Source organism: Schistocerca piceifrons, chromosome 4 (genome assembly GCF_021461385.2).
Source record: "Schistocerca piceifrons isolate TAMUIC-IGC-003096 chromosome 4, iqSchPice1.1, whole genome shotgun sequence".
Classification (NCBI taxonomy): Eukaryota; Metazoa; Arthropoda; class Insecta; order Orthoptera; family Acrididae; genus Schistocerca; species Schistocerca piceifrons.
The window spans coordinates 710,958,241-711,030,329 of NC_060141.1; the positions used below are offsets into that span (position 1 = coordinate 710,958,241).

Consider the following 72,089-nt stretch of genomic DNA (forward strand, 5'->3'; position numbering starts at 1 on the left):
TCAAGAAGAGAACAGTGGATAGCACATGACGTCAAGGGATACCCCAACATAATGTAGTAGGATGCTTTTTTGCAGTTTGGTTTCTTTTCTGTATTTGTATTTTAGAGTTAATTTCCTTTTATGGAGAAAAATGTGGAGATGATCGTATGGCATTGTTGGCCGCGAGTCCCAATTCGGGGATGTTCGACCTTTTCAGTTGACGCCACTTCGGCGACTTGCGGGTCAGTGATGAAGGACACACAACACCCAGTCCCCTGCCGGGAATCGAACCCGGGCCTCCTGCGTTGTTGGCGGTAACGCTACCGATACGCTACGGAGGCGGACCATATGAAGAAGTAGCGTAGCCACGAGAGTAGTGAAGTAAGTGGATAACTAATAGTTTTATTGTGAGACAAAGGATAGTAAAAATATTTCAAGTCTATATTGTTATTACCACAATGAATACCTACAGCCAAAACAATGACCACCTGCTTAATAGCTTGTTGTGTCTTCGCCAGTGGACGCAACCGGAGTTGGCACGCTGAGACAGTTTCAGACTGGAGCCACGGTCAGTACTTTGAAGTTCGCCGCCAACCTCAAGCATGGCTAAATCAGCAATCTCTGCACTGACGCCAGTGATATGAACTTCGACGTTGTGATAAGTGACTGTCACAGGCAGCAACAGACGTTCATGTTCAGCATAGGCAAACGGCAGTCCAGGTAAGGAATCCCAGGGTTGCAGCTCATAGCAGCAGTTCGTAGTGATCAGCCTGCGAGACTTAGCGTACAAGCGGAGTCACCTACAGCCTTTGCATAGGGACAAATGTTTACTACAGCGACTGACAGTGTGGCACCCTGGATAGACATAGTCTTGTTGACATTATATTCAGTAAAGCACGCCTTGACAAGTCATTGCTTAGTTGCATCTGTCTGCAAGCACATGCAGTGAGTTGCTGTACGACTTTTGTATCGCAGAACAATAAAATGTATATTTTTGTTTCGCTAATTTGTCTGGACTGTAGCAGTTCCTCTGTCCACCTCGGAACGCCTAAACCTAATACAACTTGTGGGAGTCTCTCCACTCAGTTGACAGCTACACATCAGTTTGTCCGTCTTTGGAACTAAACACATCACTGGTTCTGCGGATCAGGGGTCTGAAAGTTCGTTTGCTAAGTCTATGGAGGAATGTGGCATCAGGTGTCTACGCACAGGTCATGCAAATCGCTTACATAATGCACCGCTGACCTGCATATGCAATGATGGCGCCAGATGACGACCCAGATGGGTTCCATAGGATTTACATCAGGTGAATTTGCTCAGTTAGAGTTCACTCCAATGCTCCTCAAACCACAGGTTCTGGCTCTGAGAGAGTCTATTATACTGCTGAAAGATGACGTCGCTGTCGTGGGAGACATCAAACATGAAGGGATGCAGGTGGTTCACAGTTGTCAGTATGTTCGATTACTACCATAGGTCCCATGCAACACAGGAGAATGTCTCCCATAGCGTAATGCTGCTCCCACCAGCCTGTGTCTGTGGGGCGCTGCTCATTTCGAGCTGCCTCACCTCGATGACGGTGTTTGTGTAGACAATCAGCGACCTAGTGCAGCAAAAATGTGATTCACCCAAAGAGTCTACACGTCTGTCGAATCCCGATGCGTGCCCACTGCTGTCGTAGTTGATGGTGTCGTTGGGTCAACATGTAAACACGCAGGAGTGGTCTGCTGCTGAGCACCATGTTCAACAATGTACGATGAATGGTGTGCTGCAAAACACTTGTGCATGCGCCAGAATTGTGTTTTTTCAGCAGAGGTGCCACAGATCACCATCCATGCTACTTTCCTGTGCAGACAAGCCTCCAAACACCGTGTTCTGTGAAGAGTTGTGGACATCCAACGATTTAGCGCCTTGTGATTATTTCACTATCCTTCTGCTTCTTCCTGTAGCTGCCCACGACAGTAGTACGTGTACATTCGACCAACTTCGCCGTTTTCGAGATACTCGTTTACAGGCTCTGCGTAATAATAATCTGCACTTTTTCAAATTCGCATATGTCAATGGATTCCCCGATTTGCGGCTCATATCTTCACCACGGTGATCCCCCAATAGTGTATGCTCTGTTTACACACTTTTGTTACCGCGTCATGTGCCCGCAACGCCACCAAGCGGCATCCAATGTCGTGGGTTATCAGTGTATAATCTTCAAGCTTTTGTGACCTTACGACTAGCAGGACCTTTTTTTGAATTTAACCATTTCGCTGCTATGGGCTTGCGTACACATCCTGCTACGCCATTTCCCCAGGGGCTGTGGATGTGTGTATGCGCACTCCTTAGGTTTTCTTACATTACTATTAATATCTGGATGTGTCCTGAGCCGCCGATCTCTCGCTAATGCCGACGAGTTACTCCCTTGTCTCGGTGAATAAAAAAATTTCGAGCGTTTGTCATTAGACATATGTGCATCTCTGCGTGTTATCATTTGCAAAAAATATCGCTTCGAAATCTTCAATAGTTTAAGATCTCACGATTATTAGGATCACATGATTCGTGATCAGCGAGGACGTGAATGGTCGCTTCGCGTCTTTCGGATATAAATCCCCTTAACTTGAGAAAGAATAGAGATAACGTTCTGCTCTCAGCTTTAAATAAAATGTCGATTTATCAGCTACGTTTCATTTACTGCAATGTATGAGCTAAAATCAACTATGCACAAACTTTACATCTCTGCAAACACTTCAAAATTGCTTGCAGTGCCTTACTTAATTTGTTGTAACGCAGTATGATGGAAAACGAAAAGAAATTCATTTCTTTATCAAGTGAAGATGTCAGACTATAGGATGGGCAAAAATCAGATATTTTCGCCCAAGAGTTTTCTAAAGATCAGATGATAAATATTTCGTATTAGCTGGAACGCCATCTCTCAACACAGCACCAGCATTTGGTGAGCAATGCAGCCTCAACAAAATCCACCCTCAGCAACGAATGCAGGGAGCACGTCTATAGCAGCGAAAAGGTTAAGTAAGTTATTGAAGGTGATCAGCTTAATTTTATTGTAATACAAGTCCCCTTTACAAGTTAATGTAAATTTAGTGGACGGCATCAGCCCATGTAAACTCAGTTTCTCAATTATATATATCCAGATTTGCGTTAAAACATATATGTAAGACAAAAACTATTAAGTTAAATAAATTATGTTCAGAAATACGAGAGTGGTGAGCGACATCTGGACTGCCAGACACGAAAAGCCGGAATCCCGAGATACAGTTAGTCATAGAGCAATGAACTGCAACAGAACTCAACCAGTAGTAAACAGCATCTACATCTATATATATACTCCGCTAGCCACCAAGCGGTGTGTGGCTGAGGGTACAATTCGCGCCAAAGTCATATTCTCCCCCCCCCCCCCCTCTCTGTTCCACTCGCGGATCGCACGAGGGAAAAACGACTGTCTGAACGCCTCAGTACGAGCTCTTATTTCCCTTATGATGATCATTACGCGATTTGAAAGTTGGTCGTAACAATGTATGCTCTATATCCTCGGTGAAGATCGGATTTCGGAATTTAGAGAGCAACCGCTTCTGTTTAGCGCGTCATCTATCTGCAAGTGTGTCCCACTTCAAACTTTCTATGAGATTTGTAACGCTCTCGCGATGGCTAAATGTACCAGTCACGAATCTTGCCGCTCTTCTTTGGACCTTCTCAATCTCTTGAATCAGACCCAACTGGTAAGGGTCCCACACAGACGAACAATACTCCAAGACTGGATGAACTAACGTATCGTAAGCTATTTCCTTTGTTGAAGGACTGCATCGCTTCAGGATTCTACCAATAAACCGCAGACTAGAGTTCGCCTTACCCCCATTTGAGATCATTTCGAATAGTCACACCCAGATACTTGACTGATGTTACCGTTTCCAAAGACTGATCATTTATTTTGTACTCATAGATTAACGAGGATTTTCGCCTTGTTATACGCAATAGATTACACTTACTAATATTGAGAGACAACTGCCAGTCATTACACCACGCATTTATTTTCTGAAAATCCTCTTTGATTTGTTCACAACTTTCGTGTGATACTATTTTCCTGTAGACTACAGCATCATCGGCAAACAGACTACGGCCGCTGTCAATACCATCAACCAGATCGTTTATGTAAACAGTAAAGGGACTGAGTCTGGGCGACCTAAATGGAGCTGGCCTCTGGAGAAGCAGACTGCTGCCTGCTGACATAGGAGCTGCAAGCATACGATGGTGAACCTCATCAAACAATGCTTCCTGTTGTTACTGTTGACATCTGCAGGCGTGGTGTAGAAAGCAAGCAAGTCATTTCCCAATCTCAGATTCTAGCTGGGCACGTGCGTCTGTCAGCAGCATCAAGGCAGTCTATACAACCACAGCTGAGCCGGGGCCTCCCAGGCAGCGAAGAAAACAGTAGCAAGAGCCGCTATTTTGATTGAAGGAAGATCGGTGGCGCATGTGCGTGCCACAGAGATTGGATTTGACCGCCCTTTTTTGTAACAACAAAGACTACTTTCCTACAGTTAGTTGGGTGGGAATCCTTTTTTCTTTTGTGTCGTTTTGCCACACACAATGAAAGTGAGTACTGCCTCTCAGTCCCTCCCTCCAGATTCTTGGATATCAGAACTTCAGCTCAGCATACTGGACATTACAGCTGCTGCGTTGTTACAATTGCCCTCTTTTTCTAAGCGTCTGTTTCTAGGTTAATTACAGAAGCCTCGTTTATCATGCTGACCATTCTAATTGGTCACTGTAAGTGACTGTAAGTACTGGCAGAAGTAAAGCTGTGAGGACGGGGTGTGAGTCATGCTTGGATAGCTCAGTTGGTAGAGCACTTGCCCGCGAAAGGCAAAGGTCCCGAGTTCGAGTCTCGGTCCGGCACACAGATTCAATCTGCCAGGAAGTTTCACTGTAAGTACAATTGCATATCTGCGCTCGTTTTTCGTTGATGAACCTGATCTCTTGTTACTAATACAATGACACCAAAGAAGAAACAAAGGCAATTCTAGCCCCTGTGAACTGAACTCCACAATTCCGGTAATCTTGTGACTGACAATGAGTCTGTGAACAGTGAACCATGTGCAGTTTCTCGCAGGCATAATTTCCAGACACACATTTCTCATGTGCAAGACAAAGCAGCTATTGGTGTAGGGTTTTCGTTGATTTCACTGAGAAGGATATTATAGGACATGTAGTGAAATCGATGTTTATTATCTGTGCAACCATAACAGTATTCTTCTTCTTATTTATATTTTGCTGAACACTCATTCTAACAAAAAAGGAAAAAAAAGTTTTTGTCGTGTAGTAGATGAACTATTAAACTGATTATAGTTTTTAGAAAAAGGTTGAAAGCCTTAGTAGGATGTATATACGAGGCCTGTTCGAAAAATTCCGGAACTTGGTCCACAAAAATTTTATATGCTTACCAATTACTTATTGAGCATGATCTCTTTCGAAATAATCTCCTCCACGATTGACACACCGCTCCAAACGCCGTTTTCATTTCCAGAAGCAGTCCTGGTAGGCCTCTTGCTGGATCACGAGAACCACAGTCTGCGAATTTTCTTTTATCTCGCCCTTTGTTGCAAATCTTCGTCCTTCCAAGGAGGTTTCAACTTTGGAAATAAAAGAAGTCCGCAAGGGCCAGAACTGGAGAATATGGGGGATGAGGCAGCACATTGATTTCGTTTTTTTGTACAAGAACTCTTCACGGATTGCGTGGCGGAAGTCTTTCTGGTCTTGACTCATGAGCTGTGGGACGAACATGGCGGCAGCATGATACATTCAAAGATGCTGTGTCAGGATTGCATGACAAGAACAAACTGAAATTTTACATTCCTCTGCAATCTCTCGGGCAGTTAGTCTTCCATAGGCATGCACAATTTCATTGACATTCCTGACTTGAGTGTCGTCTGTAGACGTTGAAGGGCGTCCTGAACGAGTGTCACCTTTAACTTCCGTCCAACCATTTTTAAACCATTTGTAGCATCGAGTATGGCTCAAGTACTCATCACCATAGGCTTCTTGCATCATTTGGTGCCTCTGTAAAGGTTTTCTTGAGTTGCTCACAAAACTTAATGCAGACTTTTTGCTCCTTTAACTCTGCCACCTCGAAATTCGCAGACTGTGTGACACAATGTTATACTCTATACAGCACGAAACAAATATATGTATAATGTTTCCTTGCTTAATCTTTCTTTAATGCCAAAGTAAAATGTATGTGCTTTTCGTCATAGTTCTGGTATTCGTGATTCTGACAAATCTATACAAATGTTGTAACACTCTTATTAAGCTCTTCAGTATATGACAATACCATGTTTCCCTGTTAAATCTTTATTTAATGGCAATGTAAAATGTATGAGTCAGTGATTTTTTAAAAAATTATGTTTTTTTATTTCTTTGTGTACAGTTATTATTGTTAGTAAAAACCTGTAAGTCTCATATAATATGAATTCTTGCATGCTTGCAGTGTGACGGGATGTGTAAACCATTGTTAATATGATCAAACTGTAAAGTTAAAATGTGAAAGAATTTTTGGTCATTTCTGAAATGATGCTATTTTCATTTCTGGCACCACCAGAAATTAAAATGTGTGAATCATGGTATCAGTGAGGTTACTAGAAGAATTAATGAAAGAATGTTCGAGAATTCGAGTCAAAATTGTAAATCCTATGGGATGAATAAGGATTGTCTACTAATGCATTTTTGTTCTCTTTAATAATATGATTAAAATTTCGTTGGCGCAGCAGAAATATGGAGATGGCCACTTCTATTACTAATAAACGAAAAGCGCTACTTTACTTTTGTTCTGCACAAAGATTACTTTTATTGTATTAGCAAGTTTTCAGTTTACAAGGCCACATTTACTGACTAATGTCGCCAAAGAAGTTACAATGTTTGTAAATGACATAGGAAAAGAAATTACCTATCTACATTGAAGCAGAAAAATACAGTAAAGAACATTTTCGACAGTGAAGTGGTAATGCAATGTAAAAAGTGAAAAGTTGAACAATAAACAAACATAAAGGGAGCAAACACAAGAAACTTTAACACAAATCTGGAACTGCAAGCCTACATAACAGTTTATATTAACAAACAATACCAATAAAATAAAATAAAATTAGTACTTGGCAAGGTTACTTCAGGAGGTATAAAACACAGAGACTGACAGAGACAAACCAATTCAAAGAAAAAAATTATCAATGTAAGCACAGAATATATTAACAATGTAAGCAATATCAGTAAGATAAACAAAAATGAGTAAAAGCAGGGAAATGGAGGGTACATACAGTAAATGCCGTCATAGAGAATGTAGTGGTACTGCATTTTAAAAGTAAAAAGTTGACCAATATACAAATATAAAAGGAGCAAACAGGATAAACATTAACATTACACTCAAAACTGTGCCTGTGTAACAGTTTGCATCAAATAAATGAACCAAGTAAAATAAAAACGGTACTTTCTATCAATGCCACATCGTCGAATTTTGTACCTAATGTTCTTAAGATGATGTTCTCAGGGAACCTTGAAACATTTTTCGATATCATTATTTGTTACCAGCATTCATACTTATTACACTTATGCATGTAAAATATGCATGTAATAGCTGGTCTCATGCATAAATGTAGTTTTAACTGACACAGTGAACACATGGCAAGGTTTCTGTGGTCATTACAAGGGCTCTTTCGTCACCAAACCATATTTTTAGTCACCAAACCTTTACCAACAGCTGTCTCTGTATAATAGGTGTATCACGCTTACTGGGGCTGTCTTGATGTGGAAATTATTCAATGGTGCCACCTAGAGGCGTAAGCACATTACAAAAATTATTTTGTCATACGAAATTCGTTCTACTAGCCAATCAAACGGCGAATTTCTTCTGTATACTGTAGGAGTAGCCTAAAAATGTTGACCAAATTTATATAAAGTAGCGTAAAGTGAATAAGCATTGGATGGGAGATGACTTTATGTTAAGCATGTATTACACTGTCCCCTTAAATTAATCTGAGCACCTGTCAAAATCCTGAATAACCACCTCTTGCAGCACAAACTGTTGTGACATGTGCAGGAAGAGAGTCAGTGAGATTTTGGAAGGTACTGATAGGGATGTGGATCCACAACAGCTTTAGAGCCATGGCCAGCTGAGCTGCTTCATGAGATAACCTCACAGTTTTTATTCTTTCTCCCTGGGCCTTAATTCCTTTCCAAATTTCTCTTTGATTTCCTCTGCCATTTACTCAGTGTACAGACCAAGTTACATGAGGAGTAGGCTGAAATATTTTCTCACTCCCATCTCAGCTACTGCCTCCATTTCATGTCCTTAAGCTCTTGGAATTGTAGAACTATATAACCTTTTCCTCCCTGTACTTTATCCCAACTACCTTCTAATTTTATAGCGTATCTCAATCAATATTACCGTAAGTGTTCTCTAAATTTACGAATTATATAAATGTTGGTTTGCTTTTTTTATCTGTCTTGTAAGATGTGTCTCATCTCTTTGCTTTCAGTTCTTCTGTTCTTCTGAATTGAGTAAAAATTTTTATTTGCTTAATTTTTTCGTATCTCATTAACAGAGTCACAGTTCGACCATGGAATTGGATCTTCATTTCATTACAACTTCACATATCACATTCTAAGGAAAATGGACAGGACGTGTGGATTCAGAATGTAGACAAAGTCATGCAATACTGCGATACAGACTAGTGTTGATATGCATAGTGTTCATGCGGGAAAAAGTGAAAATTACACCGATAAAAACAGCGTGTGCACGAATTGTAGTGATGAAATCAGAAAGTTAAATGATCGTTTAAGTAGTCTGCAATTAACCATTAATACTCTGATGAGCGAACTAAAAAAACTTACGACCAGAAAGTGTGAACCTACATCAAACTTGCCTCACAGTAACCACGAAATTCCAGGCAAAGTGAAAAACAAAGTGCCTCATTCTCAACAAAGGTTATTGTATGACCCTAATACCGCGTTTACAAGCAGGTTCAGTGTGCAATCAACCGTGCAAGGTAAGAAACATTGTGCATGTGATAAAACTAACTTCCCAGCTGAATATGAAACTAAAAATACGCGGAGTGATACATCCAAAAGAATGCCTAACAACTCAACTACTGCTATGAAAGGAAATGAAACTGAAAGACCTGAACACTTACGTGACCCAAATATGAAGTATATGTCCAGCACTGATACTAAATTGTTTGGCCATAACGACGGTGGATCTTCTAAACAGGCAGAGAAACCTAAACGAAGAAAAGTAGTTTTGATGGCAGACAGTCATGGTCGTGGATTTGCTCGCCTTCTGAACGGTCAGTCCAGTTTACAAACAATCGCTTACATAAAGCCTGGTGCTTCTATGTCGGAAGTTTGCAATCATGTACGATCCACAGACGTTGCTGACTTATCCTCTGAAGACTTTGTTGTGCTAATTAGTGGGTCAAATGACGTATATAAAAACGAAACCCACAAAGCAAAACAAGAACTAAAAAGGTGCTTAGGACAGTTGACACACACAAATGTTTTAGTGCTGAACATTCCACATCGGCATGACTTACCGTCTTGGTCATGCGTAAATAAAGAAATAATCAATGCCAACCAACAAATTTCATTACTTTGCAAACATTTCAGAAATGTAGAACTCGTAAATGTTAATAATATTGGGCGCAGATTCCACACATTACATGGACTGCACGTTAACAACATGGGGAAAAAACTGCTCGTCGGAAAAATTGAAGAAATTATCACCAAGAGGCATCAAACACTCAAAAGTAAAATCATCCTGGATTGGCCCCCCAAATATTCGAAGGAAACAACGCCAGCAAGACCTCACTCACCAACATCAACAACAAAAGAAGGAACTAGGTGCCTCCAATATTCAGGCACAATGAATGCAGTAACAGCTCTACCAATTGCAGACCCAGCTCAAACACCAGCAGCAATATTATCAACAGCAGGTGCAGCAGCTGAACAACTACCAGGGGAACCAGACACAGAAGAAAATGCTGCTGCAGATGATAATAGAAGAATAGGTGCAGTTGGGAAAAGAAAAGCAGTACTTCCAGCACACCTGAATGATTTTTTATTGACAGGGTAAAGGTAAGTGATCAATTAAATATGGCAAAGTCTAACAATATGCCAAAGCCTAACAAACCCTTTAATTTCACGCTGATTCATCAAAATGTCCAATCATTGCTAAACAAATTAAGTGAAGTTGAAATTTTATGTACTGATGAGCTAAAAAACGTTTCTCTAGTGTGTATAACTGAACACTGGCTGCCTAAAGATGCAATGTCAGTCATAAAACTTGCAGACTTCAATCTTTCTTCATCATTTTCTAGAATTACATCCAGTCATGGAGGGTCATGTATATTTGTTAAAAGTGGCATTGATTATTGTAACATAAAATGCATTGAACTGTTAGCTGAAGAGAAAATTTTTGAAGTATCCGCAGTTGAACTCTCTGCATTAAAATTAATAATCATCTGTGTATATAGGAGCTCTGATGGGAACTTAAATGATTTCTGTCACCAACTAGAAGCAGCTTTAAATACTATAAAAAACTTCAACAAAACAGTGATCATATGTGGAGATTTTAATATTGATTTTCAAGAAATCTCAAAAGACCAGCAAAGCTTGATGACCCTACTGGAAACATATAACATAAAAGCCACCATAGACTCTCCTACAAGAGTTACACCAACAACTAGCTCAACAATTGATCAGATATTAATAAACACAAATGTAAATCACAATTTATGTGCCGGAAATCTTAATACTGGCTTCAGTGATCACTATGCACAGTTTATTGCTTTGCACACCCCAAGTGAAACAACTGAGAAAGAGGAACTTGTAAAAGAAGCAAGGAAATTCACTAACAAACAAATAAACCTTTTTGTACAGAGACTAAGTGAAGAAACTTGGTATGAAGTGTATACCTGTGAAAATACTAACAAAAAGTTTGAAAAATTCATGGAAATCTTCATGTCATACTTTGAAGCTGCATTTCCATTAAAAAAGCAAAAATGTAAACCTAACTTCAAGAAGAACAAATGGATTACAATAGGTATTAGAATATCTTGCGCAGAGAAAAGAAGATTACACGATATAGCAAAGACACAGAACATGCCTCATGAATTTCATTTGTACCTGAAGAATTACAAGAGGATCCTCAAAAATGTTGTAAGGAAAGGTAAAACAATGGCAAATGACAAATACATTGAAAACTCAAAAAACAAGTCTAAAGCTATATGAGAAGTTATAAAAAATCAAACAAGTGAAACTAAACAATATAAAAATGTGAACTTATGTTATGAAGGACAAATGATTTCTTGCCCAACAGAAATTGCAGGGACCTTCAACAAATATTTTGCAAACGTAAGTGAAGAGTTGGTGAGTGGACTGGAAGAACACAACAAAATATCACCTCCAACATGCAATAGTGTGAGAAATGTGTCTACATCTTTGTTCCTTTCACCCACAAATTCTGAAGAAATTTTATCAATTATAAAAACCTTGAAAACAGGCTACTCATCTGGAATTGATGGAATACCAGATGCAATTATCAAAAAATGCTGTCTTGCCTTAGCTGAACCCTTGACACATTTGTGCAACAGCTCACTGGCATCAGGAACCTTCCCTTCATGCTTAAAAACAGCAAAGCTGAAACCACTGTTCAAAAAAGGAAATCCAGAATGTGTTTCAAATTATAGACCAATAGCCCTACTGCCTGTATTTTCTAAAATTTTAGAAAAAGTTTTTTATAAGAGATTGTCTGATTTCCTAAATAAAAATAAGATTCTCTCTCCTTCACAGCATGGCTTCAGGAAAGGCTATTCAACTGAAAGTGCAATATTTGAATTTCTTAATGAAATCTATACTAAACTGGATGCAGGTGAGTTTGTGACAGGCATATGTCTTGATTTATCTAAAGCTTTTGACGTCATTGACCATAGTGCCCTACTGCAGAAGCTTGACCAGTTAGGAATTAGAGATATATCCAATGAGTGGCTCAAGACATACCTATGTGGTCGCAAACAGGTGGTTGAAGTGCAATATACTGACCATAACAAAATCAGCTACTACTATTCAGGATATGAAAATGTGAAATATGGTGTCCCTCAAGGATCAGTATTAGGACCCATTCTGTTTCTCCTCTATGTCAATGATCTTATGTACAACAAGTATTGCCAAACTACCCTCCAATTTGCAGATGATACAAGCTTCCTTATTAGTGGTAAAACAGAAGAAAAACTTAAAGACTCCGCTATCCAAACAATGAACAGTGTAGAACAGTGGTTCAGCTACAACAAGCTAATTATAAACAAAGAAAAGACAGTAGCACTGAATTTCTATAATGTAAAAGGAAGACACCACCCAAACATAGAAATAGAACTTAGGGACAGAGTTCTTGAAAGTGTTGACAGCACTAAATTTCTGGGACTCTGGCTCCAGAACAACACAAAATGGGTGGTACATATTGAATATTTGCAAAGAAAACTAAGCAAAACCTGTTACATGATGCGGATCTTAAAAACTTGTTGCAGCAAAGCCAGCCTGTTAAATGTATACTACTCCTATGTGCATTCTGTAATTAAATATGGCATAATCTTCTGGGGCAATACAACAACAAATATTAAACTTTTCAGGATGCAAAAGAGAATACTAAGAATTATTGAAGGGGTAAACAATACGAAATCGTGCAGACCCATATTCAAAAAACTGTCAGTTCTTCCTCTTCCTTGCATTTTTATCTATGAAACATCAGTTTTCATCAAACAATATATCAATAGACACCCAGATATCTTATTAAAAAATGAAGATATACATGCACACAATACAAGGCAAAAATCTGACCTTCATGTGAAACGGGTGAGAACATCATTGTGACAAAAAGGCACACTACATACTGGGATAAAGATTTTCAATAATCTACCTAAACATATTAAATCAATAGGTAAACTCTGTGGTTTTAAGGCTGAAGTAAAGGCATATTTAATTGATCATTGCTTTTACAGTCTGACAGAATATATAAAAGCCAAACAACAAAAATAAAGATGCATTATTAATATTCTAATTTGTATGTTGCCTGTAATGTTTGTTGTATTTATGAATCTGTGCTAAATTACTTCAATATCTAGTCCTTAGGATTGCAATACAAACTGTATTTTATCTTGTAAATACCTAACCATGTCCAATATCCTTGTATATATTCTATACATATAGGATTTGAAGGACTAAATAAAAAAATAAATAAAAAAATAAGAAGATATCATAGCTACTTCTGGATGCTGATTTTAATTTAGTTGTCTGGAGTTCTGTTGAACTATGGAGAAAATCAAGTTCTATAACACAGAATTACTATAAAATACATAAACAGAAATATTTAAATATTTATAGAATAATACTGAAAAACACATTATATCAGATACATTAATTTTACTATTATGATGTTTAACTTCAGTCATTATAGTTATTTATACATGACTAACAACAAAACATAAGAACCTTTGAATATTCTGGTAGGCCTACATATTATTTTGCAAGAAGTTGATGCTAGAATTTATCATGTATGCTGATGTCCCACTTATGTAATAACATTACTGAGCTACAATTATCCATTATATTAAATCCTTTTGGACTTTATTAATATTTATGAATGCACACCACATGCAATTGAAGTTCATCTGTTATGAGCAATAGAGACTTTCTTTGATTAAATTTGAGCTTGGAAGATAATGATACCAGATGACAGTAATGAAGGGAAGGCTCATATGCAGGCAGTTCCAATAGTGTCCCTATTAGTAATCATTACAATTTTTAGTAAGACACAAAATGATCACTGAATTGTCTTCATAGGTCCAGAACTTAATACAACCAATTTATTTTTTGTCAGTGTGTAAGTCCAAGAACTGGAATGAATATCTGTACTTCAATTGTTGTTCTTTGTATTTTAAAAGTATGTTTTTTTCTTCTTTCTGAGACCAATGGCCCACATATTCTTGGAATTTGTAGCATATACAGTGAGCCTATTACAACTAAATGTTTTTGGATGTTGATGAAAGCAGTGTTCACAGATGTCACAAGGTTGTTGTCTGGTCTTTTATCAACTAAGAGGAATATGCTGTCTTTAAGGATGATACACATGCTTGCAGTTATTGTGCATAGTCATTGTATCATTTATAAGTGTAAGACGCAGCAAGCAACCCAACAAAGAGCTCTGTCATATGCAAATCACATACGACTCTGATGAAATTGGTATTCCATCACAGTCATTAACAGAAGGCCTTCTGTCTTCTAGCTGTTTGATAATCCTCAATCCACTTCATTACTTTCCCACTTAAACTACAAAACTCTATTTTCCTTTTGAGAATTACACTGCCCTCACAGCCAAAATTTTGGGCAGATGCAAAAGATTAAGAAAAGTGTTATTGTTAACTGAAGCTGATAATGAATTTATTTTTTTAATAGCATCCATAGGCATTTTCCTCAGTCTGTTTAGATTTAGGGCAGCTATAAATCAAGATTTTTAGGAAAAGTCTGTCAAATAGAAAAAAGAGGTATGTAGGAGCCTATTATCCTACTTTAATAGACAAATAACTAATTAATCAATAAATTTTTAGTTATTTATTAACTTTTTAAGTAGGATATAGCTTACTTTGTACCCTTAGTACACAGTTTTAAATACATGTTACATAACAGTAATATTGATTCAATAACATAAATATTTTAAGCACATAATACAGTACAGTAAGTCACTGAAAGTGCAGATGCTCTCACTTGAAGTGATCGATGAATCACAGTCAAACGCCTCAGCGTCCAACTGGATGTCTCAATTGATAGTTCTGACATACTTGTCCTCCAGCTGGGGTACTCAAATGTGTTTGTGCACCTGTTGGTTTCCTTGCCGCCTAACAGAAAACTGTAAAGAGCAACGAAGGGCTATCTGTGTGGAAATGCTTACGTATTATGAGGTTGATTGTGACAATTCAATTTTCTGTTCAACATCGTCACAAGCAACGAAACCTGGGTTTATCACTCCAAACAAGTAACAAAGTGGCAATCCATAGACTGGCACCACACTACCTCTCCCCCTAAGAAAAAGTTCAAAGCCGCATCCTCAGTCGGTAAAGTCATGGGAATGGTCTTCTGGGACACTGAAGGTGTTATTCTGTTTGATGTCCTCCCTTGTTGTGCAGCAATTGACTCTGAAGTGTTTTGTGTCACTCTCAGGAAATTGGAGAAATTACTTTAGTGTGTTCATCGCCACAAAAATGCAAACGAACGTTTCCCTCTCTTCAACAATGCATGGTTTCACACAAATCTGCGCACTTGACAGAAGCTCAGAAAACTTTTATGGACTGTTCTTCCTCATCCACTCTACAGCCAGATCTCACATCTTCTGACTTCCATCCATCTAGCCCAATGAAGGACGCACTGCATGGGAAGCAGTACTTGGATGATGGGGCCTTTATTGATGAAGCAAGACATTGGCTCTGACATTGATCAGTAGAGTGGCACCATATGGGCATACAGACAGGCACTCCCAGTAAGGTGGCATAAGGCTGTCACACTGAAGAGAGATTATGTGCAAAAATAGGATTTTGTAAATAAAAGAGTGGGGAATAATATGGTGTATTGGAATCCTGAATAAAGTCTACCTGCTTTCAGAAAAAACGCCACAGTAGTATGTTTAACTTTATCCACATACTCTCTCTCTCTTCTATCACGTTTCCCCTCAACTCAAATGCAATTTTCAAACAAAATTATAATTAGATATGTGTTAAGAATTATTTATTTGAATAATTTAATATTGAACTGACATAGGTATTGGAAATGAACCTAAAAAAACAGATGTTTAGTGATATAATACTTGAGCCAGCAATCCAGTGATAACCAGTCTCGAACACTACAGATAGACCCACGTGGCCCATTGACCACTGTCTTGCCTTTAGTGAGTTGAGATTGCCTGGAGAATTTTTGGAATTGATTTGATTGAACATTTTTGAGAGTTGTATTGAAATGTTTTGGCAGATTGGTGTTTGAAACATCAGGAATAAAACAGATACAAAAATCTGATTGCCAGAATGTCCCTTTATTAGTTCTATTTAGGCACATGCCATATGTTACTTTAATAAAAAGACTCTTCTCTAAATACTTTGCTTGTTATTCTATAAACCCTATTATTTATATCATTAAAATGACTTATATTTACTATTTTCAGATAATTTACAAAAGAAGTGTGTCTGTTAGTTAGTTTTAAATTTATTTGATTGTCGAGTCATGTATTACGTTAGTGCAGAACCTTTTAAACACTTTCTTACCTGAAAACAATGATCTACTCTGAACAATGGAAAATAAAGCACTGTCTACAGTATATTGCAACTATTCTTTCTTTATGCCTGTGTTTCTGATTTTAATCAAGCTTATTAATAGGTGTATTTAAACATAAGTTAAAATAAGAACAGAAGAAACACCTATGCCATTAACAAACGTACCTCTGCCTTTGGTTGAAACAATTATACAACTCTGAAACATTCACTTTCAGCCATTGGAAGTGTTAGAACCAATTCATCACTTTCATTGTGCTATTTTTCTTCCTTTTCTCAACAAGAATGCTTTAATCCGCTGAAGTTCTGCTCTGAATGATGAAAATACAACCAAACAAATTAGACAATGGTGAAACTTCAAGCAAATTCTGTTCAGCTACTGCACTGAAAATCCAAGAAATGATATAGTGCTAGCTGCTTTTCACATCACATCGTACATTACAACCTATACCTGGCTGCCAATAACCTGCTTTAGGATACAGATGTAGAAGAGATGAAACTTAGGCCTTTTTCATATGTTTTAAATTTTTTATAGTGAGTGTTTTTCATCAGTGATATATGGTAACTGTTTAGCTGCTGCTGTGGTAGGGCCTATGTGACCCCAGTTAGCGATACATTTTCAAGTAGTTATTTCATATTCCATGGATTGTAATTGTGACAACTCACTATTGTATCGACTGAGTCACTTTTCTTTCTGTGCCAAATTAACCCTCTGTTAGTTGTGCTGACTGCAATGGTAGCTCACGCGAACACTAATGACTGCATTCCCATTCTAGACAGGCGCAAACATGTCTCAGACCTAGTAGCTTCCTGTAGGGGGTTAGGTTTAAGCCAGTGTAGGTATGATGTTCAGTGAGTTAACATGTGTCCTTTGAAAATAAAATTGTTACAACAGTAGTCCATGCACCTAACCTTTACCTTTCTGGGGTACTCCTGATGAAATGCTAAGGCTGAGTGATGACTAACGTATAGTACACTGTCATTTCTCCTTCTAGTATCACACATATGAATGTTACCGCCGTTTTCAAACTGACAATGAGAGTGGCTGTTAACCAAGAAGATCATAAGGGAATGAGTGTGTTGTGAAGCTGTTGTCAGTATATCTAAATGCATGTCACCTGTTGTCCTTATTTGGTCCTACAAGCTTCTGCCCACCAAAAGCTTTTTCTCCACATCGCCGAGTTACGGTACTACACAACACGATGCTATAAGACATTAGTAAACAAAAGTAAAAGAAGTTAGCCAACGTTTTGACATTTTCATCCCAAAAATGTGATATTATCGGTGACGAAAAAGTTACAGAAGCGTTTTATTTACCTCTAGTGACAGTACATTTGCCGTTAACCAGTTATTAATTTTCAAGTCTTCAACTTACTTTTATTAGCTGTTCATTGTTATCGTTTTGTCTTACATGTCTAAGCGTCCTCAGAGAGAAACTGAATCTGTAATATAAATATCAGCTTACTAAATTCACTACGCTAAACTTAAGGTATTACAGTCTCAGTATAAGAGGTACACTTTGTTTTTAAGTGAAGGCTCTTTTATGTTGCAGTCGAAATAATTCCTTAAACAAGTATAAATTGTTCCAAACAATTACAGAACGTAATGGTTCGGCAAGCTTGATATAGATATTCACAAAATATTTGAATATTTACGAAAATCAATCGCGGCAATGTCTCTATCGTAAGTTTCTTGCGTCAACGCAGCTGCAAACAGGGCTATCAGCAACATCACTCTAGGTGGTGTTGCTATCAGAGATCTCTGCGTGTTAAGTTCAAAATAGAGGTGGCAAAAAATAACGTAACTGATAGAAATAACCGGTTACTGAGAAGTAACGGTTACTGCGATAACCGTTCCTCTGATTCTGGCAGTTATTTCAATAACTGTTTAGTGTCAACAGTGCCTCGCGCCATCTGTTGACCGAAGGTCGTACTGCGCATTTGGAAGGCGTTCTATAGACCATGGGAATAACTGTGAGACTGCGCGCCATCTGTTGATAAGAACTGTGTACTATTTCGTGGGCCTTCGTTACTTTTAGCATAAACAATTAAATAAAGTTAATGTCCAAGCCGTGGCTGATAGGAGCTGCAGTACAGGCATTAACAAGTACGGTTGTTCCCTTAAGCCACCGCCTTACGTGTTAATTTAGCTTGGACGGGTAGTACAAGGAAAGTTACTTAGGAATTCGAGCGACTATGGAAATAACTGTCAGAGACCGGTATTCTCCTCTGGCAGTTATCGTTATTGGCTCGTAGTTCTAGTTCTCTGGTAGTTATCGGGCTACCACCACAGATAACCTGGAAGCTGGTAACGGAATAACTGTGTGTGTAGACGTTCCTGACTCGGTGACTCCAGTTAAAGGTCGTAGTTCCAGGTGATATTTCCAGAGAGGATAGTAACTGGAGCGAACAAATATTTTCGTACTGCTACGGAAATAGCCGCTGGCCATCGCGAATGACAAATAACATGTCAGAAAGTATAACATAATACAGTGGAATATAATAATTGTTATCCTCATCATTTGTCAGGAGATTGTCAAAATATGTGAATATATCACAGTAACTGCTAATATTTACAGAATTGGTACACTGACAGAATAAAACACAGTTACGTACTTTTAATAAATTTATCGTACACAGAATACCCGATCTTGACTGTTGCAACCAAGTGCTGTCAAAACCGAAATATAGCAGAATTTTTACCTAAGCTGGTCTATCAGTCTCTGTTACGATATTCAGCTACAGAGTAGAAGGAGGGGTCAGTGGAAGCGTCTGATTCCACCCGTCTGCTTCGACGTAAAGGTGTTGTGGTGTGTGAATGTCATTACGGCACGGTGTTTATGAGTTGGTTTTTTTTTTTTTGTGTGTGTGTGTGTGTGTGTGTGTGTGTGTGTGTGTGTGTGTGTGTGTGTGTGTGTGTGTGGGGGGGGGGGGGGGGGGGGGGCTGTCGATCTAGGTTGCAGTGCCGGAATTTGCTGGTGGTAATTAATATATTTTTTTTTTTCTAGCTGTGATGTTTTGTGTATTTAGGAAGTATTGAATGTGATTTAATTTATGTAGGGATGATTGATTTGTGGACTTTTGGGATTGTGGTTTTATTTTTCGCAGTTGTAGGTGTTGGTATTTGGCATCAGTAGCTGTGGTGGACCTATATAGGTCACCGGAAATGACCGATTCCCATTTTCATAGTTGTGTGTGTTGATGTTTTAGTATCGTCATCTGAGGTTGACCTATGTAGGTCAAGGGAAATGTCTGATTCCAATTTTCGTACTTTTAGTTGTGGGTATTGGTGTTTTGGTATGGTCACCTATAGTTGATCTATATTGTTCAAGGGAAGTGTCCGATTCCTGCAGATTTTTGTTGGTGTAGCAGAACGCTGTATTTTTTTTCTTTTTGTTCTTCATTTTGTGTTTTGGGATCATGGTGTGTTTTTTTTACTAGCTTGTGCTCACCCTAAAACCCCCAACTTCCCGCAGTTGTCCCATTGGTTTGATTGTATTTTTGGTGGGAAATGTTATTGTATTATTTATATGTAACTTCGTGTTTGTTGCCATGTGTATGTAGTGACGTCATAGACACTTAAAATAGCCATTTCCGGCATATTGATGACGGGTGGAATCAGACACTTCTGTATCAAATAGTCTTTCAAACACACTGTAAACCGTGCCTTATCTGAAACCAAGTTTTTAATGGTTGCTGACTTGCTGGCAGTTTATTGAAAATGCATGTTCCTGAATATTGGACCCCTTTTGGACCAAGGTAACTAATTTTAGGTCTTTATGTAGATTGCTGTTTCCATTTCTAGTACTGATATTATGTATTAAGCTATTGGTTGGAAATACTTGAAACAAATTGCATAAAGGAATAAATATACTAGGACGCAGTGGTTAGAATACAAAGTTCCTTGAACAGGTTCCTACATGATGTTCTTGAATTGATACCACAAACTATTTTTATTACACGCTTTTACATGCGAAAAACTTTTGCTACGTTTGATAAGTTACCACAGAATATGCTCCCTTATGAAATAATAGAATGAAAAAATGTGTTATGCCCTTCCCAACTAAATTTATTATCGAGTTGTAGTCCCAGAAATGTAACACTGTCAACCTTTTTGATCTGCATGTCTTCATATGTTATAAACATGCTGTCGCTGGAGAAATCGAGCAGTTTGCAAATCTGACATAAAACTTGGATTAGCGTACTCACACTTTCCCCAATAGGACTAGCTTTTACAGCACAGGAGTAAACGAATCTGTCACATTACGTATATTTTTTGTTGTATTATAAGGCTGTACACTTTATTCTATTATGCGAGCAGCACAAGAAATTAAGCTTCGAATTTAACCTACAGTACTCAGTTTACATATTACTTCATACTTAAAAACACACGTTGTTAACATTTTACTTAAACAGTGCTTTGGCGAAGTTCCGCGTACTTTCTGTCGCAGCTGCGAAGATAATATTTCTAATAGCGACCGATAACCTACAAACATATAGTATGAAACACTAATAATCGTTCTAACATCAACTAAAATGTACCCGGAGTTAATAAGCTGAGGTTATGACACGATTCATACGACATTCCTGCTATTTCACACTACTCGCAGTTCTGCTGATAACTAAACTGATGGATTCCAACTACGTCGTTATTTAACTGTCGGAGTTATCGGTATTCGCTAGCGAAAAATAACTTGGCAGTTATTAATAACCGTTAACGATAACGGTTATCAAAGAATAACTGGAACTGTGATAACGGTTACTCCAGAATAACCGTTTGGCCCACCTCTAGTTCAAAATACAATATATCGTCCTCATTATGGAGCTGGGGACGTTCAAATAAATATTCAATACCTTTGTGTCCAGACTTGCCACGAATCGACCCAACACATTCTGAGAAATCAGTGACAGATATACCATTCGCCGTTGCATAGCTTTCACTTTGAGAAGCTTTGCTTTGTGTACGATTGAGAAGTGATGCAGAAATGTCAAACGGCTAGTCAATTATATCCTCGTAAAGAAACAAATATGTGTTTTTAAGATGTGTTGTCGGGACTGGCGGTGTGATGATAAGCGTTGTGAAATATCAGCTGGCGCCTGTCGGATGCTGTTAACACCGTTTCACCTTCTGAGTTCTTGAAAGACGTACGGTAAAACCTTGCAGTGAGTGAGGGAGATGATTAAATGACGTAATGTTTCCAGTTGATATATTGATTTATTTACTTGCAGGCTGACAGAGAAACGTGTAAAAATGTCTGAGGAAAATAAAAAACTACTACTGTCCGATGTAACGTGTTCTTGGAATGTTGTTAATGAGAGACAGCTAAACGATGCAATTAGCTTCACCACCGAAGCTTCACCAGAAAGGCTGTGAGTTTCACGGCCACATACCTCGCACAGAATTATCTCCGCTGCCCTTCATTTCTAGATGATCATTTTTAACTGTCATTCTCTGTAATAGAATAATCTTCGACTTGTCAGTATACCAGCTTTTATGTTGCATGCTGTACAAACGAGTACTGCTATTATTCTGAGCCTACTTGGGCAAAAATTAATACTTACTAATTTATATTAGCTCTAGGTAGGCTAGTAGTTTAACGTATTCGTCCAAAGACCACTTTACTATAGTTGAGGGTGTGTTAACTTAATATAAGGAAAACATAAGTTGTATATTAAGACAGGTGAATATAGCACCATGTATAATGCCAAATTGGAACCTAGTTGAAGGAACTGCCCTGGCATTTATCAAAACATATTTGTTTCTTTATATGTCAGTGGCAGGGCAGGATGTATACTGTTCAGTATATGAAATGAACTTTATGACAGGAACCTATAAGGTTCAAGAGACTTTTTAAAGTCTCAAGCATCTATGATGTATGTATGCAGACTGAAGAGATTAATGAAAATTTGTACCCAGGCCAAGATTCGAGCCCAGATCTCCTGCTCACTAGGAAGCTGTGCTAACCACTAAGCAACCAGCGGATTTGCCCAACTGCATGGACATTGTAGCATGCCTCCCATCTTAGAACCAGGTTCGAATCCTGGGCTTGGTGCAAACTTTCATTCATCTCTTCAGCCTGTGTATAAACATCATAGATGCCAAAACTACAACCACGTCCACAATTGTAGCTACCTCAAAAGGCACAACAAACCAACAAAATTGGAATCAAACACTTCCCTTGACCTGTTGTCCTTACGACATCTCTACATATAGCTGTCCCCGGTCCAAGATGCCGGAACTTTAGTAAGTCTCATTTCTTCATGACACACTGAACACTTCACGACTTCATCCAAAAATCCGAATAGTTGAAGAAAATTTATTAGAGACGACGCGCTGTCCCCTATCATCACCGACAACCAAAAACTGTTGACCTTGTCAGTCATATCCATACCTACCAAAGACAAAAACAAAGCAGTTTACCAAAATTCACACATGACGAACAGAAAAAAAAACGACAATAACGTTGACATAACAAAACCAAAATCGTTAACTCACCAAAAAAAAATTCCGCTGAATGCACAGTCACCAATGATACCACACACGTGCAATGCTACCTGCAAATGAACCCTATACACCACATAACTCACTACCCATAAACACACCACCAGAGAGTACCACCATTCACATCAAAACAACGCCTACAAACACACCACTCTCACAAACTAAACTCCGCGCCATCGTGACATCACACTACACAACAGCCTTACGTCACAGGTCAAAGCCGACGGGTGGAATCTGACGCTTCCCATGACCTGTCTGGACTTCAGGTAGGAACCCGCATCAATGCCAGAATGCTATTCCAGTACTGTTGGAGAGCCTGTGCAGAGTTGTTCCAGTTTAGGAGGAATACCAGGTGAGCTGAGGCCTGACAGGTACATGCCGAGTAAAACTGTGAGGGACGGGAAAAACCCACCGTGGTACAACAACAAAGTTAGGAAACTACTGCGAAAGCAAAGAGAGCTTCACTCTAAGTTTAAACGCAGCCAAAACCTCTCAGACAAACAAAAGCTAAACGATGTCAAAGTTAGCGTAAGGAGGGCTATGCGTGAAGCGTTCAGTGAATTCGAAAGGAGAATTCTATGTACCGACTTGACAGAAAATCCTAGGAAGTTCTGGTCTTACGTTAAATCAGTAAGTGGCTCGAAACAGCATATCCAGACACTCCGGGATGATGATGGCATTGAAACAGAGGATGACATGCGTAAAGCTGAAGTACTAAACACCTTTTTCCAAAACTGTTTCACAAAGGAAGACCGCACTGCAGTTCCTTCTCTAAATCCTCGCACAAACGAAAAAATGGCTGACATCGAAATAAGTGTCCGAGGAATAGAAAAGCAACTGGAATCACTCAACAGAGGAAAGTCCACTGGACCTGACAGGATGCCAATTCGATTCTACACAGAGTACGCAAAAGAACTTGCCCCCCTTCTAACAGCCGTGTACCGCAAGTCTCTAGAGGAACGGAAAGTTCCAAATGATTTGAAAAGAGCACAGGTAGTCCCAGTCTTCAAGAAGGGTCGTCGAGCAGATGCACAAAACTATAGACCTATATCTCTGACGTTGATCTGTTGTAGAATTTTAGAACATGTTTTTTGCTCGAGTATCATGTCGTTTTTGGAAACCCAGAATCTACTATGTAGGAATCAACATGGATTCCGGAAACAGCGATCGTGTGAGACCCAACTCGCTTTATTTGTTCATGAGACCCAGAAAATATCAGATGCAGGCTCCCAGGTAGATGCTATTTTTCTTGACTTCCGGAAGGCGTTCGATACAGTTCCGCACTGTCCCCTGATAAACAAAGTAAGAGCCTACGGAATATCAGACCAGCTGTGTGGCTGGATTGAAGAGTTTTTAGCAGACAGAACACAGCATGTTATTGTCAATGGAGAGACGTCTACAGACGTTAAAGTAACCTCTGGCGTGCCACAGGGGAGTGTTATGGGACCATTGCTTTTCACAATATATATAAATCACCTAGTGATGATGCTGTAGTATACAGAGAAGTTGCAGCATTAGAAAATTGTAGCGAAATGCAGGAAGATCTGCAGCGGATAGGCACTTGGTCCAGGGAGTGGCAACTGACCCTTAACATAGACAAATGTAATGTATTGCGAATACATAGAAAGAAGGATCCTTTATTGTATGATTATATGATAGTGGAACAAACACTGGTAGCAGTAACTTCTGTAAAATATCTGGGAGTATGCGTGCGGAAAGATTTGAAGTGGAATGATCATATAAAATTAATTGTTGGTAAGGCGGGTACCAGGTTGAGATTCATTGGGAGAGTCCTTAGAAAATGTAGTCCATCAACAAAGGAGGTGGCTTACAAAACACTCGTTCGCCCTATACTTGAGTATTGCTCATCAGTGTGGGATCCGTACCAGATCGGGTTGACGGAAGAGATAGAGAAGATCCAAAGAAGAGCGACGCGTTTCGTCACAGGGTTATTTGGTAACCGTGATAGCGTTACGGAGATGTTTAACAAACTCAAGTGGCAGACTCTGCAAGAGAGGCGCTCTGCATCGCGGTGTAGCTTGCTCGCCAGGTTTCGAGAGGGTGCGTTTCTGGATGAGGCATCGAATATATTGCTTCCCCCTACTTATACCTCCTGAGGAGATCACGAATGTAAAATTAGAGAGATTCGAGCGCGCACGGAGGCTTTCAGACAGTCGTTCTTCCCGCGAATCATGCGCGACTGGAACGGGAAAGGGAGGTAATGACAGTGGCACGTAAAGTGCCCTCCGCCACACACCGTTGGGTGGCTTGCGGAGAATAAATGTAGAATGTAGATGTAGATGGGAATTTGGATTGAGGAGGGAGGTTTGTTAGGGTTGTCCGTGAAGTTGTGCAAAGCCACTCTGCCAGGGTGTTATAGGGGTTAGAGCATCTGCCTAGTGAGCAGGAGATCTGGTTTCGAATCCTGTCCTTGGCACAAATTTTTATTTCTCTCTTCAGTCTGTGTATATACGTCACAGAATATTATTAGATTTTGTATGTACACACACGAGAGATGTAAAGCAATAAATAATTAGGGAAGAGGTTAATTTGTTCATTAATTATCGTATTTTGCACATGGTACATGAAGCAAAACCTATGCTATGAGTGTATTTTAATTAATAAAGAGTAGCAGCTGCGAGGAAGACGGGAATATGGGTTCAAGTCCTGGTGTGGCGCACAGTTTTAACTTGTCACAACTACAGTATTCACTGCAATGTATGCTTCACTGAAGTTTTGAAAAGTATTAGCTTCGTTTGTTGTTATAGCTTGAATGTTTAAACTTGCGGGAATGTGCGGTGGAATGTATTTAGTACCCGTATAAATTTACTGCAAGAGGACACCCATATAGAAATAGTTGATTTATGCGCTACTCCAGGCACAATACATAATCATTTTGTTCAGTTGATGCAAAAGTAGCACAGAAACCGGAGAAAGATACAGCATCAGTTACCTCTGAATGTTATTTATCTAATTTATGTTCAAAGTTTTATAGCAGCTATTGTCACCACTAACTGAGATAGTTCATTTTCCATGAATACAGGTTTGTCTGTGTCACTTGTTGGTGTAGTATGCCTATGGTCATAAAATACAGGGGATTCTGGTAACAGAGGTCCTTATTTTGGAATTTGACAGAAATAGTAATGTGCAAAAAGAGACTTGCATTCAACTAACTCTTGATTTGACCACTTTTAAATGTCGTTATCATCATTGACTTGGTGTTATGTTGCCATTTGTTTGTATGTGCCTCATTATTGTCATGTTACAAATTCAGAACAGTGCAAAAAACATTTTCAGCACCACATGGTAAATTTATAACATTTTACAATATCATGAAAAGGATAGTTGCTACTCACCATATAGTGGAGATGCTGAGTCACATATAGACACAACAAAAAGACTGTCAAACAAAGCTTTTGGCCAAACAAGCCTTCATCAGAACGGAAAACATACACACACTCAAGCAGACGCAACTCTCACACACATGACCACAGTGTCTGCCTGCCAAACTTTTTTTGTGATTCCAAAAGTGAGGTCTAAAATTAAATATAAAGAAACATTTATTTACAATAAATTGTACATGGTTTTGAAACTTGAACATTTTCTGTTTTCCGTGTAATCGCCATTTCAATGGATGCATTTTTGTAAACACTGTAGCATTTGTTTTATGTTCATGTCATACTAGTCAGCCATCAAGTTATTGAAGAAGCATTGGGCCTCATCTTTCACCTTGTCATCATCATTGAAGAAACCTCAGGAACAGCTGCCAAGTGTTCCTTCAACTTGGGAAACAAGTGGTAGTCACTGGACACGAAGTCTGAACTATAGGGTGGATGGGGGGTGGTGGTGGTGGTGGTGGTGGTGGTGGTGATCCATCCAAACAGTTGCAGAAAATCTGTGTTTGACAGGCGATGTCCGGGTGAGCATTGTTGTGGAGAAGCTTACACCATTGCTCAACATTCCTCTTCTTCTGGTCTAAATTGCCCATCTGAGTGTTTTTTATATTCAACAATACCTGTTGGCATTTATTGTTGTCCCGAGAACCATGAAGTCAATCAATAATATCCCATTTTGGTCCCAAAACACAATTGCCATAACTTTGGAGGCATACTGTGTCCTTTTGAATTTTCTTAGCTTGGGTGAATCAGAATGCTGCCAATCACGTGATTGTTGTTTGGCCTCAGTTGTGAAGTGGAATGCTCAGATTTCATTGCCCATGACTGTTGAATCCAAAAGGCTGCCCATTTCATCTGCATAACATGGAAGAAGTTGGTGTCAGGTTTCAGCATGTTGCCACTTGTGGTCTTTTATCAAAATTCTTGGAACTATCTTGTTCACACCTTCCAAAATTTCAACACTTCAGTAAAAGTGGGATGAATGGTGCTTTGAGAAACCTCAGGAACAACATTGCAGAGTTCATCGAGAGTGATCTGCTGTGCTTGTTGCACAATTTTTTGAAGATTTGCGATTGTCTCTTCAGGAATTGCTGGTCTTGCTCTTCTTATCTCATTGTGAACTTCAGTATGACCACCTGAAAACACTCTACACTACTTAAGGACTTTTTGACATCCATACACGACACACTATACACTTCCATCAACTGTTGATGACTGTCAGTTGGTTTAATGCCTTTCACACTCAAAAACGTAATAACTGCGTGAACTTCACACCTGGTGGTAGTGACTAATGGGAGCTCCATTACAACTAGCTGCCGAGCGAAGACTGGAAGCTCCAGTGGATGTGTGGTGGTTTCTGTTAACAGTGGAGGGAGCAGAGAGGGAGGGTGGGGGGGGGGGGGCTCAAAATAGTGTGGCCGATAGCCATCCAAACAGTTTCCCTGTGGCCCATGGCGTAATGGCATAGCACTTTGGAGACTTTCTTTTGAGATTACTCTCATATATATAGCGCGCACGCGCATTTGTGTTCGTGCACATGCTCGCATATTTTGAGCTATTGATTTTCATTGTGTAATCATGTCAATTTGTATAGCATTGTGAAATGATCATTGGATGAATAAATAAATAGAGGATTTCTTTGTGGAACAGTTTGTGTATGGGTAGCCTCCCTCTAAGTGACATCCTCCCCATATTATGCCTTCCTAATCTTCCTGTATCCATTCACTTCAGCAAAGCATCTGAAAATTGAACCATGTTGTTGGTTTTTAGTTTCCAGAAAGTTGGTTGTCACATCAGTTACTGTTGATTGCCTGTGCCATAGATTTTCTGCTTCCCAAGTTTCTATAGTGTCTGCCAAACAATGTTCACAGAGTATGAACCACACATCTCTCTCCAGGCCAAGATATAAAGGTACACAGAAAAACTGACCAGTATGACCACCTGAAAACACTCTACACCACTTGAGATCACCAGAGCATTTAACTCATAATACGGTTTGATCGAATTTCATTTCTGTAAGTATCATTAAAGCTGGAAAATGGGTTGATGAAACAGCTGGAAGCCAATTTATTTATTTGTAATTATTTGAAGAGAGTCAGCTGTAGTTTCTTGACAAAACACTGTACATTGTATTAACTAAACAAAAACTTATTTTGTGAAATGAAGTAAAAAGGTGTTTTCATTGGGTTAATACAGTTAATTTTTGCTGACTTTTGAGTTCTTTGAGTTAGTTTGTGCAAATTATACACACATTCCATTGCACTCACTATAGATAATTTGTGGGTGAAGAGATTCTGCATTCACAGCTGTTAGCAAGAGTAATAAGTTTTCACGTTTTCTTTCTAAGATCACAAAATGTTGGGACCGCATAGTACTTGGTTCAGTCAGTAGTGGCCATCTTCAGATCTGTTTTAAAAACATGTTTTAATATAATGGTGCCATAATGGAATTGTCAAAAGATAAACACAAAATCAGCTCAGTGTTTTGTTTATCTTTTGACGATGCAACTATGGCTCAATTGTATTAGGATATGTTTTCAAAACAGATCCATTCGGGAGGACGACGCTTCAATCCCGTCTCCGGCCATCCTGATTTAGGTTTTCCGTGATTTCCCTAAATCGTTTCAGGCAATTGCCGGGATGGTTCCTTTGAAAGGGCACGGCCGATTTCCTTCCCAATCCTTCCTTAACCCGAGCTTGCGCTCCGTCTCTAATGACCTCGTTGTCGACGGGATGTTAAACACTAACAACCACCACCAAAACAGATCTGAAGATGGTCATTGCTGACCAAAGCTGGTAGTCTGATGATCTAACATTTTTTGATCATTGACGGAAATATAGATATTTGCTGTACACTTTCCAGATCACTGTTTGATTCACAACCATGTTATAGCGTGTTTAGCAAGTTTTTTTCGATAGATAAGATTTTGGCGCAATGAGGAGACATCTAAACAGAAGAAATGTAATGAGTTGATGGGGAATTTTGTAAAATCCTGTATGATAAGACATTTCTCTCCTTGCTACAATTTATCATAGGTCACAAGAGCATTGACACATTCGTTGTAAAAAAAAAAAAAAAAAAAAATCACAACGGGGGAGGGGGGGGGGGGGCACTGGTTATTCATGTGTTCAAGTAGGGTTGTTAGATGTTTATATCCATAGCCTTATTTTACAGATGTCAGGTTGTTGTAGAATTGTGTATTGTGCTTGTGTATTTTAATTTTTTGGGTGAGTGTTACAATCAACATGGATTCCATGTACAGGGATTCTGCAAAATATGGCTCAGTCTTTACATCGGTGAGATTCAGAAGGCACCTGACAGCGGTGTAAGATTTGGCTTCTGGGATGCGTTACATATAGTTAAAACAGTGCCATCTAGTATACAAAATACAAGATTACAGAATGTTGGAGCACATTTGTGATAACACTGAGTACTTCCGTACAGATAGAACTTGACGTGTATTTTGTTGATCTTAATGGGAAAAAGCCATAAGATACAAATGTAGCTATGGATGTAAACTTGGTATACAGATATTAGTAGGGAGAAATCATCAGATATCAATGTAGAAATTGCTGTACTCTAACACTGTGGTAAAGAACAATATGTGTTACTTATCTGATGGATAATGTTGGAAGCTATTTGAGACTGTTCATATATGATGCTGTTGTGTGAGAGAAGGTCACACTGCCAGAAAATTGTAGCTGGATATGGGAAGACCTACAAAGGATTGACAGTTAGTGCAGTGGTGGTCAGTAGGGTATTAGGTTAATCAGGCATAACATATTACACACAAAACTGCAGAAAGACATAAATTTTTAATTAGTTAACAATTATTTTAATTATTAATGAACATCATCTTAGATGTATTATTACACATTTGTTGTGCAGTGACCAATTTCGTTCTTAGAACATCTTCAGGTTGCCAAGTTGTGCTAAAGTTATGACATAAATAGTCTGGATGTCATATGTAATGTGAAAGACCAAATTCAGGAACAATGGTCACAAACATTCTCATGACTAGCTGGTGGAGGTATGGCGACCAGGCACTTGTAAGCAGCATGTCAGGCCTGCTCCCCATACTTCCACCAGGCAGTCAGCAGAAGATTTGTGGTAATTATTTCTGGATCTGGTCTTTCACAGTACACATGACAACCAGACTGTTCACATCATGACTTTAGCACAGCTTGACAACCTGAAAATGTTCTAAGAAGGAAACCGGTTATAGCATGATAAATTTGTGATAATACAGCTAAGGTGGTTAAATTAGTATCAGTTAGGGTGTTCAATATGATCATTATTTACTAACAATTATAAATGCTGTATACATTGCAATCTGTCTTTCTGGAGTTATTTAAACTGGTAAGATAGATGAATGCCAAATTAAAATTCACTGAAAGAATTCTATGGAATTGTGACTCACCTACAAAGGAAAGTAGCTTATAAAATCCTTGTTATGTGCATCATTGAGTACAGTTCATCCTCCTGAGATCATTATTAAGTAGGTTTTGCAGATGATTTAGAGAAAATGTATTTCATCATGGATTTAAGTAAATAAGGAAGTCTAACAGACCTGCTCATTCACTTACAGTGTTCTCTCCTGCACACGCCAAATGAGACATGCAGTTATAGTTGTAGATATGTGTGCAACTTGGAGAGTACACTGTAATGAATAATTGGCTCTAATCGACAGTATTGCAAAATCTTCCACTGTCAGCTAGCATTGCAAACAGTCAATGACTAAAGGCATATTTATTTCCTGGCTTAATTATGCAGTTGTAGCACCCTTTTATAAAAAGTTGAGGCAGACAAACCTCATCTAGTTAGGTATAATTTTTATCTTTACACCATATTGATCTAAGTGTAGTGGATATACTTTAATAGTTCATTTTTTTCATCCGTTTATTTTGAGCTTCTGTTATGAAGACTTCACTTAATTTGGTGGTCAATCACTGGATATGAACATTCTCTCTCTCTCTCTCTCTCTCTCTCTCTCTCTCTCTCTCTCTCTCTCTCTCTCCCCCTCTCCCCCTCCCTCCCTCCCTCACGAAAACTGTTGTCAGTGGGTTGGTTAGTTTGTTTCTTTCATGCCTAATCACACTCCAAATTGCCTTTTCTACATTGTTGGAATTTTGAATTTGTTGTGATGGTACATGGTTTTTATGTTTTTGGTGATACTGAAGAATTTGCCAAACGGCTTTTTGTGAATTCTTCCTGGCATAATATTCCTCAATCCCAAATGTTAAATACACTATGTCTCCATTTGTGTTTATCTTTGGTCCATTGCAGAGCCAAACTGGAATCATTGTGTAGTACACATATTTTTGGAAATAATTCAATTACATCTGATGTGGGTTCTATAATTTACTTCCCATTTTTCACCCTGCAAATTCTCCTTCAATAGTGCAAACATTTACAGTTCTTGGAAATTTTAATTTTCCATTCTCAGTTGAACATGATTTATAGAGGTACTTTATTGTTGGTATTAGACCTTCACGGTCGTGTAGACAATTTATTATGCAGCTCACATCTGTTTTATGAAAGACAGTTGTATTTAGAAATAAATTATCAATCACAGTTGCGTGTTGTCTTATTCTTGTTGGGAGTGTTACTGTGGCAATTAAACCATGCTGGGTATCAATAACTCAAGGTGCCCTCTATCAGAGCTCGTCAAGATGAAATTGGTGTTGAAATATCTGTACAAAATCATTTCCCACTAATTCTTATTAGCACCACCTCTAAAATTGCATAGCAAAGTTTAAAATGAGGGTGCTACATACTACTAGAACCACCATCTTGTATGTTTCCAATCCAATTTTTAAAATATTAGCACTCAAAGAGTTGTTGAATGCAGTTCTGACTTTTTGTTTTTGTTGGTTTATATTATGATTATGTAAATGGGCTCTCTTATTATAAACTTAATAAAGAAGTGTGATTTAGCATATAATGCATTATTTTTTGTGTGTTTAATCACCTTGATGTGCCCCTTATGTTGAAATTGTGGACATTTATTGAAACTGATTGATACAGTTCCCTCAGGAACTATGAAACATAGGTAAACCATAATTAAATAATAAACAAAAACTGAGATGTAATAGTCCAACATGTTTACATTTGTAGTTCATTCTGACTCCTGTCACGTTACTCAGAATTAAATGTCGATTTTGCACCTGATGGAGGCAGTGGTTATTTTCTTTAAATAAAATTAACTGCTTGAACATGATTTTTGAAATGCATCAAATTTTCAGTAAACTAAAGGCTAAAATAAGTACATTGACAACAGAATTTTAAGAATGTGAGAAAGAGATGAAACTAGCCATTGTGTCAATGTTGTGAATTGTGTTTGCAGGAAGGATCTGGAAAGTGTTGTAAGCTTAGAGACTTGCGTACATCTCTCAGCTAAAGATGACTTACAGCCTTGCATTCTGGAACTGAGACCAGAGAAACTAAAAATAAAATCATTTGTTATTGTTTCAGAGGTAAGTAACTTTGTCTCAAAGCAAAGTTCTAATGTAACACAGTTATTTCCATGTACAGTTGATACAAAAAAAAACTTGCTGAATACAGCTAATGATTATGGTTGACAACGGATGAGTATCCATATTATAATTACTCTTTGTCTCTTTTTCTACATTTCTGACAATACCACTGTATTACATTTTGTGTTTGTTTAATAACTCTTTCAACCTCTCATTGATTCTGTGGTTCTAAAGGTCTGAAAATTATTTTTTCTAAATATGAAATACTAGAAGCAGTTGAGTTTCTAATGTACACATTATTGTTTAGCTGACCCAAGTGCACTAAGGTGGTGACACAAAGCAACTGGGTATGCCCCACCATCCGAAGCCATTGCCTGAGTTCCCTCAGTCCATTTCTCCCAATGTTCTCACATTTGCACCAAAGTGGTCACATTCTGAGGAAGAAGTAGGTGATGTCTAGGAGGAGACACGAACTGACAAATGCATGCAAATTGTACTACACAACAGTAATGAAGGAGGAAACAAAATAACAATTCTTCATAAGAAAACATTTCGTATGGTACCAGAAATGATAGAGGTCATGTGTTAGTAGAACGATGAGAACATCATCATCATTCTTTTTGTTCTATTAAAAATATACTCATTTTTAGAAAAAAACAGAACGTCTTAAATGACTAGGGATAGGACATTCATATTCACAAGATTTGTACATTAATATGTTCTGCAGAAATGATTAACATTTGAACCATGTCAGCCCATGGGTTCTATGTCAACATTGATATGCAGTGTAACAACAACTACCGGTGAAATGTGTACATGGGTTTTGTTGTTGCTATAACCTGAAGGTAAAGGACCAGTGTGACTTGAGCAGATGTGCAGGATGCCTCACTGATGTATGCGCGAATTGTACCGTTAAATCAGACTTGGAAAGAGAGCGCATTATTGGCATGAGAGAATGTGATGCCTCCATCTGGGATATCACTCCTCATGTGTGATGAAATGTTTCAGCAGTGCAGTGGGTATGTGAGAATGGGTTTGTGGAAGGCTGCACCACCCAGACCACCCTGCCCTTCTCCCCCCCCCCCCCCCCCCTCATCCGCCCCCCCCCCCCCCCCCCCCCCCGCTCCCTACCTGGAGAAGATCAATATATCATCCAAATGGCATTGCAGGATAGATCTGTGTCCTCCTCAGCTCTGGTGCAACAGTGGAACAGTGTAACACATTGTACCCTATCAGGGTTGACAATCTGTCAACATTTATTATGGTATGGCTATTGAGTGTCGTCCACTTCTCTGCCTACCTTTGACGAGTGTGCAGAAACATACTAGACAGCAGTGGTGTATGGAATAATATCACTGGGGACAGAAATGGTATCAGGCAGTGTTTTCGGATGAATCCAGGTTCTGTTTCTTTGAAAACGATGGCCGTATTTTGGTTCACTGCAGACAGGAAGAGTGGCATCACAGTGACTGCATTTGCACAAGACATACTGTGCCAACTCAAGGTCTTATTGTGTGGGGTGCTATTGGGTACAACCACGAATCATTGCAGGTGCGTGTCCAGGGCACCGTGACCAGTGTTCTTGTGACTTGCACAAGCACATGCTTTCTTGGTGTCACAGGTATTGACCATCAAAAATGTATATACATCAATAGTAGTACATCAGTGGGCCAATTTTTATAAACAGATATGACTTGTGAAATGACATTACAAAGTAATGGCACTTGTCATATTGACATAACTATACTGGATATCAAATATAAGATTGTTATTTTCATATTTTTGTGTAGGTGGTGCTCAGCAGCTTCTGAATATATGAAAAGTAAGACATGACTTCCAGGAAGCTACAGTATATGACATGAATAATTGAAAATTATAAAGTTTTGGATATGCAGTTATATGACTGGCTTGTTACGTAAAATTGGTACAGATCACAGTAAACAAGTTCATCTTGAAACTTTACTGATTTTTTTAAGATGAACTTGTTTATTGCAAAGTTCATAGATATCATACACTGTGCCAATTAAACAGGTACATATCCAAATTCTCATAATGTTTTTGATTCCTGGTTCAAAATGGCAATAATGATTTCCATAGTTAGCGAACATCATTCAGTTACCTACACCTAGATGATGATAAAGTTGTAGAAACAAGTCATTGAATAAAGTCAGATCTTATAGCAGATTCTTTCTGATCATGTCTTTTTTATTATTATTATTTTTAAGTCAATACTGCAATGTCAGTAACTGGTGTATTCCATAGAACTTTGCCAATATATGGTGTTATGACACACATGAAACATGCAATGCTTTGCTAGAAATGGAAATACCTTTTACTGACTCCACTCAAAGTATATCCATTGTTTTAGCACTAAATAAAAAGGATTACTTTCCAAAGCTCTTAAAGTTTATTTGACACCATTGACTGAGTTGGTGAACCAGGCTTGCATGGAAGGCACAATGGCTTTCGCTTATGCACATCCTCATGCCTTATTAAACCATATTGCAGATATTCAGACTGAAGAAAGCACTTGGCTAAGCTAACATTCTTTTTGTAAAGTTTTTGTTTCCAATACCAATAAGACCACACTAGGGCACGTTCTTGGCTGGCCGGAATTCTTGATGCCACATTTGTTTGCCTCTAGTTTCTCTCAACACACTCTCAGACATTGTCTAGTAAATATGGAATAGCATGTTAGAAGGAGAACTTAATGTGCCTCATCAAACAACACCAATCAAATGGAAAGAAGCAGTTCTAGGACACACAAAATACATTTGGAAAAAATGTGAGACAAACACATTTGAAAGTCTGAAACAGTGCTCAGTTGCCATAATTTGTAAAAGTGACCACTTGCAAAAAGTGAAAGATTCATTTTTGGCTCTCGTGCCTGGAAAAAAAAAATCTAATGGTCACATTGTAACCATACTGCAAATATTGAGCACTGTATTATGTACCATGTGCTTTTGCAAACACTGAAGGAAACCGCAATTTTTGCTAACATTACAGGTATCTGGGTTAGTGCTGTCACAAGTCTTAAATGTGTGTTCATTTTATGAATAATAAAATGCTTCTTCATAAACCAGAAAAAATGTTTATAATAGCACATGAAAGACCACAGTGGAACAGAACATGTAAAAAAAATCTCTTGTACCATTACATAATATGTAAAATGCTAGGTTAGAGATACATTTGTTAATAATAATTCCATCTTCAGTCACAGTATTTTAATTTTCTAACTTGACTAAAGCCAGAATTTTATTAATAAATACATCGTAACATAGAAGTTACATTCGCAGACAGACCACAGCTTAATGTCTATGGATAATGCAAAATGATGTTTAATAAATAGAATTATGTTGAAAGTTGTCTACAGACATTAAAAAGTGCTCACTATTTTTGTATCAGTGAGCTATTATGACCAATGCTTTAAATATAGTACACAGTCACCCACACATAATCCTAAACCATATTATTATTTTCAGTTCGATAAACTGCCTCTGCACTTTGGAAATGATGCAAGATCAAGTACATAGAATGATTAAAAGTATAAAGAAAGGAAATTTATCTAAAGATCAGAAATCAACATGACTTGATACTTAAGTGATTCACCTGTCTGCCATCTTCCAGATTCTCTTTCCTACATCTACATCCATACTCTGGGACTGCCATGAAGTGAAGTGCGTGGCAGTGTGTCCATCCTGTGGTACCAGTTATTAGGGCTTTTTCCTGCTCCATTCACATATGGAGTGTGCAAAGAATGAGTGTTTAAATGCTTTTGTGCTGTAATTACTCTAACCTTGTCTTCAGTCTTTATGGAGGTAATATTTAGCATACTGTAGTGTATTCCTAGAATCATCATTTAGATCTTGCTCTTGAAACTTTGTTAGTAGGCCTTCTCAGGACAGTTTGCGTCTATAATCAAGTGTCTGCCAGTTCAGTTTTTTCAGCATCTCTGTAAGATACTCCCATGGACCAAACAAATGTGTGACCATTCATGCTACACCTCTCTGTATATGTTCAGCATCCCCTGTTAGTTCTGTTTGGTACAGGTCCAACACATTTGAACAATATTCTAGGATTGGTCACAACAGTGATTTGTAAGCAACCTCCTTTGTAGACTGATTGTATTTCTTTAGTATTCTACCAATAAACTGAAGTCTACAACCTGCTAAACCTATAACTGAGCCTACATGATTGTACCGTATCATATCTCAACAAAGTGTTATGCCCACGTATTTGTATGAGTTGACCGATTCCAGTTTTGTCTTGTTGATAATGTAGTAAAGAGATATGATATTTTTGGATTTTGTGAAGAGAATGACCTCCTCCTTGCCAACCAACATATATATTACAACAAATGGATGTCAAGGATATAGGGTGGTGATTTTGTGGATCACTTCTGTTACCCTTCTTTTAGACTGGTGTGGCCTGTGCTTTCTTCCAACTACTTGTGATGTTCGCCGGCTTCATTTCCTCATTGATTCTCCTTGGTGTCGACTTACTGCGTTGCTACATTGGCTGAAAAATAGGGGGTGGAAGTACAACACTGACTAATGTAAATGATGTAGCTAACAGGTGCACACTTGCGTTTCACAGTTGCTGTTCACAACCCCCCAATAATACACAATTATATGGCCAGTGCACTATTGTTTAACTTTCGATAAGCCTCATTAATAGTTTGCAGACAAACATCAACATACTGCTACAATGTGTTTCTCACTTTCGTTGATATGGCTTTTCTAATGAATGTGTCTTTCTATTCAGGAAATGTACTTCTGATGAAGGTATATTTATATGTACCGAAACCTTGGTCAAGAATTTAATAAAAAAATTCTATCCTGCAACTGTTTTTGGCTGCCATCCTTTATTGTGAACTGCTACAATAGTTTACTGTTAAACATCGACGAGTATTAAAAACCTAACCACACATTTCACAGTCTTTCAAATAAGTTGACCAGATACTGTCATTGATTTAATACATGGCCTATTGGTGTAACACTTATATCACAGCTAAGTTGATGCATTGTTGTTGCTCTAACCAACACAGTTTTCTTGTCTGAAATTTGCCCATGGACGACTGTCTCGGGACCAAAAATTGGGCCCTTATATATCCTCACAATAATAGGCACTGAAACTACACATTGTTTGATGTTTAATTTACAGAAATTACAATTTAAACTTATCCCATTCAATTAACTGAATGCATTGAGAACTTCCTTCTTTTTGACATTTTCTTCTACTCTAATTGTTTGTTTAAATCATGAAATTAATTGATATAGTTACGCAAACAATACTTTTGAAAAAACTGGTAATTACTTTGGAATTAGTTAAGAGCTGGCTTTGCTAACATGGTTTTGAATAGAGCCAAATAGATATTTTAAGAATACTAATAGTTGTTCCTACAAATGTTTATAATTAGTACAGAATTTATATTTGTTTGTCGGCCTACAATAAAATTTAAGTTATGAAACAATTACTGATTTCACCCTTTAACAAAAGTATTAACTAGGAAAGTCAAAATAAATTAGGAAATTGATGACATACACAAAACTAAGCATAAAATTAGATCTGGTGTTATATTCTTTAAAACTGAATGCCAACATTTCTTTTTTTATGAAATGAAAAAATGAATTTTAAGAAGACAGATGGAAAAACAAGAGGGGAAGTAAAAATATCGCAGCTTGCTTCGTCACATACTGGGCATGTTTTTTTTCCCCCAATGGATCTATGAAAGATTATACATAAAAAAGGGTCTAACTTATTTGCAAATTGGGCATAGAATCTGATACGGATTCCATTGGGCTGTGGAGCTTTTTTCAGTTTTTGCGACTTCTTCTGTTTCTCAACACCACTGACACTAAAATTTCTATCACTCATCTTTGCAGTGGTGTGTGAGTTAAGTCGGGAAAACCCCCGTGTTTTCATTTGTAAATGAACATTTGAAAACCAGGTTCAGAATTTCTGCTTTTTCTTTGCTATTCTCAGTCTTCTTTTATTAACATTCAGGAATGAGTTTTAGTTTCTCAACGTGTGCAGCATAAATATGAAAATGTTGGTAGATTTTCCCAATTATCTCCTGTATGTTAATGAGTAAGCAGTCTGCAGCTGTCTAGATAAGAATGTGTACAAGATGAGTAGGGGGTTCTGCACATACTAATTTATTTGCACTCTCTTTTGTTTTTAAAAGTAAATTATTTTTATTATTTGTTTTCCTCTCTCCATAACTGGTGTTTGTGTTGGCAGGCAAAAATGCTACTACATTTTTCTCAATGATGAACTTTTACCAGAAAGACTAAGCTGTAGAAAGTCAAATGCTCTGTACTTTTCACACCAGAATTCACTAAATCCAAGGCTCTTCAAGTGGGTCATTTGTCTTAAGTGATACAGTGTGGAAGATGCTGCTGTCTCAACTACCTACATTTTTATTGGATGTTGTACAGAGTGTTTGTAAGTGACTAGTGTGGGGCTTCTGCCAACTTTCAGCTCCATCTGTAACATGGTGTAAATACTGTATTTGATATGTAAGAAGATCCTTGACGGCTCGCAGTGATGTTGCCAGCTTTCAACTGTGAAGGGCTGACAGCTGAATGTGAAAACAGTAACTGGCGACAGTGCTGCGATGAGATTGGGCATTGTCCTGGAGATTTTCACAAAATATGTTGTGTAATTGGTTGAGGTAGTTGTGGGAAGCTGCTGCGCCCAGGCCACTGCAACAGTCAGGGATCAACTTACGGCAACTCAACTATAGAGCTGTTTTTGCAAAGGTCACTTTTTCAGGACTGGAAATGGGTGGAAAAAAATCATCAAGTTTTCCCAGCCATTCCTTCTGGTCTAATGAGAGCATCAATCCTCTGACTTGCCATCCTGGCAACTTTTTTGCACAGGATTCACAAACAAAATAAATGATTATCAGAAAGCAACATCTCGTCAAACATGCTGCAAAATTGTCTCATCACAAATTTTTCCCAAATTATAATGAGAAATAGGTACTGAATGAAAGACACTGGGAACAAGATATGTGCTCTTTCAGGTCAAGAGGAATGGCGTGACAAACTTGATGATTTGTTTGTACATTTCCATTTCCATAGGAAGTGGCCCTTGTGAAAATGGCTCAAGATTGTACACAACGTTACAGATGAAGCTGAATGTTGGCAGAATTTGTGCAGGTCCCGTCAGTACATTCTGTATAGATCTGAATAAAATTAACCCTTGCAGTACCAAGAGAGGGTACTTTATCCCACCTTTTCAGAATATTGTATTCTAGTCCTGTACCTTATATTTTAAAATTTGGAAAAAATTATTATTGTTAGTGATTTCTCCTACTAGATTCCATGATTGTTTTAAATTTTTCTGTAAAATTTAACACAAATTTGCCTTAGTAGTGGACGTTACTTTTCACAACAAATGTCATATTCAAGTTTCCTGGTTCAGGATCCTCCTTACACATAAACATATCGTCATAAAGTATGTTGTGAATAAAGGTCAATGACAGTTAATAAAATTTGTATTTTTAAAAAAATTTTTGATGTTATAAAGTACTGGCCCATGGTAGTACGCATTACCAAAAATGCATTGATATTGCTAAGATTGTTGTAAAAGATATTTTCGGGCTCTGGACCCTCCTTACACCTCAGTACATATTTAAAAAGTATGTTGCCTGTAAAAGTTAAGAACAATTAATGATTTTTTTCCATGGTAGTAATGAAGTACCCACCCCCCGCACTCCCACAGGTAGTAAATGTTATGGAAAATCCATTGTTATTGCTGGGGTATAACAGTGTTGAGCTAGGACCCCAGGGCACTTGACATGGCTTGTCCATGTTTCTGAATGATAAAACCCAACATGTTAACAAATCTGTTTGAAATTCTTGTGGCTGGATGGATCAGTTGTTGATGAAATGAAATACAGTTTACACTACTAGTACAGTATTGACCACTAAAGTTGTCACACTGCCTCTACACTTAGTTGAAAATTCATGTAGTTCTTTTTTTAAGTTCAAAACAATGAGCTGTGCTATATGATCCACTTGTGTGTTTGTATCTGTCCAAATAATTTTTAACAATGACAATTTTTGACAATTTAATGTAACTACATAGATAAGACGAGTGGGCATAGGCAGAGGGTGTATACCAGCAACACATGATATCATGTTGCAGAGTACGCTGTACAACATGACTGAAGCAACGAAACAAAAATTTGTCCGTTTTTGTGAAGAAAAGATCCTATCAGGTCAGGTAATTAGTTAAAAAAATTGTGAACAGATGCATACTACATGAAAATTTGAAATGTTTAGCTGTCCAGAAGAAAAGATACAGGGCACCAGAACCATTTGTTAAAGATAGGGACTGTTCTGTATGACCAATATTATACATAATCAACACACTGTAATTAAATAGTATAAATTAACTGTGAAGTGACAGAACCAGAAAATAGGTTTTTATATTACTGTATTTACTCGAATCTAAGCCGAACTTTTTTTCCGGTTTTTGTAATCCAAAAATCCGCCTGCGGCTTAGAATCAAGTGCAAAGTAAGCGGAAGTTCTGAAAAATGTTGGTAGGTGTCGCCACAACTAACTTCTGCCGTCAAATATATGTCGCGCTACACAGGTATGCATTGCAGGCACAAAGATAAATACTGGCGCCAAAACCTCTGCGTCAGTAAATAAATTAAAAGGTAGAAGAATGTAAACATTATGCCATGTATTCTTTAGTGTTTGCTGCTATTTCATTTAAATCCTGCCTGCCTAATAAACTACGAAACTAGAACAGCAAGTCCGCAGCTCGTGGTCGTGCGGTAGCGTTCTCGCTTTCCGCGCCTGGGTTCGATTCCCGGCGGGGTCAGGGATTTTCTCTGCCTCGTGATGACTGGGTGTTGCGTGATGTCCCTAGGTTAGTTAGGTTTAAGTAGTTCTAAGTTCTAGGGGACTGATGACCATAGATGTCAAGTCCCATAGTGCTCAGAGCCATTTGAACCATTTTTAGAACAGCAAACGCGGAAGAATATACATATCATGTCATGTTTATATTTGTATTATTCTTATGCTGAATGAATAGTGATACTGTCAGAAACTAAGCACGGAAACTGACTAGATTTTTAAATCTAAGATGACCCTAATTTCTGTGCACGATGTAATGTACTAAAGAGTCGTCTGCAAAGATTTTCAAATGGAGAAAAATTTTCGCTAAACACTCGTTCAGAACATCTTCTATCATACGCAGTCTATTATTTGGTTCTTGTTGATCATTATCAAAGAAAGCAGCAGTTGTAGTAACAACAAATAGCAGACTCGCGCCATTGTTTTGCTTATGAGACAATTCCTCTCTCTCTTTTTTTTTTAAATTGTAAGCCGCGGTAGCGCGCACAAAAGCAAGCCTTGCCGCGAGCGGCGACAGGTCGTAAACACGCATTATCAGAATGTAAAAAACAATGCATGACACAGTACAAATAAACACCTATAACAAAGAGAACGGCACGTATCAGATCAAAGCAAAATAAGCAATCGATTCAAACCAGACGAAGCACGCAAAAAAGGAAGGGTACCCGTATAAATACGGACGGAGCGCCTGACACACAGCAATGGCTACCTGGTAAAGTTTTTTTTTAACTGTTAAGCTTACGACTCGAACCAAACTACTGTAGCTGTATCTTCATCCATTCGACCTCAATTGTGTTTCACGTTACAATGGACCACTGTTTTTCGATTTGGAGGGGCGGTCTAAAACTTTTCTCTCACCTTGAATTTCGAGTCTCAAATTTCAGGAGCAGCTTAGATTCGGGAATTTTTTTTTTCCTTGATTTAGAATCTCATTTTTCAGGTGCGGCTTAGATTCGAGTAAATACGGTAATGACAGTTGAAGATGACTGAACATTCAGAAAAAAATTAAGATTAAAAATTGCCTAGAGTACTTTTGGTGAACTAAATTGAGTTCTTAAAACATAACACCAATTTGTAAAAAGGAAAGTTTTGTGTTGTGGCCTGATACAAGCCAGGCAAGCTACTGCCACAAAGTACATAGCAGGTGGAAACCAAGCAATTGGAATTCCAGTTAGAAATCAAGGTTCAGAATGTATGGTTACAATTGTATTTGAGAATCAGTATACTAAGCTTCTGTAGCAAGATATGAACTATGAATACAGCCACTGGGAAGTATATTTATTTCCCATAGTGAGCCAATGTAGCATGTTTGCTGCAACCCCTACAGTCACAGCACCTGAAAGTCGATTTATCTGTCACACAGATAATACTACTGCCACCACAGAGTGGTGGGATGTTAGAGAAAGTTTCAGTCATTGGGTATTTCCAGTTTTGACTTACAGAGGTGCATCTTGGAACTGTTGGGACAGACACATAAACAAATAAAAGGGTCGAGGAGCACAACTTCTGATTCTGAACTCAACACACCGTGATAAAAACACGTGAATTTTCACCTAAGTGTAGAGATGATAGCAGACCTGCTACAAATGTACATGCCAAAAATCTGTTAGCACAGTATACAAACTCAAATTTATTTATAGTACCCAGTAATGACGTTCTGAAGCATGAAAAGAGTGTAAAAAGTGTGATAGTTGTGTGGGATTGTCAGTGCTGTGAAGTTAGTTTTCTGAGAAATATTTTGATATCTAGCATAACAAAATAACTTCTTTTTTTACAGCCTATGGTATAATTTTGTTTTATTTGGCTGGAAATATCTTCAGAGTATGAACATTACTGAGGAGCATAATCCATGGGGTATGTCAAGAGTGTGCACATATTGATTTTGTATCTTGCTGAATGTTGCATAACAGAGAGAAGATGTAAGACTCAATGCAAAAACCAGCATCCTAGTTGTCATACCGCAAGAAACCACAGAACCACAGATAATGCTTGGAATATACCTATAGGACTCTTTAAGCACAACACTGGGCACTTATGACCATCGCTGTTTTGCGCCATAAAACCACAATAAAAAAACACATTAGTCATCCATTCTCTCTCTCTCTCTCTCTCTCTCTCTCTCTCTCTCTCTCTCTCTATATATATATATATATATATATATATATATATATATATATATATATATAATAGAAAAAAAACATTCCACATGGGAAAAATATATTAAAAAAATGCTGTGACTTACCAAGCGAGAAAGCGCTGGCAGATAGACACAATAAAAAACACACACACAAATTTCAAGCTTTGTCAACCCACAGTTGCTTCATCAGGAAAGAGGGAAGGAGAGGGAAAGATGAAAGGATGTGGGCTTTAAGGGAGAGGGTAAGGAGTCATTCCAATCCCGGGAGCCGAAAGACTTACGTTAGGGGGGAAAAAGGGACAGGTATACAGGCGCGCGCACACACACACACACACACACACACACACACACACACACACACACACACACACACATCCGCCGACAATCTTTCTTTCCACGAACAATACGAGACTGGAATAGAAGGGAGAACTGATAGATGTACTCAAGGTACTCTCCGCCACACACCATCAGGTAGCTTGCGGAGTATGGATGTAGATGTAGATGAATCCAAAAAATGATGAAGAAGCAGAGATTGTTGCACACTCAGTTCAAAAAAGATCGTAGATATGTTGACAGGCAGAAGTTAATAGAAATTTGTGCATCTGTAAAAGGATTGATGCATAAGCATACAGCAGCTTCCATCATCATAACTTAGAAAAAAATATTGCCAAGAATATGAGAAAATTCTGGTCTTGCATAAAATCACCAAGCAAGTGGAAGGCTTCTATCCAGTCACTCCTCAACAAGTGTGATGTAGCAATAGAAGACAGCAACAGAAAAGATGAAGTTTTAAATTTCACATTTAAAAAATCATTCACACAGAAGAGAGTAGAATATCATCAGGAGTACCCCCAGAGAAATGTGGTAGAACCACACTTGTTCTCTATATACATAAATGATGTGATGGTAAGGATGAATTGCAAGCCGCAACTGTTAGCTAATGATGCAGTAGGGTACGGCAAAATGTTATTGGTGGGTGACTTTAGAATGATACAGGATGACTTATAGAATTTTTTATTTGGTGTGACGACTGGTAGCTTGCTTTAAGTGCACAAAAATGTAAATTACAAGCAGACAACTAGGAAAGACAATGCTGTAATATTCTAAAGCAATATTAGCAGTGTGCTGCTTGACACATTCATGTCGATCAAATATCTAGGCATAATGTTGCAAAGTGATACAAAATGGATGGAGCACATAAGGTCGGTAACGGTGAAGGCCAACAGTAGACTTTGGTATATTGGTAGAATTTTGGGAAAGTGTAGCTCATCTGTAATGGATACAACAGATGAAACACTAGTGTGGTCAGTGCTTGAGTATCGCAGTGTGTTTGGCATCCACAGCAGATCAGATTAAGGGAAGACATCAAAGCAACTCAGACATGTTGCTAGATTCATTGCTGGTAGTCTGATCAACATTCGAGTGTTGGAGAGATGCTTCATGAACTCAGGTGGGGATCATTGGAGAAAAGATGCCTCCCCCCCTTTAAAAAAAAAAAAAAAAAAAAAAAAAAAAAAAAAAAAAAGGACCTATTAAAGAAATAAGAGAAGTGGCATTTGTGGCTGACTAGAGGATGATTCTGCTACTGCTAAGGTACTTTTTGTGCAAGGAGTGCAATTCAAGATAAATTAGGACTCATAAAGAAGTATATAGATAGTCTCGTTCCCACACACCTTTTGTGAGCGGAACAGGAAAGGGAGTGGTTAGTAGTGGCAAAAGGTACCCTGTACCACGCACTTTTTTTGGTGGAGTTTTTATGTAGATGAAGGTGTAGGAAAGCTGATGGCAGTGTAAGAGTAATCGAGTATCACACTAAGCAATGCATCCTGCTTTGCAACCTGGCATTGTTCTAGCAGATAGAGGAGGTATTCTATTGCAAGGCATGTTTGCATTGGATCAGATGCAGCCCCTGATATATATTTGCCACCATCTCTTTAGTGAGCTGTACAGAAACCTGTGAGATTATGTGCTCAAATTTATTTGCTTACAAGCCTGCAGGTGACCTGTATTTTTGGCGAGACAGTGCAACACCCAGTTATTTCCAAAATATGTCAGAATTGTTTGGGGAGAACCCCACAGTCAGAAGGGTGTTTGTAAAGCTGCTTGTTTCACCCGATTTCAAATCTATAGTGTTTCTGAGGAGAGCCATTGAGTGAGATGTATGTCTCTTGGATCCAGCTCCAACCACATCCAAATACTTTTTCTGTCTTGTATAATATGTACCGTAGCATGTTGCAGTTTTCATGAAATCAGAATTGCTTTTACATGTTATTGGAGAGATCTAATTCAATTGCTGATGAGTGTAACAGGGTACACACTGCTTATACATTCATGTGTCCCATACTTTTCACTCACTGGGCAAAATAGAAAATCCTGTATTATGCTTTGGTGGGTATAACTTTGTGATTGACATTTGAGCGAGTTGAGTTGTAGGAGCCATCTCACAGCCAATTCTGAAGGTATGTGCAGAGTATCATTAAGGATGGATAGCTGCACACCAGCAAGAGTGACCCCACCACTGCAGTCTGTCAGTTGCAGATGTCATTAACATTACATCACTTACTGAACTTATCAAGAATTTGCTGTTATTGTTTGTCTCGCTCACTCCTGCAAATTCTTCGGTATCTAACAGTACCTGCAGCAGTAGAGTAGTAACATCCTTACACACACAACTTTCATAGCAGTTTTTAAGGTTTTGTTATATATTTCATTATCTCATTATCAGCAACAAAACCAACACAACACTACACAGTACATGCATTCACCCCATAGGATGCAAGCATCTGTTAGTGGTGTCAGCTATGAAGGCATGCATCAGGCTGTGACTCAGAAGAGGAAATAAAATAAAATTGTAATATTTATTGAAAGGTATTTTTTGATTTGATTTTTTATTGGTCCAGTTTTATCATACAGCACAAATTGTACAATTGATATTGGAAAGATGTTCTAATGGTTCTCAGTGTAAAGGAACTTACCAAGTATGTGACTTGTATTCTTAAATCTTCCCAATTCCACTGACTCTTGCAGTTGGTTGCAGAGAAAGAAATTACTGAATACCGGATTGAAAATAAGATGTGGAGAAAAAGTACAGCTTATAAACTGTTGATTATGCCTCATGCATTTAAACATTAAATTCATAATAGCCAATTCTGTGAAATCTGAAGAGCTACACAATTTAGTGAATGAATTTGTTTGTTGTTTGCAGGCAAGAATTGTGGAAATTTATGGAAATTGTGGGGAGTATATTTTAACAAGTCATGGTGACTTTTTTGATGAATGTCAAGATTTAGTTGTCTTTGTGATAGAAGTGAAGCTTCCTCAACCCTCTCAGGAGTGTACAATTAAGGTAAGTTATTTTCATTTTTTGTATATTTAGTACTTTATCATTTTTTAACTTCAGGTATCACAACCTTATGGTCCGTTTAGTAGTGTAAAAGCTGATTCTTTAAATGGAAAAATGTTGATTTAAAGAGCTTCAGTGAAATACAGTGTTTCAGAATACCACTGCACAAAATCTTCAAGATGTAGAGAAAACACACGTCAGTGAATAGAGCATCTCCCCAAATTTTAAACTTATTTACAGGTGCTGAATGTGGGCACCATTTGTGACTTGGCAAATGTCTGTATGGTAGTCAAACTCTTTCCACACACATTGCAGCATTACAGCTTGGGAACCATGTTCAGTCCAATGCTGAGGCAATTTAGCATTATGGTTATCACAGATTTGTGGAAGACAGTGATGTATTAAAAAAAAAAATACACGACGGTGAACCCCAACCATGAAAAGTAAATCAAAGAGAAAGTGTGGTGGAGCATTGTCATTGTGTGAAATGAAGTCTTCACTGTCTTGCTGTAACTGTGGCGTAAGGCATTGCTGCTGCATGTCAAGGTACACTAAACCAGTCACATTTTTATACACAAAGAAATAGACCCATAAACTTTTGAAGAAAAAATTATTCAAAAATACGTTAACTGTAGAATACTCATGAATGTGTTTCACACTATCATGTGAATGTTTAATGCCCCCAGCAAGCACGGCATGATGATTCACCTTTCCAGACACATGAAACATGAATTTGTCACTGAAAAACAACTTCTGTGGAAAACTGTCTTCCTCCAGTAGCAGCAATTGTGATAGAACAAAGCTCATTGTCCTGAGCTGTTATGGTTTTACGTATGGATGTTTGCTGGATTGTGCCAGAAGGTTGACTGCAGTATCTGTTGTCCTGTGCTCACACATGTTGTCAACTTCTTTGGACTCCTGATGAATGATGCCACGATCTCTGGTGATTGACTGGGTGGCCTGTATTCTTTGCACTACATAAGTAGCTATACTCATGAAACATGTACCACTGATAAATTGTTCTGTCTGTTGGAGTTTTTATCTGATACTGGGTATGAAATTGTTGCTGAATGATCAAATGACACATTTAGTGAATTCATGGACACTAGATGCGCACATTTCTCAGTTATATACTGTGTTCTGGTAAGTCTACTCCCTAGTGGTGTGCTTAATAACAATCAAAACTTGGAAAGATGCTCTACCCATTGATATGTGTAATTTTTCTGTGTATCTTGTACTTTTCATGCAGTCATCTTCTGAAACAGAGGTACTTATGGATAACCCTGTATTTTCCATGCTTTTTTATTTTAAAAACTTGTAGTGAAGCAATAAAAATTTTTAGAAGTTATAAGTGAAGTATATTTTCATATACTAGTGGAGGGTGTACATAGACATGTACCTAGATTAGGTCATTGATGAAACCCTTACAGCTAAGAAGTTGTGTTAACAGTCAGCATCAGCATCACCATCATCACAGTAATGACACTGACAAGTAGTGAATAATAATAATATAGGAAAGAATATCCTTCATTTTATGAATCTTAATGTTAGGCAAATGAATTGGAAACATCTTGACAATTGCCTATCAATAAAAATAATCAATTCATAAAAAATAATTTAACTGGACAGATAGAAAATCTACTCACCATGTGGCGACACGAGTACACACTTACATAGGAATTAAAGTTTGCAAGCTTTTGGAGCCAATGACTCCATCTTCTGGCAGAAAGGTTGAAGGGGAAGGAAGAGGAGTGAAGGAAAATGACTGGTTAGGCTTAGGAAAAGGGGTAGAGCTTAGAAAAGTCATATAGAAGCCCAGGTCAGAGGATACTTACTGGGATGAAAAGGAAAGACTGTTTCCTTTTCGTCTCATCCCTTCTTGCCCTCTCATCCTGTCCAGTAAGTCTCCACTGACCTGGGATTCTGGGTGACTTTTCTGAACTCTGCCCCTGTTCCTAAACCTCACCAGCCCTTTTTCCTTCACCCACTTTCCTTTACCTTCAACCTTTCTGCCAAAAGAAGGAGCCATTGTCTCTGAAAGCTTGCAAACTTCAATACCTTTGCATGTATGTTCTCCTGAGTAGATTTATCTGTCCAGCTACATTATATTGACAGTTGCCTAAAATGGTATGAAAAGAGAGTAAAAAAAATTTTAAACACAAATTGGGATGGTTGAGTCAATTGATCAACCCTTATCTGTACAAAAACAGTTTTCCCAGCTTTAATTTAATTTGATTGGTTTACAGTTACTGTAACACAATCATATGGACCTGGAATAGTCACATGCCTTATTTCGCTTGATCTGTACAGTTGTTCTTCTCAAGAGCTGTTTTGCTTAGTGTTTGTCACTTTTTAGTATGGGACATAAGACTAATGTGTACTGTGGCTATAGTGAATGGCTAATTTGTGTGTCAGAATGTTGTGTATAAATGTAATATCACCAATTCTGCTACAGAGCTGAATTTGTTGAGGAATGACAAAGAAATGTATAGAATATTATGTGATGTAGTTCTGAACTGTCACTGATAGTGGGGGACTAAACAGTCACTGAGCGCACAAATCATTAACATCTCAATGTTACATTACATTAGTACTTGTTCCATAGATCATGAGTAGGATTTTGTGTAATGATGTGGAATGTGTCAGTCTAACATAAGTTTTCTTTTCACAGTATAACCTTTTTTCCTTAAATAATATTTCGTATTTAAAAATTTATCTGTTGAGTAGGAGGAGTTGGCATTCAGAAATTCTTTTAATTTGTTTTAGAATGCTGGTTGACTGTCAGACTTTTAATGCTATTTGGCAAATGACCAAAGATTTTTGTGGCAGCATAATTCACCTCTTACTGTGCCAAACTCAGATTTAATCAGAAATTCTGAAGATAATCCTTTCTTCTAGTGTTGTAACTATGCTTTTTGCTATTATTTTTGGATTTTGATAGGTTATTAATAACAAATTTCATAATTGAGTATATGTATTGCGAAGGTACTGTGAATATTCTGAGATCCTTAAATAAATGTGTGCAAGGTGACCTTGGGTGGGCTCCAGCTATTATTTTGATTTCGAGCTTTTTCTCTTAATGATGAACTATCACAAAATATGATGCCAGATATGTCTATCACAAAAATGTGCAATAACCCTAATAGCATAAGTAGTTGATCCTAAACATTTCAGCAGATCATCAATGTGTTTTCTTCGAATTAAATGTCTCATCAATGCACAAACCCAGAAATTTTGAATTTTCTGCCTTACCAATGGTGTTACGCTATTTATTGTACGGAACTATATATACCGTGTTTTCTCAAAATTTAGTGAGAGTCTATTTGCAGAGACCACTTAATAATTTTCTGAAACACATTATTTACAAATTCCTCAGCTAATTCTTTCTTGTTGGGTGTGATTACTATCCTTGTATTATCAGCTAAAAAACTAGCTTTGCGTCTTCATGAATATAGAGCGGAAGTCATTAATATATACACTCCTGGAAATGGAAAAAAGAACACATTGACACCGGTGTGTCAGACCCACCATACTTGCTCCGGACACTGCGAGAGGGCTGTTCAAGCAATGATCACACGCACGGCACAGCGGACACACCAGGAACCACGGTGTTGGCCGTCGAATGGTGCTAGCTGCGCAGCATTTGTGCACCGCCGCTGTCAGTGTCAGCCAGTTTGCCGTGGCATACGGAGCTCCATCGCAGTCTTTAACAATGGTAGCATGCCGCGACAGCGTGGACGTGAACCGTATGTGCAGTTGACGGACTTTGAGCGAGGGCGTATAGTGGGCATGCAGGAGGCCGGGTGGACGTACCGCCGAATTGCTCAACACGTGGGGTGTGAGGTCTCCACAGTACGTCGATGTTGTCGCCAGTGGTCGGCGGAAGGTGCAAGTGCCCGTCGACCTGGGACCGGACCGCAGCGACGCACGGATGCACGCCAAGACCGTAGGATCCTACGCAGTGCCGTAGGGGACCACACCGCCACTTCCCAGCAAATTAGGGACACTGTTGCTCCTGGGGTATCGGCGAGGACCATTCGCAACCGTCTCCATGAAGCTGGGCTACGGTCCCGCACACCGTTAGGCCGTCTTCCGCTCACGCCCCAACATCGTGCAGCCCGCCTCCAGTGGTGTCGCGACAGGCGTGAATGGAAGGACGAATGGAGACGTGTCGTCTTCAGCGATGAGAGTCGCTTCTGCCTTGGTGCCAATGATGGTCGTATGCGTGTTTGGCGCCGTGCAGGTGAGCGCCACAATCAGGACTGCATACGACCGAGGCACACAGGGCCAACACCCGGCATCATGGTGTGGGGAGCGATCTCCTACACTGGCCGTACACCACTGGTGATCGTCGAGGGGACACTGAATAGTGCACGGTACATCCAAACCGTCATCGAACCCATCGTTCTACCATTCCTAGACCGGCAAGGGAACTTGCTGTTCCAACAGGACAATGCATGTTCGCATGTATCCCGTGCCACCCAACGTGCTCTAGAAGGTGTAAGTCAACTACCCTGGCCAGCAAGATCTCCGGATCTGTCCCCCATTGACCATGTTTGGGACTGGATGAAGCGTCGTCTCACGCGGTCTGCACATCCAGCACGAACGCTGGTCCAACTGAGGCACCAGGTGGAAATGGCATGGCAAGCCGTTCCACAGGACTACATCCAGCATCTCTACGATCGTCTCCATGGGAGAATAGCAGCCTGCATTGCTGCGAAAGGTGGATATACACTGTACTAGTGCCAACATTGTGCATGCTCTGTTGCCTGTGTCTATGTGCCTGTGGTTCTGTCAGTGTGATCATGTGATGTATCTGACCCCAGGAATGTGTCAATAAAGTTTCCCCTTCCTGGGACAATGAATTCACGGTGTTCTTATTTCAATTTCCAGGAGTGTATTAAGAACAATACAGGCCCAAGACTGAACCATTTGGGACACTATTCTTGATATCTCCACAGTTAGGACTCTGCTGATTTTTGCAGACTCTCTATGCTGTTAACTTCAGCCTTCTGAATTCTTCCACTTAAATATGAATTAAACCATTTGTGCACTGTCCCACTCATACCAGAATACTTTAGCTTATTTAAAAGAATTTCACAGTCAAAAGCCTTTGAGAGATCACAAAAAATCCTAAAGGGTGATCTTCAGTTATTCAGAGCCTTTAATGTTTGATCAGTGAAATATATATAGCATTTTCTGTGGAAAAACCTTTCTGAATACCAAATTGACACTTTGTTAGTACTTAATTTTTACAAATATGTGAGGCTGCTCTTGAATAAATTACTTGTTGAAGAATTTTGGATACAGCTGTCAGAAGTGAGATTGGGTGGTGTGGTTAGCATCAGACCTATCGCCTTTTTTATGCAGTGGTTGAACACTAGCATATTTCAGTCTATCTGGAAAATGACCTGTTTCAGTGAGCTATCACATATTTGGCTGAGAATCCAACTTACCTGCTAAGAACAAGCTTTTAACACACTGTTGAAAATGCTATCAAGTCCATGTTAGCTTTTATTTTTGAGTGAATTTGTTATTTTTCTAATTTCAGTAGGAATGGTGGGTTGTATTTCAATTTCATCAAATTGCACAGGTATTGCTTCTTCCGTACACAGCCTTCCATTTTCTAATGAACAGCTAGATCTTATTTTCTCTACAACACTTACAAAATGATTACTAAAAATAGTTTCTATTCCTGACTTTTTGTTAGCAAACTTTTCATTGAGCTTGATAGAAATACAGTCTTCCTGTGCTCACGGTTGCCCTCTTTCCCTTTTAACAATATTCCAGATTGTTTTAATTTTATTATCAGAGGTGATAATCTCAGATATAGTGCACGTACTTCTGGACTTCTCAGTAACTTTTCTTAGTACAGTGCATTAATTTTTATAATGTTTGACTGCTTTTGGATCATTACTCCTGCTACCTATAAGGTACATTTCCCATTTCTGTTAACAAGATATTTTTATCCCTTTAGTAAGACATTGCATTTTGTATGGTTTCTTACAATTATGTTTCATTGTTTTCTTATGGAAACTGTTTTGAAATATACTCACAAAGGTATCATGAAACAGGTTAAAATTTAAGTTAACATCAAGGTTGCTATACAGGTCATCCCAGCCTAACTGTTGCAAGCTTTCCCTAAAATTTACAACTGTTAAATCGTTAATTGAACACACTATTTTAGAGGAACTGTACTGCATTACTGTGAGGAGCTATGTTATATACTGTAACTAGCTGTGCATCATGATGAGAAAGACCATTCTTGGCAGGAAAATGTTTTATTTGATTAAATTTATTTTGGGCTATAAAAACACTATCGGTGTGCTACTCTCCTGTACTACCTGAGTAGGAAAATCAATAACTGATGTCAAATTAAAAGGACCCAGTAATACTTCAAGGTCATGCTTTCTGTCAGGCTCTTTCAGATAATCTACATTGCAATCCCCACAAACAATACTGTAATTTTCTTTCCTCTGTTTGGTGGATATCGCAACAAAGAATGCAACTTTTTTTGGAAATAGCTGATAATTTCCCAGTTGGCATTTACGTATGGCTACAATTAGAAAAGTACCACTATTTAGTGTAAGCTCACAGGCACATGCTTCTGTATGTTGCTCTATAGAAAATTTTTAGTTTCTATATTTTTCACATTGTGATACATTTTAATATATATGGCAACTCCTCCTCTTTCTATAGTGTCTCTACTCTCATGTGCTGAATAGCTTATACCACTTACATTTACCTTTCCTGTATCTGTGACTAGATGATTTTCAGACAGGCACAGTACATCTATTCTACCCTCAGTTTCTAAATCTTTTAAACAAAGAAGCTCATCTAGTTTGTTCATAGTTAGTGTTAAAAAAATCACGTTTGTAGGTTATGAAATGAAGAAATCACTATATATAGCAGTTTCAGTTATGCTGATGTGATGATTGACAAGTGGAATGTAATGGCTCAGAAATTACACTCACGTGGTTATAAGAATTAGGAGGAATTTTAGCAGTAGATTTAAGGGGCAGGAGGAGGAATCACATTCAGATAACAAAAAAGAAAGTGCAGTTGTACTGGAAGTTGGAAGAGGGGAGTTGGAATAAAAGAAGAAACCTGTGAGCATTGGAATGACAGCTGCAAGAATAAGACAAATTGGTTGCTAGAATACTATATACACATGTGCTAGTACCTGATTGATAACACTCAATACATGTAATCGAAACAGAATTAGAGTGTTGTAAAACAGGCATCCCAAACTCAGTAGTTTTCCTTCCAGTTTTTGGAAACTGCCATGTTGTTCAATATAATTAAATGATTTATTTAAGCATGTGAAGTATACTCTTTGAAATAATTTGCTCTGAGTGCCAAAAGTTCTCACAGGAACAGCTCAAAATGTCCATACACTTATTCACTTCTCTGAAGTCGTAGTTCTGATATGAAACTCAGCTTAGAGAAAATTCTGGAATTACAAGACAAAAAATATTTTTCCAAACCTGACATTGTGATAGTGAATCCGAAACTTAGTTTGAGCAGTAGATGCAAATAATAAGAATTTTATTAGAAAAAGGAACTTTGAAAATTCATGGAGGTACAATAAAAATAAAAACCATCATTTTGAAAAAAGTTAAAGGACAAAACAATATTTGTGAAAAAATGAAATATTTTAAATTAATAGAGATTTTGCCATGACACTGTTATGTAAGTAAAGGATATTGTACTTACAGTAATTAGATTGTAAGTGAAAGTAGTGATAAACAGATATTTAGTTCTGTACGATTAGTACTATTTTCATGTAAAATATGATAGGTGTTCTTTATGGAGCAAAATGTCAGCAGTTTAACAACTGATACCGGTATACAACATTATCTAATAGCAAGATGCCAAACATAGAATTTCAGCAGTGGTGAGATATGTACTTGTCCTTTGCTGAAATACAAACTGGTAGACAAATCATAGAAGAAATAGTTAATTACATAAATATGATACTCCCTTCATCTCACTCTTCTTCTTCTTCTTCTTCTTCTTCTTCTTCTTCTTCTTCTTTAAGATACATTGAATACTGTAAATTTTATTGTAGTCCCATTAATATACTTTAGTTTGTTGTTATTTTTTACCAAGTTTGACAGTAATTATAGCATTGTAGCTTCTGTGTGAGGTAATTCGCATCACATTCAGAGATTTGTACAAAAAACACTTTACAATATAAATTTTTTTTTCAGTATAGGTATATTTTTTGTTGCATTATGTTATTGATAAAAGTATTTTTAAAGTTGTGGGAATAACTTAAGCTACCTTTACTATTATTTCAGGTATAACTAAATTTTTTAATTGCTATGTTGTTATTTGTTGTGAACACAATCATTTCACAGTTCATTTTTGCTTGATTTACAGTTTGCCCGCACGAAGGACAAGGAGCAGATGTGGTTGTTTGGAATACACATTTTTGCAGAGAACTGTACAAATCTTACCCCACAAAATACAATTAATTTTCAAAATGTGAATAACATTTTGAAAGAATCTGGACATCAGTTGTCTGAAAAGGCTGAAAAGTATAAAAAGTTATTGCAACTTTATGGTTCCTGCTGGGATCAGAATAAATCCCAAATGAGGCCACCAAATGCACAGAATTTGCTCAAAATGTTTGAAGTTGAGTGTCTATCACAGTACAATCAGATAGGAGCACAAGCAAAAAATGTGACAAGGTGCCTTACAGATATTCTGCCCTCATTCAATATCCGACAAAAAGAAAATCCCCCTGCTGCTAGTAGTGAGTGTGCTGAACTGAACTGTAGTGATGTTGCTGTGCAACACCAGTCTTGTGACACTATTACAGAAGACTTGAAATTGTACATCAGTGAACAATGTGATGTCATAGAGAAAAGAATATTATCAAAAGTTGAGGAAAAATTAGAAGAACTAGACAGAAGGCAGAATCAGAAACTCGATAAAATTTTGTGTTTACTGAGTAAACTTGACAGTAACAGCTAGATGCATTACTAACAATATGTGGAAGAGTTGTGTATTTCATTAGAATATCCTCGAATGAAAATGTTACATAGGATTCCTTTAAAGTTACTATTTCTACAGTTTTTTTTGTTTTGTGCTTAAAAGAATTACAATACAATTAGTGATCTGAAGTCAGTGCATTTTTTGTTTTTTGTTACATTACAAAAATGGGAATTACAGTATTACAATTCCAAAGGAGTTCTTAACTTTGTTCTTTAGGTTCTTCTTGCTTTAATGAAATGCAGATAGTGATATTGCAATTTGAATTTTGTATTATGGCCTATGTTTTACTGTTAACAGTTATGTATTGCAGCTTACTATTCTTAACTGCTACCAGGTAGTAGTGATTAAATATAGTGTTTTGATAATTTTTGTTGTTATTTTATTTGAACCAGTATCATTACAGTTTGTTGTCTGTGTCAATGTCACTTAATGGATCAAAACCATAAGTATGTATGGTATGTCTTGACAATATAATTGTGTATCCAAGAACTATAGAAGATCATGTTCAATATCTGGGTAAGTATTTAGTAGATTGAGGGTAGCACATCTTACACTTAGTGTGGAGAAATGCCATTTTGCTCAGACACGAGGAAGTTATCTCAGACACATTATCAGCCAAGATGGAGTGAAGGTGGATCCTTGACTTAAATCCACAAACTACTAAACAATTACAGTCATTTATTGGATTCTGCAAATACTGTTGTAAGTTCATGAAGGGATTCACTGAAACTGCACAGTTATTAACTAAGCTCGTATGAAAATATATTAGTTTTCAGTGAGCAATACAGTATCAACAAGCATTTGAGAAACTCACAGAGATATTAATATCAGATCTGCTATTAATATTTCCTGATTTTGAACAGGAATTCATTCATTCGTGTGGTGCCTCCAGCAGTGCCTTAGGTTGTATTTTAAATCAGAATGTTGATGAAATAGAAAATCTGACCGTGTTTGCCACCAGGCAGCTGAAAAAGGCTGAATCCATTCGACAACTGAAAAAGAAGCATTACAAGTTATTTACGGAATCTCTTATTTTTGCTGCTATTTGTATAGTCAGAAATTCAAAGTGATTACAGGCCACATGTCTTTAAAATGGGTATTATGGTTCAAAGATCCATCAAATCAATTAATGAGATAGGCATTAAAATTAATTGTTTGATTATGAAATAATTCATAAACCAGCAGTCAAACACACGAATGCTGGTATCCTAAACAGGAAGAGAGCAGTTTTACAGGTAGTAGATGGAAGCAATGCAGATTGGATAAAGGACCATCAGCTGACACGGAGTGTCAGTTGTTTCGAACACAACCTCAGTTTGAAAAAGATAGAAGGTTGTAGTTCTTGCAGTGTTGAGAATGGAAGTATTACACCAAGCGGATGACCATGTATAAAGTGACGACCATACATTATGTGATTACAGAGGGAAACAAACAATTGAAATATGTGTAGCTGAAAGATTTTAGTGCAAAGCACATCACAGTGACGTAGAACAATACGTAAGGAACTATATCCTGTGTGCACAAGGAGCAGATTGGAGTCACCAGAAAATTCAGTAACAGAGCCTACCTGAAGCTGACAAACCATTTTCTGTGCTAGGAATGGGTGCCTTAGGACCTTGTGATAGAAGAGAAGTGGGTAATACATATGTTCTTACAATGTTAAATCATTTTTCATGATATTTAGTTATGGTAGCCATCCAAGATCAGAAGGCGAATACAGTAGCACAGGGAATGGTAAATAACTGGTTACTAAAATTTGGCATGCAAGAAAGCATTATTACAGACCAAGGAGCTAATTTAAATCTGAACTAATGATGATTATTGAAAAATAAAAAGAAACAAACTGGCTTGTTCCATACTCAAATGAATGGAGGGACAGAATGAGTTCACCATATTTTATCCAAAATGTTAGCCTATCATGTAAATGCACAGCATTCAGATTGGGATATATGAGGTCTGTTCAAAACATTGTGAAACTTTGTCCACAAAATTTTTCCATGTTTATCTTTTACTTATTGTGCATGGTTTCCTTTAAAATACCCTCTCCTTCAAAATTGATTCACTGCTCCCAACGCCGTTTCCACTTCCGGATGTAGCCTTGGTATGCTTCTTGCTGGATTGCATGAAACACCGTCTGTGAATTTTCTGTTATGTCATCTATCATTGCAAATCTTTGTACTTTCCATGGAGTTTTCAAAAAAGTCCATAGGGGCCAGGTCCGGAGGGTACGGAGGATGATCCAGCACAGTGGTTCATTTTTTGTGCAATAGTCACGTACCAATGGGGATGTATGTGCGGGTGCATTATCCTTGATGTGAGAGCCATTAATTGTCATACCACATTTCAGGCCATTTCCTTCTCACATTTTCCTACAGGTGCTGCAACACATCCCAATAGTACCATTGATTAACAGTTTGTCCCTGTGGCACGAATCCATGACTGACTAATCCTTCAAAGTCAAATAGAACTACCACCATGGCTTTGACATTTGACCTGATCTGATGAGCTTTTTTTGATCATGGACAACCTTTCCTAATCAATTGTGAAGATTGAATTTTGGACTCAACATCATAGCTATAGACCCACATCTCATCGCCATCGGTTATTCTCTTAAGGAACATCTTGTTATCATTTGTGTGATCCAAAGGCTCTTCACAGATTGTGAAGCAAAGGTCTTTGTGGTCTTGATTAAAAAAACTGAGAGACAAACTTGGTGGCAACACGATGCAACATTTTACATTCCTCTGCAACCTCTTTGACAAGCTTGCACAATTTTGTTGACGTTCCTGACATGAGCGTCATCAGTAGATATCAAAGGGCATCCTGAACGAGGGTCATCTTTAGCATCTGTCCGGCTGTCTGAACCATTTGTAACACCCTGTATGGCTTTAAGCACTCATCACCATAGGCTTCCTGCATCATTTGGTGTGTCTTTGTAAAGGTTTTTCTTGGGTTTCACTCAAAATTTAATGCAGACTTGTTGCTCCTCTAATTCTGCCATCTCAAAATTCACAAACTCTGTGTGACAATGTTCTGTTCAATACAGCACTGAACAATAACTAATGGACACACAACAAAAAAAACTTCTGGCAGTTATACATTAAACACAGGTGAGTGCAGTGATGCCACCCAAATTTCGCTTGAACACATCATTGATGCAATGTTGCAAAATCCCAGAAGTTTTTGAACAGACCTTGTATATTTAAGTTTTATCGTTAGTGCAAATAATTCAAAAGTTCATATTGGAACTAGCCTCTCGCCATATGAGGTAATATGTAGGCGGAAAATGTAATCAGCTTCTGATGATGTTCAAACTAAGCTGAGGCTACAGTGCAAACCAGAGAAAAATTTTCAATGAAATTGGGAGAAGTTTGGCAAAGGGTAAAGTGGGCCAAGACAACAGCTTTAGAGAAAAAGAAGGTATTGGGCAAGAGACGAGTGAATGGCCACAATACAGAACAGGACAGTGGGTATTACAGTAGTAGCTAATCCATATACCCCAAAGGGCAAAGCAAAAAAGCTTTTAATGAAATATCATGGACTTAATGAAGTTATCAAAATGACTTCACCAGTCAACGTAAAGTTACAGTTGCCAGCTAGAGCTTCCATAGTCCATGTAAGTAGTGCTAACGGTTTAGAGGTGAGAGTGATGCGTTGCTGCAGATTCCTTCAACCATCACATTGAAAGATTACTGAGGTAAAAGGAACATCAGCGAAATGTGCCTTATGTAATTAGGGCTAGTAAATAGCCTAAATTTCATGTGAAGTGCACATATGGTACTGGTTAGTTACTTAGGTTAGTCTTAATTTTATTTACTTGTCACATTCTATGTTTATTTACTTGTATAAAGGAGGGAGGAGACTGACAGGCTTCCTTTTCTCCCAGATGATGTACCCAGATGTTATCTGGAAAAAAATTTCTGAGCATAATACTAGTATACTATTGCGAAGGAGATGTGATACAAAATCAGCCTATGTGCAGTGGAATTTTATTTGCTAGGCAATCAGGTGTTCTACTAACAAGTCACAGATGGACAGTCATATTTGAATTCAATATTTGAGAAGTAAGGAATAATGTATGATGTCTACAGGACAGGTTCACAGTGTTGCAAACAGATGCAGAGAGGAAAGGATTATTGAAAGATATGCAGAATGATTATCAGGAATTAAATAGCTCATATGAGAAATTAAGGGCTCAGTTGCAACACTTAACAGGAACAGTACTAGGAGTGCTAATACTTACAGGAACGAGGTTACTTACATGCAGAAGGGAAACTGTTTAAAACTGTGTAACAGCAGATAGTGAAGATATCAAAAATTTAAACAGTATAATTAGAAGTGTAGAAGAGTTAGCATAAGAAACAAGCAAAAGTAAACTGGCACACAGTACTCATAGGGAACATGGACCGGAGAATACACAGTGTTGCCAAAACAGTATGGAACTTAACAACAGAATTAGAACATTATGCACAGAATAAAAGGAATATCTTAAACAGTGATCTAGAGAAAATACAAACCTGCTTATGCAAACCAGATTAGAAAGTGGTAAGAGATACATTGTTACAAACCTTAGCAGACAGATTAGATGATGCAAGGATTGAGGTCAAAACTTCCCATGAAGCAGTCCATCATGCTACTCATGGACAATTGAGTGCAATATTATTAAATTCACAGCAAATTCTGATGGCATCACAGAAAGGACAAAGAGACTTTCCAAAAGGACAACACGTACCTATTACCAGTAGGAATATAGCTGTATTTTATCACATATTCAATGTAAGAGTGGATACTATTAAAGATAAATGGCACATTAAAATACAATTTGTAGAAGTAGGAATAAACACACAGTAGTAATGTTACACAGTACACCCATATCCAGTTAAATAGAATACAACTGAGAATTGCATGCTGAAATAATCTCACGAAGTATCAGAGTGCAGCAATCAGTGAGCCTTATTTAGATTTTATTATTCAAATCCAGATTTCGGCTAGTGACTAGCCATTCTCAATGCACTATTTTCTATTCCAGTTGTTCAGGTGTCAGTCACACTTCTTTGAATACATGAAGTATTTTTAATTTCTATATGGAGAGATGCCCATGTCATTATGTTCATAGCAGATTTAAAAGATTGTATTAGAAAAAGTGTTGTTATTTGTCCAACGAGAGTGATTCAAATCAACAACCGGCCATGTGAAATGCAGTTGTTCTTTGGGAAAATGGAGTTACAGTGTGAGAAAAAAGCCTTAGCTACTCAGCCAAAACTTCAGAAAATTGGAGTTCACTGGATTTTCGCAATATTTAAACCTGACACAGTATTATCTTTTAATATAAAAATGGTAAACCAACTGGGATAATGGAACTAGAATTACAGGGCAGTCGGGTTGTTAATGAATGGAACTTTCCAAACAAAGATTAACGTGCCCCTATCAAGGTTGCATTGGCCAGAGGAACCATCACACACATTATCTAACCAAAACCTAACTTTTATTAATGATACCTTAGATTCCATTTGCTACAATCCCTAGACAAATCAAGAACTTGAGGAAAAGGACATATTTCAGACAATCAGAAACTTCGACATGTGAAGCAACATCAGAAAAAAATGTAGACAAAATACAATTATTTTCAGTGCATCAAGGACAAGCATAATCTCAGTTCTAGTGTTCACTTGCACAACTAATTTTTATATAAAGCATAAGATACCTTATTCATATGATACCTGTGGAATAGATACAAACTAATAAGTAATGTATTTGGAAAGAGTGAATACTGTATGCAGTCAAGACATAATGACAAAGTAGATTAATTAAGGCAGTGGTTCCCAACAGGTGGTCCGCGGACCCCCAGGGGTCTGCGAGCTATGCCAGAGGGGTCCGCAAAATGCTATTAAAATAAAAAATATATTAAACATGTTTCGTATGATAACAGATTTTTTGTTTTGGACACTTCCTGCATGAGCAGAGCATTAGCGAATGCTAACATCTGTATCTAGCGTCTTCCTGGAGCCAATTGACACTAGCACACTCTAGCGCAAAACTAGAATTAGGTAGAGGCAAATAGTTCTGCTGTATGCCGTTAGACTGCGTGCGCTGCTTCTTTTCAGCTGACTCATCTAATTGAGAACTGAAAATTAAAACTAATTGTATACTGATGGAGTACTCTGTTGTAACTGAATTTTTTCAAATAAATAATACCTTGTATGAAATTAGTGTTTTCTTATTTTTCACACATGTCTACTCCATGCAATCTCAAGTGTAGTACACCTGAAAGACCAATACACTCAGTTTTAAATTTTTCCTGACACTTTCAGTTCATACTCAATTTTTATGTTTTTAAGGAGTTTGTTATACTAAACACCCAGATTTGAAGACAAAGATTTTGAGCAATACTCAAAAATTTCACAATAACAATGATGGCTAAATTGAAAAAGTTTTAAGCTCAATGTTTTTTCAATAATGAATATGTCAATGTTTTTCTAAGTACCAACAATAGAAAATGTACAAAAAGACTCTTAATTTGGCTTTTTTAGGTACTTGATACTGTGATATGACAAGGTACCAATCATGCTCGATGTGGGGGTCCTCGAGAAAATTTTGTTGGGAACCCCTGAATTAAGGTAACTGAGGTTCAAGACTTAGGTTGAGAAGCAATCCAGAAAAATGCAAGGCAGGTATTAATCAGTAATAAGTTAAAAAAGAGAAAATTCACGACAAATTTTTAAAGAGGAGGGATATCTTATGGCACTGTATAGAAAGAGACAGAGAATTAGAAACTTTTGTTAAAACTGGTTAACATTACCACAGGGAAAATCAAGTCATGCCAGAGACAAAGGCAGAAGCAGGAATTAAGTCACTATGTTGCAAATAGGTCAGGTCATTGACACATTATGGCACAGTTTGCCAAATGAGGATACACATTCAGAAGAAAAGTGACTGCAACAGAATACCAAAGGAACCAAGACAAACATATCCATTAGCTCATAAGAAATGTTCCAAGAAACTCCATCTCTTTCACAAGAGCACATAATGAGGGATCGACACAACAGCTAACAGCCTTATATGTGAATATAGCAATACGAGGACGACACATGCGGTCATTATGAACCAAGCCTTGTACCATGGCCTTACACTAGCTTCCTGTACATGTACCGGTACAGCAACCAGACAGAATGTGCTGCTGCAGTCTTTCCATATGTGTGCAACATCTGCTGCCACAGAGTATGTGGCGCTGCAACATTAATGTATGTGTGGTGGCACTGCTGCCACGTAGGATGTGCAGCTGTGGTCGTACCATAAGAGTGCTACCACTGTTGCAAAGTAGGATGTGCTAAGCAGTCTTACTGTATGCGAGGTGGTACTTCTACCACATAAGATATGCTTTTGCAGTCTTACATGTATCTCCTGGTACTGCTGTGACACGGGGTATGCTGCTGCAGTATTACTAGACATGTGGTGGTACTGCTGCGACGTGATGTGCTGATCTGTTTTACCATATGGGTGCTAGTACTGCTGCTGCAGTCTTACACACATGTACTGGTACCACTGTGCTGCTATGGTCTTACAGTACAAGTGCCAGTAGTACTGTCACACAGAATTGCTGCTTCAGTCCTGAATGTGTGCTGGTATTACTACTGCATAGCAAGTGCTGCAGTGGTCACACCCTGTATGTGCTGGTACAGTTGCCACATAGGACACACTGCTGGAGTATCACCACACGTGTTGATACTGTTGTAAAATGGGATGGACTGCTATAGTCTTCCCACACGAGTGCTGATAAAGCTGCCATTTACGATATTCTGCTGTAGTTTTATGGAACCTGTGCTAGTACAACTGCCACATAGCAAATGCTGGTGTGACCTTACCATCTGTGTGCTGGTATTACGCCTCATTGGTTTTGGTGGTTCTTACACTACATGTGTTGGTACTGCTCCCTCAAAGGGAACTGCTGCTGCGGTCTTACCATACATGTGTTTGTACTGCTGCGAGATAGGTTGTACTATTATGGTCATACAATAAGTGTGACTGTTTTGCTGTCACACAGGATTTGTGACTGTGGTCTTACCTTAGTTTTTCTGGTGTTGTCACATAGGATGTGCTGCTGCCATTTTCCCATACGTGAGCTGGTTCTGTTGTCATACAGGATGTGCTGCTGTAGTCTTACCATACATATGCTAGTACTGCTGCGCCCTAGGATGTGCTGCTTTCGATTTACCGTATGTGTGGTGGCACTGCTGCCACATAAGGTGTGCAGCTTTGTTCTTACTGTACATGTGGTGGTAATGTTGCCACATAGGATGTGCTGCTGCCGTCTTCCTGTACGTGTGCTGGCACTGTTGCCATGCAGGTTGTCTGCTGCAGTCCTACCATACATATGGTAGTACTGCTGTGCCAAAGGATGTGCTGTTCTGGACTTACTGTAAGTGCACTGGCACTGCTGCCACATGGAATGTGCATCTACTGTCTTACCATAAGGTAAGCTCTTGCAGTCTTACTGTATGTGTGCTGTTATTGCTGTGGCATAGGATGTGCACTGGTACTGTTGCCACACATTGTGTGCTGTTGTGATCTTCCTGTCTGTGTGCTGGTAATGCTACCACAGATGTGCTGTTGCAATGTTGCCTTGTGTGTGGTGGAACTGTTACCTCGTAGGATGAGCTGCCGTGCTCTTACTGTAGGTATGCAGTACTGCTGCGACATTGGATGTGCTGCTGAAGACTTACAGTTGCGTACTATTAATGCTGCCAAATATGAGGTGCTACTGCACATACAATATGTGTGACAGTACTGTTGCCACGTAAGTCATACCGCTGTGGTCTAACCATATGTGTGCTGGTACTGTTGCAACAGAAGATGCCCGTCTGTGCAAATACTGTAAACATGCTGGTTCTGCTGCCGCATAGGCTGTCCTGCTGGAGTCTTACTACACGTCTGCTGGTACTGCTGCTGTCTTACTCTGTGTGTGCTGGTATTAGTGCCACATAGGATATGCTGCAGTGGTTTTACTGCAGGTGCACTGGTAATGCTGCAACATAGAAATGCTGCTGCAGTCTTACCATTCATCTGCTGGTACTGCTGCAACATAGAAAAGGGAGTTGCAGTGTTACCATATGTCCATATGTATGCTGTTACTGTTATGACTTATGTTGTGCTACAGTGGTCTTACAGTATGTGTGGTGATGCTGCTGCAAAACAGGATTTGTTTTTACAGTCTAAAAATATGAGTGCTGGTCTTGCTGCCACACGGGATGAGCTGCTGTGGTCCTACTGCATGTGTGTTGGTACTGCTGTGACTTGGGAAGTGCTTCTGCAGTCTGTCTGTGCCAGTACTGGTGCCACACAGGATGTGCTGCTGCAGTCTTACTGTACATGTGCTAGAAATGTAGTGAAATGCGATGTGCTGCTGTTATCGTACTGTTCATGTGCTGGTACTTATAGCGTCCCCAGTGAAATAACAAGAAATGACTTAAAAAACAGTATTTATAAAGAAGAGACATTTAAAATTTGAATAATAAGTGGACACTAGCCACTAAGGCGAACATACATTTTTCTTCGTATTATAATAACTTCTCTGTGTAAGTTTCGAGGGCAAAGAAATATAACAAAATTATCTAAAGAGATAACAAGTTATGCTCTTTTGTTAATTTTTAGTCGTCTTCACTTCTTCTCTTGTCTTGGTTGCGTGTAGGACGACATCTTGCGAGTGCTGGCAAATGTAAGCATATTTGTACTAATTAAGCAGATAATATATTGATTTCATATTATTGTTCACTTTTAATTTGTATGAGGTGATCCCGATTTCATCTCCACCTTCCTTGAATTAACCTGCATTTGAGTAATTTACAGTGCAACAATCGCAGTGGCCGATGCAGCCAACGACGCTATTACGTGGCGATATTCACTTATAAAAATTAGCGGGAGCAAAAAACTCGCCCACTATTAACATAATATACATTTTTCTCCACAGCCGTCCAGCATTGCAGAAAATACGTAGCTTTAAGATTCTTATTTTCAGTACCCCAACCGAGAGCCAGACCAGGACTCCGACTACAATGCAATCGTTAACGGAGGTAAGAAGAAATACTCTTGCGCGTGTGTGGGCCACAATTGTAATTAATAGCTAAAGATTTTTTGCTTTAAAGTGAACTGAGTAGCTGAGGAAATTAATATGAAAAGTTTATTCCATTGTTCAACTTATACATTCATGCTTTAAGATTCAGTGAGTCTAATGTTTATTAACGTTAAAAAAAATCCACTCAAGTTTAATATTGTTAAAAAAAAGAGAACTTCACAAAAACATTTAATTGTAAATCAAAATTGAATGAAACATCATTTTGATTAAGGCCCACCACGTAAGTCGGCAACAGTCACCCTTACCAATCAATTACGACAGCCGACGGACGCGAGATACTCCTGCCACATAGAATGTGTTGCTAAAGTCTATTCATGAGCTGGTAATGCTGCCACATAGGATGAGTTAAAGCAGTCTTATCATTTGCATGGTGATACTGTTGAAATATAGGAAGTGCTGCTACAGTCTTGTGCTATGTGTGCCAGTATTGCTGCTCACAGTATATGCTACTTCAGTCTTGCCATAAGTATTTGGTACTGTTGACATACAGGGTGTGCAGTTGGAGTTTTGGGCTACAACTGGTTCCGGATAGAATGTGCTGCTACAACCATATTGTACGTGTGCCGGTACTGCTGTGTGACATTTGTTGTACTGCTGCAGTCTTACTCCATGTGTGCTGGTACTGTTGCCACATAGGACATGCTGCTGAGGTCTCAACATATGTGTACTGATACTGCTGCAGCATTGGGTGTGCCACTGCACTGTAGTCTTTCCACACGTGTGGTGGGGATGCTGCTGCATGCAATATGCTGTTGCAGTTTTATGATACATGTGCTAGTATTACTGCCACATAGGATGTGCTGGTGCAATCTTATCATCTATGTGCTAGTACTACTGTGTCAGTGGATGTGGTGCTGTGGTCTTACACTAAATGTGTTGGTGCTGCTCCCAGAAAGGTAGTGCTGTGACAGTTTCACCATACACGTGTTTTGCAGCTGCAAGATAGATTGCACTACTGTGGTCATGCATCATGTACACTTGCTTTGCTGTCACATAGGATTTGTGACAGTGGTCCTACCTTACATACTGGTGTCACATTGGATATGCAACTATGGTGTTACCATATGTCTACTGGTAATGCTGCCACCTAGCATGAGTTCTTACAGTCTTGCTGTATGAGTGCTGATGCTGCTGTGATTGTAGGACATGCTGTTGTACACTTTCCATAGGTGCCGTGATGCTGCTGCCACGCAGGATGTAGTTATCGGACAGTACATATTCTTCTGGGATGCAAACACAGATGGTACATGGGCTTATACTGCTGCTACACAGGGTGTGTTGCATTGGTCTTACCAAATGAGTGCTAATATTGCTGCCACACAGGATGTGCAGTGGTCTTACTGTACATGTACTTGTAGGATGTGCTGCTGCTGTCTGATCGTATGTGTGTGATTACAGCTACCACACAGGGTGTGCTGTTATGGTCATACTGTACATGTGCTGGGAATACTGCCACATAAAATGTGCTGATGCAGTGTTACCGTATGTCCGCTGGTACAGTTGCATCGTATAATGAGCTGCTGCAGTCTTACTGTACGTGTGTAGTAGTACTGCAACGCAGGATGTCATAGAAATGCTGCTGCAGTCTTACCATTCATCTGCTGGTACAGCTGCCACATAGTATGTGGTGCTGTCTTACTGCAGGTGTGCTGCTACTGCTGCTGCTGTTGTGATATAGAATTTGCTGCTGTGATCTTACCATTCGAGTGTTGGTACTGCAGCCACACAGGATGTGCTGCTGCAGCCTTACTGTACGTGAGCTAGTGCTGCTGTGACATAGGATATGCTGCTTCAGACTTACCACATGTGTGCTGGTACTGTTGCAACATAGAAAAGGTACTGCTGCCACACAGGATAGGCTGCTGCCGTGTTACCATAGGTCTAATGGTACTGTGTCTTATAGAATGTGCCGCTTCAATCTTACCATACATGTGCTGGTACTACTGTGACATGGGATGTGCTGCTGTGGGCTTAATGTACGTGTGCTGGTACTGTTGCAGACAGGATGTGCTGCTGCAGTCTTACCTTTCATTTGCTGGTACTGCTGCCACGTAGGATGTGTTGCTACTGTCTTACCATTTTTGTGCAAATATGCTTCCATGTAGAATGTGTCACTCTGGTGTTACCATTTATTTGCTTGGACTACTGCACATAGAAAGTGCCCCTGTGGAGCTATCATTTGTATGCCAGTACTCTTGCCACACAGGATGAGCTGCTTCAGTATTCCTGAATATGTGTTGGTACTGCTCTGACATAAGATGTGCTTATATGATCTTACCATTCAGGTGCTGGTACTGCTGCACCATAGGATGTGTTGTTCCTGTATTACTGCTGGTTTGCTTGTAATGCAGCTATATAGAATCTGCTCCTGCAGTCTTACTACTCGTGTATTGGTATTGCTGCCACACAAGATATGTTGCTGTGTTGTTACTGTATGGCTCCTGGTATTGCCTCCAAATAGGATGAGCTGCTGCAGTCTAACTGTACGTGTGCCGGTACTGCTGTGACTTAGGAGGTGCTTCTGAAGCCTTACTGTAAATGTGCTGCTACTGCTACAAAATGTAATGGGCTGCTGCAGATTTGCTGTACACATGCTAGTACTGATGCCACGTGGGATGAGCTGCTGCTGTCTTTTACTATGTTGCTCAAACTGCTGTGACATACATTTGCTGCTGTGGTATTACTGTATGATTGCTCATACTGCTGCATAACATGTGCTGCTGTGGTCATACAGTGTGTGAACTGGCACTGCTGCACAATAGGATGTACTGCTGTAGTCTTACCATATGTGTGCTGGCACAGCTGCCGCATAGGATGTGTTGTTTTCGTTCTTATCATATATGGACTGATACTGTTGTGAAATGGGATGTGCTGCTGTAGTCTTGATGTACTTACGCTGGTACTGATGCGCATCCTTCTACTGCTGTGATGTGTTGTATGCTTTAGCAGTGTTTCTAAATGTGTGGTGGTGCTGCTGTGACATAGGATATACTGCTGCAGGTTTACATTATGTATTGCTGCCCACAGATTATGCTGGTTTGGTCTTACTGTGGTACTGCTGCCATGTAGGATGAGTTGCTGGAGTATTGCCATGTGTGTTCTGGTGCTGCTGCTGAATAGTAATTACTACTGCAATCTTTCCGATGTGTGCTGGTGCAGCGGCCTCTAGGACGTGCTGCTGGGGTCTCAACGTATGTGTGCTTATAATGTTGCTAAATGGGATGTGCTGCTGTAGTCTTACCATACATATGCTTGTACTACTGTGCCATAGGATGTGCTGCTTTGGAGTTTCCATATGTTTGCTGGCACTACTGACACATGGGATGTATTGCTATGTTCTTGCCATGTGTGTGGTGGTATGCTACCACATAAGATGTGCCTCTATGGTGTTACCATCTCTCTCCTGGGAATGCTGCCACATAGGATGAGCTCCTGCAGTATTACTCTGACTTTGGATGTGCTGTTGTAGACTTACCACATGGTCACTGTCAGTACTGCCACATAGGATGTGCTTGAATTGTCTGACAATACGTATTCTTGTAGGATGTGAACACGGATGATACATCTGCTTGTTCTGGTGCTACACAGGAAGTGTTGCTATGGTCTTATCATACAAGCGATAATATTGTTGCCACATTGGATGTGCAGTGGTCTTACCATACATGTTCTTGTAGGATGTACTGCTGCTGTCGAATTGTAAGTGTGCTGGTACTGCTGTCACACGGGGTGTGCTGTTACAGTCTTACTGTAATCACACTGGTAAAGCTGCCACATTTGCTGTGCTGCTGCAATGTTACTGTGTGTCTGCTGGTATTACTGTCTCATAGGTTGAGCTGCTACCATCTTACTGTACGTATGCAGTACTGCTACAACATGAGATGTGCTGCTGAAGTCTTACTGCACATGTACTGCTGCTGCTGTCAAATATGATGCAGTGCAGCAGGTGTAGTGTGTGTGATTTTATTGTTGCCACATAAGACATGCACTATGGTCTAACCTTGTGTGTGCTGGTATTGCTTCCCCATAGGGTGCACAGCTGTGCAAGTACCATAAGTGTGCTGGGACTGCTGCCACATGTGCTTATTCTTCAGTCCCATAGAATGTGCTGATGCAGGCATATCATTTGTGTGCTGGTACTGTTACAATGTAGGATGTGATGCTATGGTCTTACTATTATTGTGCTGGTGTTGCTGCTACCTAGGACATGTTGCTGCGTTCTTACAGTTCATGTGCTTATACTGTGCCACACAGATGTGCTGCAGCAATCGTACCATTCATGTACTGGTACTGCAGCCACACAGGATGTGATGCTGTTGCCTTATCATTTGGTCTTATGGATAATAAGATGGTTCTGCTGTAACATAGGATTTGCTGGTTCAATCTTACCATTCATGCATTAGTTCTGCTGCCACATAGCGAGTGCTGCTGTACTCTTACATATGTGTCCTGGTACTGTTGTCACATACGATGTGCTGCTACAGTCTTATGACACGTTTATGATAGTTTTGCCTCAAACGATGCACTGCTAAAGTCTTACTGTAGATGTGCTGGTAGTGCTACCATATATGTTGTGCTGCTGTGGTCTTACCATATGTGTGCTGGTACTGCTGCATCACAGTATGTGCATCTGCCACCATTGGTATGATGACCAGTGACCCCTAATCTCTGTCCTCTGCATCTCTGCAGAAACACTGTGATTAGATTTTGACATCCATATCTGTCCTGTGTTGGCTGTCAGAAGTGTCAAATAATGAAATGCATTCACTCTGACAGAGCCTAAGTGAGAATCCCCCTCAAGTGTTCTCCCCTACCCCACTAAAGCTCTGTTAAGTTATTACTCTCTAGACAGTCTGTCAGTCAGACAGCAGTCAGGAAAATGCAGGAGAACATGGTTCTTTTGCCATGATTCAGAGAAGCTGTCATGAAAAAGCACAAAAGCTACATCCAGTCAGATGTGCTAATAATAAACCAGAACTCCCGCCTAGATGGCAGTTTTTTATTATCAACTGCTGGTGTTCCCGCACATGAAAAGAGCATATGAGAATCCAGAAAAGCAATATCATCCAGAGTGGTGTGTATGACAAATGCGGATATTAGGATAATGTTATCAGTAGCTTTGGCTGCAGCCATCTCCTCAGGCAGGGCGGGCCTTTTAAGTGTGAATGCTGTCATGCTTTCTGTTGCCAGACTGATGCCCCTGGAAGACACCAACTGGTCTGAAAGGGAACAATGTATTGCCCAGCTGTGCACACTGTAGGCAGAGACACCAATGAAGCAATGCAGAGGCGCCACCTGGAATGCCCACCAACTGCCAGGCCAGCAGACCGCATGCTGTTCTCGGAATCTGTCCTTCAGGCAGGTAAATGTGCCTTCCTTCCCTCTAGCTCCAGCCACTATTATCCTTGGCACTCTCAGAAAAGCAAAACCAGCAGGCATTTGGTTTTATGAAAACATGCTCCACAATTAGGGTGAAAGTGCAATTAATTAGAAAAGTTAAATGAAATGAGGCTGTCGTACAATCATGCAGCCACTCCTCAGTAATTGTGAATCAAATTTACCACTATGAAGATTTATTACTTTATTACTAGATCTGTGTCATTTATCAGCCATGACTGGACAGACTGCATCAAGATTAATTACATATATACATTTAAAAAATATTCACAAAATTAAGAGAGTTATACTTAATAGAAACAATATTTGTTTGTCCATTCACTTTGTTCACTATTAAAGAATTCACCAATGGAGTCAAATGGACGTTCTTTCAGGTCCTGTGCTACTCTCCTTCTGAATGTTCCTAGTGGCAGGGATTGCACTTCTTGAGGCAGTGAGTTGAACATCTTTAGGGCAACCACTGGAAAGCTGTCTTGCGTTCCCATCAGTTGACACCTAGGTA

General features: G+C 38.7%; 1 protein-coding gene and 1 non-coding gene across 3 annotated transcripts; both read left to right on the top strand.

The window, feature by feature from the left end:
- Positions 1 to 4,807: 4,807 nt before the first annotated feature.
- Positions 4,808 to 4,882, top strand: Trnas-cga. Its single transcript has one exon. It is a non-coding gene; the product is annotated as a tRNA-Ser (tRNA).
- Positions 4,883 to 21,287: 16,405 nt separating this feature from the next.
- LOC124795206 lies at positions 21,288 to 56,357 on the top strand. Of its 2 annotated transcripts, none has more exons than XM_047259118.1 (5): positions 21,288 to 21,480; positions 21,560 to 21,700; positions 32,574 to 32,703; positions 46,924 to 47,064; positions 55,447 to 56,357. In XM_047259118.1, the coding sequence occupies exons 2-5, from the start codon at positions 21,582 to 21,584 to the stop codon at positions 56,041 to 56,043; spliced, it is 987 nt and encodes a 328-aa protein (XP_047115074.1). In that variant the 5' UTR covers positions 21,288 to 21,480; positions 21,560 to 21,581; the 3' UTR covers positions 56,044 to 56,357. The 2 variants fall into 2 exon arrangements, with proteins under 2 accessions (XP_047115074.1, XP_047115073.1); XM_047259117.1 differs by having other exon boundaries at positions 21,288 to 21,475; positions 55,447 to 56,355.
- The last annotated feature ends 15,732 nt before the right edge of the window (positions 56,358 to 72,089 follow it).

Coding starts and splice junctions, on each gene's coding strand:
- LOC124795206 (XM_047259118.1), top strand. CDS start 21,582: ATGTCTGAGGAAAATAAAAAACTACTACTGTCCGATGTAACGTGTTCT. Junction 21,701..32,573: donor GAAGCTTCACCAGAAAGGCT/GTGAGTTTCACG, acceptor TTGTGTTTGCAG/GAAGGATCTGGAAAGTGTTG. Junction 32,704..46,923: donor CATTTGTTATTGTTTCAGAG/GTAAGTAACTTT, acceptor TGTTGTTTGCAG/GCAAGAATTGTGGAAATTTA.